We start from the raw sequence: 72,089 nt of genomic DNA on the forward strand, positions 1-72,089 counted from the left end.
TAGATAGCTGCTTAAAGCCAAAATTCTGGCAAAATAGCTGCTTAAAGCCAAATTGTATTACTCTCTGGGCATTATTTTTTTTCTTTGTGGAACATAGGAAAACACCCACCTAGTATTTATTTATTTATTTATTTTTTTGAGATGGGGTCTCACTCCATGGCCCAGGCTGGAGTGCGGCCACCTATTGAAGAATGGTATAGAATAAACTTTAGCCAGAAACGAGTCAGGGGGTTGAGGCTGAAATCTTCATAGCATAGCTTTTCCCTAGCACATGTTATGTCTGTTAGTTTTCCATTTTTCTTCCTTTTGCCTTAGACAGCACTGACTACAATGTTAACTTATTTTCAAGAATTCATGGCTTTTGCCACTTCAAGGTTCAGGCCAGACTATGTGATGAGGCAGATAATATGCTTACATTTGGCAGTGGAGATATTTGATAATTTAGCAGCATTTTTACCAAGAAGTTTCCCTTCTGAAACATAATTTCGTGACAGTGTGAAAGCTGGGTTTTGGTTGATGTAACTTTTTTTTTTTTTTTCCAGTTCTTTGTACTACAATTGCTCCGTGGCTAGGACACAGTTAACAAGAATCAAGGCCTTTCTTATTAATAAATATATCATGGCTCCGATTTGTAATTCAAATAACTGAGAATTTAAGAGATTAATATTTAAATGAAAACATTAATCCGATGATGCCTCCAATTCCATCAGCTGTAGATAATGATATCTGCTGCTGAGAATCAAGATGTTTGTCTAACCCATATCAGAATTGTCAGCCGCATTACTAGAACTCTGGGTGCTTGCTTCCCACTCAGCCTCTGTGGCACCAACTCCACTTGCTCTGTGCCTAGTTGGAGCCTTCACAACCTTCATGGCCTGGCTCAAACTCACCTCCTCCTTGAAGGCCTCCAGGATCTGTCTGGATCATAGTCATCGTCGTATCTACCATTTAATTGCTATAACTTCTCATCTGGAAAATAGAGATAGCTCACAAATGGTGCCTGTCGTTATTTAATCATTCGTTTTGCACACTTTCCCCCACTGGCACTGTGTGGTCCTAGACTTCAATCATTGTGTGGCTTACAAATTGTATATTTTCACAAAACTGGGTACAGAACTGCACTTATTAATAGTACTTTTATACTCAGTATTTTTGTTGATCAACTTATTTTACATAGCAGAACCTTGATTTACTTAAGAGAGAGAATTACACAGTGGGGAACCTTTTAAATGTAGTTTACTGAAAGTGAGAAGTAGGGAAGAAGACAGACCATCAGATACTCCCCTATGTCTTTTCCACGTCTTGTTCATTTTCCATCCCTGAATACTGCTTCTTGCTGCCCCTCAGCTGAGTTTGGGCCTGTGTAATTCTGACCAGTGGGCTTCATTTGTTCCTGACTTGGAAGGTTCTGGCGCTTTGTAGTCGTGTGTAACTCGAAGCCCCTTCGTCTGAATTCTGAGGGTCCTCACTGAGCACATGCTACCTCTGCAAATTTCTGATGTTCAATCTACTTTCAGAAAGAAGATTTTCAGGAGTAGGACAATGCCCATGCCTGAGCCTGTGCCATGAGCGTGCACCTGACCCCATGTTTGCTTTGCAGCAGAAGCCTTGAAAAGCTTTCTCCAGGGACCTGCAGTCCAAGACCCATGGGAATGCAGACCACCCCGAGGCCACTGTGAAATGCAATGTACTGGTCTCCCGGCTGCTGTCTGGAAGCCCCAAATGGTCCCACTGCCAGGCACAGCCCTTCTGACGCTACGTGGTCTCCCTGGAGGCCTTTCCTAATTGACTATTCCTGAGGCTGCCCTGCCAGACTTATTTTATTCTCCAGAAGCTTCCTGCTTCACAAGCAAGGCTAAGCTAAATGGCTGTTTTGGCAGGCATGCTCTGTGGACGCTAGCCCTTGGCTAGTCATGTTGGACTTCTTGAGTGGCAAGCACACTGTGCTGGGATTGCTGAGCATAATATGGGCACGGATGTAAGAGCTTCACATTCATGACACCCTACGTCTTACTTTCTTATCTCCCCCTCATATGGGGTATTCATACTGGGTGTAAGGACTCAGGGGTGCATAGTGAAATGGACTCTATTATTCTATTTCGTCATCCCTAATTCTGCTGTTTCGTGACTGTTTGATGCCATAGAGTCAATAACCCTCTCCAGTGCTAATCTTTGAGGCCTAAAAATCCCTATTGCATGGGATACTTGTGAGAAGCAAGACAAATCATATGAAAGCATTTAGTATAGCATCTGTAACATGCTAGGTCCTCAAATCTCAGTTTTCTTCCTTAAAAAAGTTGCCATACAAAGTAACTGGGTTCCCTTTCAAGGTGAGCATTACAATTTTAAGATTTTTTTAAAAATTTTTGTTTAAATGTATATTTATTTACCATTTATGTTTCATAGCTTTATTGAAACTTTACTGTGTTTCAGCTTTATTGAAGCTTTATTTATTTATTGAAGAAATGATTGTATTTATTTATTTATTGAAATCAATACAGTATTATTTAATGAGTTGCTAGTCCAATAACCGCACACATGCAGATGATGAAACCATTGTTGTGATTAAGATCATGAACATATTTGCTCATTATCCTCCACATTTTCTCTGTGCCCATTTCTAATTCCTCCTATACATCCTTTCCTTCTGCGTTGCTCACCCCTCCCCATGCAGCCATGATTCTGTGAACTGTCACTTGAGATGAGCTTGCATTTCCTGTAACATACAGAAATGGAATGATAAAGTACATACTTTTTATTGTCCAGCTTCTTTCACTGAGCAGTTATTTTGAGGTTTGTCTGTTTCATTGCATGTATCAATAATTCACTTCCTTCCGTTTCTGAGTAGGATTTCATGTGAAGCACATACAATTGATTTGTGTGTTAATCAGCTGATGGACATTTGGGTTGTTTGCCCGCTTGGTTGTTACAAATAAAGCTTCAATGAACATTCATAGATCTAAGTGTGAGAGCTGAAAGTATAAAATCTCTGAAAGAAAACATAGGGGCAAAATTAATGTCCCTTGTTTGGCAAATATTTCTTAATTATGAAATAGAAAATAAGACTAGGTACAGAACTGCATTTATTAATAGTACTTTTATACTCAGTATTTTTGTTGACTAACTTATTTTACATAGTAGAACCTTGATTTACTTAAACGATAGAATCATAAATTGGGGAAACAGTTAAATGTAGTTTAAATAAATAAATAAATATTTAAAATTTAAATGAATAAAATTTATTTAAATTAATTAAATAATAAAATAACTTAAATAAAATTAATAAATAAAAATTATGCTTTTTCAGAAGACACTGATAAGAAAAAAAAGGGCAAGCCACAGAGTAGAGAAAAATACATGTAAAACATATATCCAATAGGAGATATGTATCTAGAACATACAAAGAACTTTTACAACTCAACCACAAAAAGACATGTAATTTTGAACAACAACAACAGCAACAACAACAAATAGGCAAAGATTTTAATGGACCCTTTACCAAAGAAGATACATGGATGACTAATGAAAACATTAAAAAGTGTTCAATACGTTTAGTCATTATGGAAAAACAGGTCAAAACCACAATAAGACACCGCTCCATACCCAGTACAGTGACTAAGATTAGAGTGACCTCACCACATGCTGATGAGGATAGGACTAACTGGAGCCTTTCAATGCTTTTTGGTGGGCGTGCAAAATGGTGCAGCTGCCCAGAAAACCATTCCGCAGTTTCTTAGAAGTTAAACACAAACCTACCATATGACCTAGCCATTCCTTTTCTAGGTATTTACCCAAGGGAAATGAAAGCATATGTCTACACTAAGACTTATAGCTTTAAGTTAAAAGAAAACAAACCAAACTCAATATATAGAAACCAACATTTCAGAGTCACTTAAGCTTTGCAATGTAAGCCAGCACCTCAAAGGGTCATTTAAAATTCTGTAATAAGAGACAACTCAGGTCTTCTTGATTTTCATCAACTATTTTCTAAAATGTGGTAGGAATCAATGACTTTTAGAAACTGTGGTATAAAGGGTAGATGTGATACATAAACACAGGAAAAAAAGACAGCATCAAGCATGGAAACATAAATTTGAAGAAGACACATGCTAATGAACGCACCAACAAACAAAACACTTTTAAGATAAATATACTAAAGACATAGTTTCATCCCACTGAATAGACCTAAAATATGCAAGGAGAGTTTTCAGATATGTTTCACGGGATGATATGCTGTTATAGACACAATCAGGCTGCAGATCCAGGTGCATAGCCCTGGGAAGTCACTGCACCTTCCTGGCATTTGATGTGATGTTAGGTTTCTGTGAGTCCTGGAAATCTCCGTAAGGTTTAAAATATTGATCTTCCAATGAAATAGCTCTCATTGGTACATATACGATTTCAGATATCACTTTTCTAACAGGTGAGCTATTTCTGCTTTTGGTGTTATTACTACATCATCAGAACATTACTATTCCCACCAAATGTAGGAAAATTAAAATCGCCACTGCTGTATGGAATGGTTATTTTAGAAAAACTTCTGAAAGTTAACCATGATTTACAAAAAAATAATTTTGAATTTGCTATCTGTTTCAAGAATTAAGTATTTTAGTTCAAGTTAATAATGTATATTGTATAAAATGTACAAATGCAGCAAATTTTCTCACTTTCTTCCAGTTATCCACGTACTATATTAAGCGACATAATTCACACCCCCATTGACAGCTACAAAATGAACTGTTCTAGAAATCTGAAACCTTTGTCTAATATTATTCCCCATATGTTTCTGGTAAATAAATAACTGAGACTTAAAAGAAGTGCCATCTTTGCTCTTGTTTCAAAAGAACAAAGACTTAGTATCCTTTCTGCTTCTTAAAAAAAAGTCCTTTGCATCATAGATCAAGTCACATTTGAAGGGAGCCAGTATTAATATTTCCTTTTCATTTTATAGTACTTAGAAAGTAGTTCAAACGATTTCCACACATCTGCAACTTAGATGTAGATACACCAAGGCCCCTAAAAATGCAATCCTAGCATTCTCATGCTTTAAAAATTATCCGAAGGACTGTCAACCAACTGTTGGTCCTAAATCATCTGGCTAACTGACCGAAGACATCAGCCCAAATTAGTAAGAGCAATAATGATTTTCCTCTTTTTGGCTATTTCTTTTAAAAATGTCACCTAAATTATGAGAAACCTAGGCAAACAATCTAAAGCCTCGTTTAACTTTTTCATGAGTCAACAAATGACAGGACACACGCACTGCAACTCAGGTAAACAGAGGCAGAGGCATTAGGTGGGTTCATTTTCTTTTTTTTTTAATTAATTCTTTTTTTTTAAATTATACTTTAAGTTCTGGGATACATGTGCAGAACGTGCAGATTTGTTACACAGGCAGTATACGTGTGCCATGGTGATTTGTAGCACCCATCAACCCGTCATCTAGGTTTGAAGCCCCGCATCCATTAGCTATTTGTCCTAAGGCTCTCCCTCGCCTTTCCCTTACCGTCACCCCCGACAGGCCCCAGTGTGTGATGTTCCCTTCCCTGTGTCCATGTGTTCCCATTGTTCAACTCCCACTTATGACAACACTCAGTGTTTGGTGTTTCTGTTCCTGTTTTAGTCTGCTGAGAATGATGGTTTCCAGATTCATCCAAGTCCCCGCGTCATTTTTCTTACCCGCCCCAAGTACACCCAGGTTGCATTGTCCCTGACAATTATACTAGAAAATATCTTCCCCAATTAAAAAAAAACAAAAACAAAACAAAGCAACAACAAAACTCAAACATGAATGTATTGGAACTTCAGTTCTCTGTACGTAAAATTAAAAAAAAATATGCATTATGCAGGTGTATCTCTACTGGGAATAATTTTCGTTACCATAAGAATATCTGCTTGAATGACATTGGCGAGCCCCGCAGGCTGTGCACGCCTTTGCTCTCTTTCTTCCCAGTGACGTCATGGAGCACTGTTTGTTGCATTTCATGTTTCCTATTTGGCGGTAATAATCTTTCTAAGTTTGACAAGAATTAAGTCATTTCAAATGGTTTTCAAGCCTCACTTTCAATTCATGTTTCAAATTGCAGTATATGAAGCATGTAAAACACTTGTTTCAATGAGAACATGATGCTTGCATTTAGTATTTACACAATATGAAATAAATCATGTCAGAATTAATAAGGTCTAATTCTATTAATGTCAGAAAAGATTAACGTAGGTTCCCTCTTCTAAGCAGACTCACCCGATACTCTGTGAATTATTCCTGACAGTGTTAAAATTAGACTAAGCCTACAAATAAAACAGACCAGCAAATAAATTGAAGTAATAAATTAAGATATTGTGTAAATAAAGGTGTCTGTGGTAGAAGAAGCCAGATTTGATTGAGAATCCTTACTAGATTTGTTACCAGGAACATACTTACGACTGTATCTCCTGATAATCCCAGTTGCCTCTGAATTGAGCTTGTTTCTTGACATGTGTTTTTTATTAAAATGTAATATTTACACTTGGGATATAAAAAAAAGTATTGGTAAGTAGGAGAGACTATGCCACAGCAAGTGAGCATGATTTAATAACATAACAAAAGAGATTTTGCTTGTTAGATTAATTAGCTTGATCAGAAGTAGCTACATGCATATCAGCTAAACGCATAACCTCATCAGTTTGTATAGTTCAGTGAAAATGTGGATGGGTGATTTAACTTGAATCATCCCTTTTATTTCCACACTTACTTCCATTTCTTTTCTTGCATGGATTAGTACTCAGGGGATCTGTTTCTCTAGAAAGAAAGAAAAATAAAATGTCTGTTTAATTTAACTTTTCACTGAATATTTTCTATTAGACACACAAAAATGTTATTTTAAAATATGCTTATTATTCCAATTGGTAATAAATGATATTATTCCTAAATTTCATTAAAAATATTGATCGAATTGGGAGGACTGGGGAAGAAAGAAGAAAAGGTAAATTTATCTGAAATAATGAGGAACAATATAGGAATTTTGCTATGTTCTTAATAGGCAAAGTACTTAACAAAGAGTATTATAGATAATATTCTTTATGATTTATATATTATGTATACATTACTCAGTGCTTAGTGTGTATGTTTGTATTTAAATTCTCTGAAATATTTTATGTAAAAGTTATTATAATCCAAAAAAAGTAGTTAACTCATGGTAGAAAAGTTTGTAAGTAACTATAATAAACCGTGATTTTATTTTCCCCCAAAGAACATGCTTTGGAAGCCATGGGTTAATACATGGCTTCAAACATTAAATTGAGAAGAATAAAATGAGGAAATATGGAAGACTATAATTGCAAGGCTTATGAGGAAGTTGTATGTAGTTTACATTGTAATCTCATAACATATCTGTAACATAAAATATCTCTGAAGGATTCAAATGACACTTTGTAGGAAAATGTGAGGGAGACCTGCAGGACAAGTGGGTGAAAGTCAGAGAAATACTGTTCCCCACAGAGTGGTGTGCTCAGGAAGCAGAGGATACACTACATATTTGTTAAACAGTTGGTAGGTAGTATACAGCTGATTCAAGGACTACAAGGAATATGAAAGTATATATGACATTATCAATGCCCTCACTAAGTTTGTAATCTAATATGACAGGTAAGATTTATTGTATACAAATTAGTGATGATGATTAATAAAGTGACTAAAGAAGTCAATGCTAAGCATCAAGTGTTGAAATCAGTTGTAGGTGGGGATTTTTAAGGCTAAGTGACTTTGGACATTATGGTAATATTAGGGCATTAGAGTACAGAGGTGGGGAGGAAACCAGAGAAAATACCCATGAACAAGTATTTAACATCAGTAAAGTAAAAAATGCTTCCTAAATGCACCTCTGTGTATGTAAAGTGGTGTCTCAGAGACGACAGCTCATAATAAGAAAAGCTTGGAAGCAAACTTGACTTTCAACAACAGAGAAATAAAAATAAAAGGAAATGTTAATACATATCATGTAATTAGCTAGAAGTTGAAAATTACACTTTCCATGTTAATACTATTCAATTCTTTGGTGCAAATTGTATTAACTATGCTAAGTGACAATAAAAACCAGGATTAAAAACTTTATGTGGAGCATAACATTGTTTGGTTTTAGACATGAGAAATTATTTCTGGGTCAAGATGTCAAGTGAGCTCTACCTGCAACTGTTCTCCACAGTGAATATCCACACATGCATGCTCACACCTGCATGCACACACATGCACACTTGCAGCACATGTGCATGTCTGTTGTGATTGCTGCAGAACTCAAAATGGAAGACTCATATGGAGCAGAATACAGGAGAGGAACATTGACACTGAATAGGGCTGAATTGACAGGGCTATGGGTAGCTTCTGAGAGTGATAAAGGCATCAAAGTTAGCGCTGTGCTTCACTTATCTGTTACCAAATTAAAAGCCACTCCAAACTGCTTGGCTTAAAGCAATACCCTAGTATCTGGCATCTGGAAGTAGGCTCAGGTGGACATCTCTCTTTTCTCACTGGTATCTCTCAGCTGGCTGCAGATGCCCAGCTGGGCCTGAATGACCACGGGTCCACATTTGTGTGTCTAATAAAGGTGCTGTCGGTCTGCTGGGCTACATGTCTCCAGCAGGCTGGGCCTGGCTTCATATCATGATGGTCAGGTTCAAGAGCAGCAAGAGGGAAAACATGCCCCAATTCTCAAGCACATTTCAAATGCCTGCTTGTGTCACATTTGCTAATATCTTGTTGCCAAAGCAAATACTAAGGCTGTGTCAGTTTTGGAAGGGAATGCAGAAGGGCAAGGATGCAAAGAAGTGTGACTCACTGGGAACTATGAATGTACCAGGAAATTCCAGATCCCAAGGAACATCCAATGTTGTTGCAACTGCCCAGAGTAAGAGCTAGGAGAAACCTCTGTTGCATGATCTGACTAGAGACAAGCACTGTAGAGGGCAAAGTTTGGCCCTTCTAAAACCACCCTAAATAAAATCGAGCACACTGGGAGGGGAACACTTTGCTGTGATATGTGTCATAAAATAAAAATTATAAAATATCTTAGTGAGTTTAATAAAATAAAGCCCACAGTCCAAAGTGGTACCGAATGTATATCTGAATGGAAACAATGAAAAAATGTGAAAATGATTTTAAGTCAAGAATAGTCATAGTACTCAAAGATGTAAAGGAAAGAATAGTAACCATGAATACAACAACAACTATATACAAAAATACCAGCTGGAGGCCAGGCATAGTGGCTCAAACCTGTAAAATCCCAGCACTCTGGGTGGCCAAGGTGGGTGGGTCACGAGGTCAAGAGACAATCCTGGCCAACATGGTGAAACCCCGTCTCTACCAGAAATACAAAAAGTAGCTGAGCATGGTGCATGTGCCTGTAGTCCCAGCTACTGGGGAGGCTGAGGCACGAGAATTGTTTGAACCTGGGAGCCAGAGGTTGCAGGGAGCCGAGACTGTGCCACTGTGCTACAGCCTGGTGACAGAGCAAGACTCCTCCTAAAAAAAAAAAAAGAAAAAATACCAGCTGGAAATCTTGAAGTATCACTACAAAAATACAAACTTCAATGAGTGCTATAAAGGGTCATTTTGGCACAACAAACAGAAATAATGAACAAGAAATTAGAGAAACTTGGGAAAAAATTAAAAAGACCCAATGTATTTCTTTTAGGAGTTCCAGAAGGAGATAATAGATACAGTGGGCAAGGAGTCATATTGAAAGAAAAAACATGCTTGAAAATATTCCAGAATTTAAAAAATAAATGATTTCTCGGCTGAATAGCCAACTGAGAGCCAGGAAGCTTTGAAAAATTGTGTGTGTGTGTGTGTGTGTGTGTGTCTCTCTCTATAACTAAAAGTAGAAATGAACATAGAAAAACACAAGTGGTAAATCACTAATTGCATAACCTAACATTTTTTCTTTATGTATGCCACATTTTTAACACTTTACTATGAGTATATAGTGTTTTCATATTCTTAAAAATATAATTTAAATATAAAAATACTAATGCCAATGACATTTGGCAGGAGGATGAGGAATAAATGGAATTTGAATAGTGGAAGAAATCTATGTTAGGACCTATGTTAGTCTCTGAAGGTGTTGTACAATTTGGAAAGATGAACCCAACAGCACTAAATGAAGTAAGGCCTTTTTTTGGTAGTTGAGCATCTGCTAAAATTATAGAATCCTATTAGTTTCTAATAATGTAAAATCAAATCATACATTTCTCAATGTAAACCACCACTTGAAACTCACAGAGGCCTCAAGCCTATTGATAAAACAGATATAACCCTGAATTTTCCCCTTTTTAGATCTTATAATACCTGAAAGGGCATAAAATTACTGCCTTTTATCAAAAGAATTTTATTAGCAGCTAACAATGAACATGCTCCTATCTCTTCCAAGGAACAAAGCAGGACATTGCTTTTCTGTTATTGATGGCCAGCTTTGGGACCTACTTAAGATGAGTATTCAATGTTTTTCCACTCTCATTTTTCCTTGGTGATAATTTTGGTTATTGTGCTGTCAATGTTTATTCCTGGCACCTTCCACTCTGGGCAGAGTATACTTCTCTAGACCACTGTTGGGAGTGACCACGTAACTTACCTTGGCCAATGCAGCATTAGGAGATGTGGTGTAAGGAGAGGATGTACATGTGTTTGCATGGTATGGCTTGGCTCTTGTGCTCTGATGGTGTGCCATGGGAAGAAAATGCCTAATTGGATACTACACCACCTTCAGCCCTAATGCACCACTAACATACATGGAACAGATATGAATCAGGTCCATAGCTTGCAGCCAGTCCTCGAACCAGCAGTTCAGATAAGAGTTGTCCAGTCAGGCATGAGCTAGATCAAATAGTGCTCTACCTGAAGACCCACAATATGAAAACATATGCTTGTTGTTGTAAGCCAATCTTGTGGGGATTTTTTTTTTGTACATTATTATAACTGTAGCTGACTAATGAATCCTTTCTCTTTTCTTTTCTTTATCTGTCTCCTACATGGCCTTTATTATTAGAAAAAAAACCAAACAAGATCTGAGCTGAAATTAAATCAGGTAAAAGGATATTGCACTTCATGGAAAACTGAGCTTAAGCAAAAGTGAATGTCAGACATGACTGAGTAGATAGGTGCTGAGATACCATTATTCTCTGTTTATCTGGACACACTGAGTCTGTCTGTGTCAGGCAAGTCCAAATTGTTTTGATTCAGTAATGAAACTGGAAAGACTTCTAAATGCCCTATGCTAAAATGTATTTCATATTTTGTTTTCAATGCTGAGGTCTTCCACAGTAAGGGAAATCCATCTAGTCTTTCAAGATGCCTGCAGACATAATCTTATACTGGATAAATTGCTATGTCATGCTGGTTTGAAAGTTGAGGCACCTGGATGAAGGTCTATAGGTGGAGTCTTGGCCTCCTGGTGCCATGGTAGGGGTCCCTCTAGGCTCTATAACTTTCTGGGTTAATACTTTCTAGGAAGGGTTTTCAATCTATTCCTTCCCCACTGACTCCTTCTCCAGTCCCAACCTTAAACTACCAATTAATACGTGCATGATTGTTGCTTCATTGGGTGTAAGTGAATTCCCTCCTTACTCACCAAACTTCACATGGATTAAAGACATGAAGACAAATTAAGTCAACAGCTGTGGCACTAACATCTGTGCTTCACTTTATTAGCTAGTAAGAATGTTATGACTGTCTAGCTGAGACTGACTCACGACCTCACAGCAGTATCCTCTCACTTAAGGATACAGCCCTTAATACCTCATCTGAATGTCATGATATCTTCCGTAAATATTCTCTGTATCCTGAAATGTCACAACCACCAGTGTTAAATGTCTCAACATGTGCCCTTTGGTTTGTCTGCATACTGTATTGGGCTATTTCCATCTACTCTCATGACACTTATTACAAAACATCTGGCTCTACTCTTTCTCATAGATGCTTTAAGTAGAAAATGCAGGTACCAGCTTCAAACTTTCTCTCATCTGTGGAAGAGAGCCTAGTGTGTTAGTAAAGTTTAAAAATCTTTCCGTGGGGTAATCCCAAGGACAAGAACCGGTGATATTCTGGGAGTATGTCCCATGAGCTTCTCTCCTTGGCTTATTTTAATCTGGATCACTTGGCTATAATACATAATAACCATGAGTATAACTGCTTTCAGGGAGTTCTGTGGATCTTCCTAGGAAATTATTCAACCCTAAGGGTGGTCTTGAGTACCCGAAATTTACAAATTTTGTAAGATGTGAGAAGGTCTTGTGACCCCCACATTTTTCAATTGGTGTCAGAAGTGAGAGTCCTCTTGGAAACTCCTTAACTCTGTAGTTGGTGTCACGAGTGAGATTGTCAGAAGGAGATGCAGGGCTGGCTTTACATGCCTTCTTGAGTGTGTGCTCACACTCAACATGAAGTGTTTGGAAGAGAAGGTTCCTACTAGAGTAATCCCTCCAACGCTGTGGGTGATCTTGGGAACAGGGCTGCAATGATTATACAGTTATTTCCCACATCACCTCAACTTTCTTTTCTTCGACCTAATGCAGTGGTCCTGAGACTAGGGCTGCAGAACTGGATGTTGGCAGCATGGATTATCCTGTAGCAAGAAACTGAAACTATGTTTTTCTTTTATACCAGAATTCTAAGGGACTGATGGGGTGGACTGTGCATTGATCCCTTCTGGGAAAACTGGGATTGACAAAGAATATAGCAATATTGTCTGATTGAAATAGCTCGCTAATTCTGTACTTCTGTAACCCTAATGTACACCACTGAGCGTGAATTGAGTGGACTTGCTAGATTGGAATTACTGCAGGCAATCTAGACCAGCACAGTCATCAAATTCAGTGATACTTCCAAAAACAGATGTTTGGGTAAATGTAATGATAAAGGAGAAAAGGAGGAATAACTGAGTTAGGCAGTGAGGCAAATCTAATACTATATTGATGTCTCCTGAGAGAGGTTCTGATCACGAGATAATATTGTCTTTTAGCTCAATTATACTGGATGTCTGAAAAGGTGAGACTATATATTGTCAAGAGCACTCCTGATCCTGGAATTGACAAGGTGAAATGGAAGCCTAGAATCTGCGTGGCATCCCTCTGGAAGACGTTGTGGCTATGTAATATCACGAGAAACTGGAGTGATTGTTAACGATGGAGTGGGACTCTACTGATGGAACAGTAGCTTTTGACTTACTTTTCAAGTTACATTTACTACCATAGTGTGGTATATTATAACACTGGTGTTGCTGGTAAGAGTCTAATACAGATATTGACAATAAAATGTATTGGGAAATAGAATTAAAGCCTTCACAGGAGAAAATACCAATAAAAAATGACTGGCCTGGGGAAAAGCTGGATTTTGCTAACCATCATCTAACTTCTACGTTAAGTAATTATGAACGAGTTTGTTGTAAAGTTCAAATAGCAATAGGTAGAGAAGAACAAGGAGTTATCAAACTATCATAAAAAAATGAAAATTTATGCCATGGCTTTATAGGATGAATTAATCGCTTCTACAAATCTGTTCTTGCCCAATATTGATTTCTCCAAACATTAGCCATATTCAGATGGATACGATTGACGTAAATGTTACACTAAATGTAGATGCTCAAAGAGATAGGGTTGTTTTGTTGTAAGAGGGCCTTGGCCAAGGGCCATGGGGAGTAGCAAAAAACCAGCCTTTCCCAAAGAGAGCCCTGTCCTTTGCCTTTGCCACAAAGGGGTCATCTCCAAGCCCTTAGATCGTCCTTTCTGATAAAACTGTCTTTTGTACCTAGAAGTCTTGGTCCACACCAGATTGTCTAACAGTGTGATTTTGGGTGCTGCTTTGGGCCGTGCAGTGTCAGATTGATGTTGGGAGGAGTTGGACTCTAAAGATGAGTCAAGCAGGTGTTAGTCGATGATGTGTATGTAGCCACTCCAGACACAAGGCTTAGGACCTTCCTCTGTTGGCAATACTCCATATAAATCATACCCATCATTTCTTGGAGACAGCACTGCCTGCAATCCCACTGGCAGAGGGCCGCTGGGAACTGCGTACGGGAATCTCCTGGACTCTGCTGCATGCGCCTCTTCCCTTGGCTGACTTCAATCCATATACTTCTGCTGTAATAAACTGTAACTCTGAGTATCACAGCTTCTAGCGAGTTCTGTGAGTCCTTCTAGGAAATTATCAAATCTGAGTGTGGTATTGGTGACTCCCTAACTCTACAGAAGTATGCATGATTACTTATGGAGCACTGCTGCCAAAAAAACACATACTTGAATCTAATTATGAGAAATAATTGACAGATCCTGAAAGTGGAACATTTTATAAAAACAATTAGCTGGAACTCTTAATTGTGCCAAAAATCTGAAATGAATAAACCAAAAAGGTGGAAAGATTTTTTTCTAGTATAAAGAGTTATAACATTCAGAGGAGAGAAAACTGTTTCTCCTAACCACAGAATAAAAGTCTTTTTGTTCAGATAGTTTGGGCCAATGTAGGTCACATGGCCACCCTTGGACCAATCAGATACACCAAGAGATGGCTGTGCATCACCTGGCATAGCCTGAGTTTATGAACCACACCTGGTAGAGTTAAAGAGGTTGTTCTGGTTTTCTCAGCCTATACAGAAACTTCCCTGGGAATTGATACTGGACTCATGTTTCCTTACCATGTACATTATAAGGAGGAAAAGAGCATAGGCAACATCTCTATTCAAGAGATGTTGTTCTGATTTTGTTCTGATTTTAGGTTCAAACACACAGAAACATCCAATGTCCACCTTCTTCTAAAACTCAAGTTACACTACAAACATAGAGGTATGTTATGTTACTTGGACTCCAACTATAGAGACCAAATTTTAATATAAATCAACATAAACCAAACGTTATTGAGACAATGAATGATGAATAATAGCTATTTTAAAATCATTAATTAACAAGGCCTGGCAACAGTCTAAGATACCACTAATATTGATTAAAAAATCTGTAGCCCCTAGTAGCATGCTTCACCACAGGTAATCTCTCTCCAGCTCATATATATATTTTTTCCTAATAGTTGGCAAGTAAGAGCAAGTTTGAGATATGTTTTAAATTTCTAGGTCCAACTTAACCAAGAAACATCTAATTCATTTTCTTGTATCAATTTCTTTAAAAGTCGTACTCTCTTGAATCCTTTTTTTTTTTTTTTAAAGGTACAGGGTCTCTGTCACCCAGGCTGCTGGAGTGCAGTGGTGCCATCAAAGCTTACTGCAGCCTTGAACCCTTGGGTTCAAGTGATTCTCCCACCTCAGCCTTCAGAGAAGCTGGGACTGACTAGAGGCATGCACCACCATGTCTGGCAATTTTCTTTTATTGGTAGAGATGAAGTCTCACTATGTTGCCCAGGCTGGTCTTAAACTCCTGGCCTCAAGCGATCCTGCAATCTCGGTCTCCCAAAATGCTGGGATTACAGGCAAGAGCTAACATGCCAGCCTCCTTCCATTTTTAAAATTATTTTTAGAATCATAGAGTTTTAGCATTAGAGGTCATCATAATCACTATAACAAATCAGGGCATGGGCAAAACACAAGTCAAATAAATTGTATACCATTTTACTGGCATCAGGGGCTAAGTGCAGCCTTCTCCGTGAACAAAACCTGAGAGGTGGTTCAAAGAGTAGGAATTTACTCAGGTTTGCACTGGGCCATGGCCTGCCAGGGTACCTAGAAGTTAATGTAAACCTCAGTGGTGGGGTTTAATCTGGTCATCATTTTCTTTCAGCCTACAAGCCAGTCTTGATGGTTGCTATCCTTTTATTTCTCTTCATGCAACATAGAGTTTGACAGATTAATGGATCCGTCTGTATTTCTTAGGTCAAAGAGATATTCCATTGCTAGAACATGTTTTAGAAGTTTTAATACACATTTCTGTATCACTTTCTTACCTTGACCCTCCGCCCTACAATCTGTTCTTTTACACAAAAAATGAATATGTGAATTAAAATTTTGATTAACAAACCAACAAATAGTAAGACACTAGCTTTTCTTAGAAAACAGATGATGCAATCCTTGTAAGATTGTTTTCTTGGGCTGTGAGCTCAGGACTTGCCTGTGGACAGACTGGGTTTTTGACTGAATTATTTACTCTGAAGTGACATGCATGCATGGGCTTGTTCCACTTCCCTTGAACCACATTTTACCTCACTCTTTGCAGCATATAGCATGGCATCATGGCATTCCATAGGATACCGATCTCTGTATGGCCTGCAAGAAATTTTCGTTAGGCATCATTCTGATAAGATAAATGTATATGCTGATAACACAGTAAATGTGCCGTGCCCAAAACACAGATTGGAGGTTTGGACTTGACGTATGTGTTGTCACATGTATGATATTTCCTGATTCGTTATGGTCACGAAGATGACCTCTGATTCTGAAATTTGATGATTCCAAAAAATAAAAGAAGAAAATAGAAGTGATTCAAGAGAGTATAACTTTTTAAAAATTGGGTGAAAATAAATAGATTAGATGTTTCTAATGTTTAGTTTGGACCTAGAAATTAAAAACATATCTGAAACAAAATAATATTAAAAACAAAAGTAAAACTAGGACTTAAAAATGCACATTAAAATAAACTAGGAATATCTTAGTTTAAAGAAGTCAAATATATGATTGGGAGATACTAAAAAAAAGTCAGATGATTAGCAAATTAATATGAAGTTTTAAATTACATGAACCTAGGACTACAGCCAGGAACGATGCATTTCCCACATGGGCTGAAATACTGAGATCAGAAATGATAGATTTGTTGCCAGCTGAAACAACTCGAACAGCTTTTAAAATTTTTGTGATATCCACTTAATAATACAAAAATAAAAATGACTATTATTTTGAAACATTTTATTAGAAAAAATTCTGTTAGTAATCCTACTATTTTGAGTAATTATGGCTCTGATTAGCCCAGAAGAAAATATACATACTAAACTGTTTTACTTTTAATGACTAAAAAAATGGGTTTTTTTGTTAAGACAAAGAAAAAATTTAAAGTCGTCAAGCTTTAAAATATTGTCTGAAATTCAAACATTAGGAAAACAGACTAAAATACACAATGAAAGTGGCTCATCTTCTTTTATTGGGGGATTATACGTTCTCTATAAATCCTCAAAATACAAGTAAATATCAATTTGTAATAGTTCTTTGCTACAAAATGGAAGACCGGTCATAAAAGAAAATGAAACACAGATATCTAGCGTTTCCAGGGGAACACGTGAGTAATATGATGAATAATGTTAGTGAAATCCATTCTGGGAAACGTTTTGTAACCTGATTTTCTCACTAAACATAAAACATTGACTTCTCCATCTGACAAATGCTCGTATCAATGGATTAAACACACCGCGTGCTCCCATCACAGCCCTGATAGCGTGACACAAAACACAAAAAAAAGATGAAAACACTTTCAATCTTTATGGGAAAGAATCAACTGACTTTTAACCTGCTCAATCCTCTCACTGATATTCGATAACAATTTATCCTTTAAATACTACTTAATTCAGCCTTAATTTATTTTCTGGCAGATGACTCCAGGCAAAGAGCAAGCTGGAATTCAATAAGAACCCATTTTTCCTTCTTGACTTTCATCCTTTCAAAGAATAGATAGCACAAATTGGTGGAGAGTTTTTAAACTTTATTTGCCATGTCATTTCACAAAGAGGACTAGAAAATCAAGCCAAAAGTGTGGATCATCTGTTTTCAAAAGCATGTCAGACTTCCGGTGATGGTGGAAACGTGAAGTAGTGTTGTGAACAATTACAAAATAAATACATTGTAAAAATACTTATTTGAAGATACTATAGATAGCACCTTTATATAAATATCCTAAAGCAAGGAGAAGGGAGATTGAACTTGACAACTTCTCAAGTTCTTGGAACTTGAGAAATGATTTTGGAAGAAGTAAGAGATGAAAGTTGTGACTTCCCAGGACACTTCTACTCAACTTGTGTAGCCACAGCTGCAGAAAAATAGTGCTGGGCAAAACCACAGCCTCCTTGGTTCAAGGTACCAGACAGATTTCAGGACTGGAAATGAAGCTAGAAAATTTAAAGATAAAATCCAGGGCTGCATGAGAACATAAGAGTAAACGAATCTATAATTGATAAGCCCAGAAGATTAAGAGGAGACTTTGCATTTACCAAATAAAAACAAGATAGCAAGAGTAGGAAAAAAATCATAGCACATAAAAGATGCTGTGGGAGTTTCAAATAAAGATAGCAGAATTGGTGACTCATTACAAGGGTGAGAAGATAAAGTTAGGAAAAACTGTATGAATTAGTATAAAAATAAAAAGAAATGAAAATGCTGAAAATGTATGAATATAATAAAATAAGAGTTTTGATCTATTATATCCAAAACCCTACTTGTGTGTTTGTGTAATTAAGGAGATAAATTAATCAAGAACATAGTATAATAAAATTGCTAGAATGGAATAACCTAAAAATGCCATAATAAAACTGTGCATCCAGAACCCAGCAAAATGAATACAATGATCTCAATAAAAGCACATTTTCTGAAATCTGAAAATACTGAGGATGAATAAGACTCTAATAGCTTACAGAAATAAAATGCAGTTTCCTTCAAAGAAATAAAAATAAAAAATGAATTCATACTTCACCTCCACTTAAACTGGAAGAGAATTAAATTAGAAATCAAGTATTAATTCATATTCCTTATACTTCAAAAACACTGGCAGCCAGAATACAATGGAATATGTCCTTCAAGTTATAAGAGAAAATATATATTTTTTTCTTTTGAGATAGGTCTTGTTCTGTTTCTCAGGCTAGAGTACATTAGTGCAAGCATGGCTCTTTGGAGTTTCAACCTCCTGGGTTCAAGCAATCCTCCAGGCTCAACCTCCCGAGTAATTGGGACTATAGGCATCCACCACCATACCTGGCTATCTTTATTTTTATTTTTTGTAGAGATGGGGTCTCACTACATTGCCCAGGGTGGTCTTTAACTGCTGGGCTCAAGCAGTCTTCCTGTCTCGACCTCCCGAAGTGTTGGGATTACAGACATGAGCCACCATGGCCAGCCAGAAAATATTTTTCATCTTGGAATTTTCTGCTCACCAAATCTGTCAAATGAGGAGAGAACAGAGGTATTGTTAGACATGCAATGCCTTTTCAACCCCTTCTTGGGAAGCCATTTACATCGTCGTCCTTTCTGCGTTCCACTTTACTGAGTTCTCTTTATTTTACCTCCAAAATACATTTCTTGTCAGTTAACTTTCCTTGTCAGTCTCTCCATTCCATGTCACCTTTCTCTCTGTACCCTAGCAACCTCCTTCTTGTTTCCATAGAGCGTCTCTCACTCCTTTTTCACGTAGCATTGTGCAGCTTTCTAAATATACTCATAGTCACTCATCTCGTTAGGCTACCCCAGAACTTTTAACAGATACTTACTGTATATAGGATATAATCTTATGCTTAATGTAGTTAATAATGCTCTGGTAGTGTGGCTGGAGTCTTTGGGAGTGGGACCTACTTTTCCAGAATCACTTGAGTCCATTACCCCCACCTCCCTGTCTTCCAAATATGGAGGCCTGTTATTGTTTTCTTGCCCACATAAAATTCCTTCTGTAGGATTGTATCCCACTTTCTCTACTCAATCTGATTGACTCCACCCCTGATTTGTAATATTGTCTAATTCTTGCTTATTCAAACTTCATGTCTGCCAGTGCGCTGGGGTTTTGATTAAAGCAGTGCTCACACACATGTTTGACATGTAGCATCGTACCAGGTGCAGAGTGGATACTCAATAAAAATTGGCTGAATGAATAAATAAATTATTTTGTTTCTTTAAAATCAAGATTTCTCTGTCTGGCCAGCCATGGTGGCTCATGCCTGTAATCCCAGTTCTTTGGGAGGCTGAGGCGGGAGGATGGCTTAAAGCCAGGAGTTTAAGATGAGTCTGGAAAACATAGTGAAAGCCCATATCTAAAAAAAAATAATAATAAATATATAAATTTTTTTAAAAATTAGCCAATTGTGGCATCATCATACACTTGCAGTCTCAGCTACTCCAGAGCCTGCAGTGGGAGGATTACTGAAGCCCAGGGGCTGGAGATTGCAGTGAGCTGTGTTCATGCAACTGCATGCACTCCAAGATTCTCTCTAAAAATAAAAAATAAATAGAAGATAAAAAAATGAAACAAATATTGCTGTCTCTGAAGGAATAAAAAACAAGTTGGGTATTTTTCATATGAATTGAAAAAGGTAGTTAGTCCTGGGAAGATTATGGCTGATTTGAACAATATATTGGCAAGATTGAAAGCAGTTTGATGTCACTAGAAACACACTTGAACTTTATTATTTCCTCTTTGGTTTCTTTTACCCATTCCCTTCTTTCTTTTGATTTCTCTGGCATTTAAAAAATTTAATCATTATAAACAGATTTGACTCTATCTCAAGTGACTTAGGTAGTTAATGAGATTTAGGTTAAATTGGCCAACAATATGATCATTCCAACTTTATAGGATTTATAACAAGTACGTCATGTTCCAACTCCCAGCACAGTGAGGATTTTATAATGGCAGCATCTCCTTTTCTATTTCTAGCACTAGCTTCTTCCAGGGAGTGAGTGGCAAGTGCGGTGTGGTAGGTAGAGAGCAGAAGCCATCTGTATAATATTTATGTATAGTAATGTCAGTAGACATTTTTAGTTGAATACTCATTATAATGATGAAAATAAATTGTATACTTTTTATCCAAGAAATTTCAAAAGTACAGACTAGTTACAAAAAAGGGTACAATGAACCACTGTGTATCCTTCATTTAGATGCATTGTTTATTTCTCTTTCTCTCTGAATATTGTTTTTAATTTTCTTTTCTTCCCCTTCCTCCTCCTTAATCTCCTTTTGCATAGTATCATTCGCATTGTTTCATTATCGCCAACTCATTAGAAAGTAAGTGGCAGACAGCAAATTCTTCCAACTGTGTAGACTTCATTATCAGTCTCCTAATAACAAGGCCATCATCATAACCATCTACAATGTGAGTACCAGATTCAGAAAATGTATCATAAATGCAAGTTCTCTTCAGTATTGTGTCATTCTATTTTGTATAACATTCATATATAAAATAGATCTTCCCTAAATTAGCTTTCTTAAGTTACTTTGTTCAAAACATTGAACTAATGGACTTGTGCTCATTAATCCTAAGAGTGTTGTGATACTATTTTCTAGGTAAGTACTGCTCACAGTACAAAGTCCAATTTTCGGTTATCAAGAGAAATTCCTTCTTCTTCTTTTTGTATAGCCAATCAATTAATTTTCAGCCACATTGTAAAAATTAAAAAGAAAATGTATCACGATCTAATAGTATTACATATTATAAACTCCATATTCATATTTCACTAAATATCCTATTAAAATTTCAACTGAAGGTGCAATCTAATATCACTATTTTTTTTTTAACCTACCATGCCTCCTTAACCATTTTCTGGAATACCTCCTCAATCTTAACTTCATCTTTTATGACATGTATGTTTTTCCAGCAGTACACCTCAGTTGTAGTTTCAAACTGTCCCTTCATTTGTGGATTTCTGATTGCTTCCTTATGACTAGATTGAAGTTTTCGTTGCTTTACTGTTGGCAGAAATACTCTGTGAGTTATGCGCTCTCAGCCCACCACATCAGGAGACATTCTTGGAATGTTAACTTTAATTGCTGGGCTATTGTTGTGCTATGGCTTGATGGTTTGGATGTATTCCCAAAGCTCATGTGTTGAAACCTTAGTCTCCGAAGCAGCTGTGGAAGAGGTGGGACCTTTAAGAGGTGATTAGGTCATGAGAGCTCTACCATCAATGAACGGATTAATACTGTTATTGTGGGCGTGGGCTTCTGGTGAAGTTGTAAGTTTGCCTTCCCTTTACTCTCTGTGTCACGTACTCCCTTGCCCTTCCCCCTTCTGCCTTAGGAACACCCTGACCAGATGCCAAGGTCATGCTCTTGGACTCCTCAGCCTCTAGGACCATGAACCAAACTTCTTTGTAAATTACCCAGATTATGGTCTTCTGTTATAGCAGCACAAAGTGGATTAGGACAGATGGTATCTGTCAGATTTCTACACTGTAAACTCACCTTTTTTCTGTGTCATGAATTAACAATCTTTGGAGAAATACTTTGAGGCTGTTCAAATATCCTGTTCCCATCAGACTTTGTACCAAATGGTTTTAATATTTGCTGATGACTTTGGCCTAAATCAATTATCACTATTGTGCTTGATAAATGGTGATTTTACTGCTTCCATCATTCCTTTTACATTTATTAGTAGGTATTACATCACAAATAAGGCTTTTCATCTCCACTACCACACTTTGAAGTTAATTTAATCCTGTATCTTGAAATCAGCATTACAAATGTTAAGCTATGGCAAAACCAGGACAGAATATATATCTGTCATGTAATACATCATGTGGCCTACTGGAAAGAAAACAACCAGAGTTTATTCCTTATTTTACTAATAACTTGGAAAGAATTTTTAAAAATATCTTCATGTATTTAATTTTTAGTATTTACACCTACCCAGTAAATATGTTATATCATTTAATATCTAAGTTTTCTTTCAGTTTTAATGGTCTTTAACTCCTGGAAAAATTCTTTCTGTATTTATGTGCCCTAAAGGAGCCAAATAAATTTTTTTCTTCTCAGTCTTATTAACAGCCAAGTTGATTAATTGCAATTGGCTAAAAACTGGCAAAAAAATTCCCTAACCCCATTAACTTATTTTGGATCTCATTAAACTTTTAAATTCTCTTGCTTTCCCTTTCCCTTGTCTATTTTGAGCTTGTTTTCAGCAGTGTTTCTTCTCTGGCAAGCATATTTGGAAAATGCACAGATTGAGCGCCAGTGTGGGAGGAATTATACAGCTAAAAAACATCCCACGAAATGATCATGGGTATTTCAATTTGCCTGAGGATTAATTATAGCCCTATAATCCCCATATCGAGGCAGTCTGTGAGTTAGAGGCTGGGCTGAGAGAGTTGTCATCCTAGTAATGACATTTAAGGCGAGTGATTTCCTAAAACAAAATCTGTACCGATTTCAACCTAAATTTTAAAACAAGTCATCTAAGTACTAAGAAAAATGGTCCCAGACGCATTCCTAGCAAATTCTGTACTATAAATTGTAAGCCTACGAGAAAATGTGGTTGAAAGCTGAGTGCTGACAAAATGTATAACCTAGGGAACCATTAAGGAACGATACTTTTAACATCATTAGTAATACTTCACAGGAATCTAGAGAGCAGAATAAAACATCATTCTGGGGATAATACAAGGAATATAAAATAGTTAAGCATATATTAAAGGTTTAAAATTTTAATCCCTTAAACATTAATGTATTTGGTTGTTTCTCTTGACATTGTTCAAACAATAAATTACATATGTACAAAACAATTTGTTGCTTTCACGACTGTCATTTTTTAAATTGTAAATTTTACGTCAAAAAGCATTACAGTTTACAATTTCACTGTGATTTTCCTAGAAATAAAATATTCAAAAATATATGATAAATGGTCACTCTGTCTAATCTATCATCTATGTTTGATATGTATATGCATACATGTGCATAAATATATCTCTATAAATATATGAGCATAATAAATCATTTTTATTGAGTATTTCCTTGGAAAGAGGTGCTGAGCACTTCACGTGAATTATGACTTTATATAAATTATGCCCTTTAGTCTTTTTAATATGTGTATGAGATATCTATGATTGTTGGCCCATTTTGAGTCTAGGAAACCAAGTTAAAAAGTGATTAGGTAAGTTGTTCAGAGCCACATCAAACTGTAGAATCCATTGGGATACAGGTTATGTGTGGTCAAATTTCATGTCTTTTGTTCTTAAAATTTATTTAATCAAATGGCTTCATATGGACACATTTCTTTTTTCTTCTTCTAAGGCATATTTATACTATATATATGCAAAATATATAATTTGCATCTGTTTTTACATTTGCATATATCTATACTATACACCCACAAAAAACATTTTGTACATATACATTTAGTGTTTGTTTCTTCAACAGTATGAGGAGCCCAGACGGCCCATGTGGGCTGCCCTGTACACAACTCGATGAAACCATGGAGATATTCTCTAGGGAAAGCCTTGTGCTCTAGGTCACTATGACCTTCAAACTCTATTAGCTCAAGCTTCTAGGAACAGGAAGGAAAACATTTCTCTGTGGTCTATTAAGGTGAAAATGAGAGGGGCTGATCCTACCTCTGTCTTGTGTTTCCCAGTTCTTACTGTGATGTCACTAGCACAATATATTGCTTGTGGATTAGAGATTCAAACAGGATTCCTTAAGACAACAACCCAAAAGCAACAAATGTTGTCTCCTAGCTGGCATTACAATGCAGCCTTCAGTAGGTCTTTGTATTATTCCATCAAGCCAGCTGTTCCACAGTGACAAGATACCTGGCAATACCAGTAAATTTCATGTGTGTAAGTCCCCTGTTGCACTTTCTATTGCTATAAAATGAGGTATTTGTTAGTAGTAATTAACAAGACTTTTTGAAAGTTGATGAATAGTAATTCTGGTAGAAGTGTTGCAGATAATGAAGGAAAATCTCTATTAACATATGTAAAACCAAGGACTTCTCTTTTCATAATTAAAAGAGTCTGCTGTAATCAACTTGTCACCAGGTAGATGGCTGGTTCTTCATGGAATAGTGCTATACAGGATAATTAGTAACCTTCTCTCCTTTGAAAACTGAGCCCTGAGCAGGGGCAATAACCCAACAACCTTGGTGGTAGCATTCTATTTTGTTGACCCTACACAAAGCCTCTAATCCAGCTGCCATGATCGCTTTGTTCATGAACCATTATGTAATTGTGGGTAGCTTTGATTGACAGGTACATTCTGTGTTACCTTTTCCACCTGATTACTGAGAGCTCCTCTGCAGAAAATCCCTTCTGTGAAGCATTTGCATGAAACACAAATTTCTCTCCATCCTTCTCCCACTTCCAAAGGGCCAACCAAGCTACCTCTTCCAAAAATCTTCTTGTTGCTAGTTTTCTTATCCTTGCTAAGACTATAGTAACATGACTACCCCATTAATCATGGTCTAGGGGTCACTGTAGATTATTTCAAGTCATTTAACTTTATACACAAAATACACAACCAGATATATAATCTGAAGTTGTACTCACTGAGAGGCTTTCCTTTCACTACCAGTTTGAGTGCCACTGTTAACTGAAGTTGTATTTGACATTCACTTTCTGCTAGTATCAGCATAACATGTAGAGCCATCTCTACAGCAGGGCTTTTCCTTTTCTGTTAACTGATCATTGGAAACTCCCTGTGATGCCAAAGATTGCAACTGGACAAAAGTGGCAATGAAATTCCTATGTATTTAACTATTTTAGTTCTCATTTAACTTTGGGTTGTTGAATCGCTGTAATGGTTGAGGGAGCAAGAGGCAGTAAAGGGGAAGGCACAGGTATCATGAGAGCACTCAGGCACCAGGCTATGAGGTTTACTTGTGTCTTTAATGTCTGTTCTCAGATTGCATTATACATACGATTTCCATTGAAACTTGGAATTCTGCGGTGCACATGCAACCTTATCGTTGCATAAGACGATGCTTACTTCATGATATTGGTTCTAGGATCAAAGTCACTTCAGGTGACATGGCTAGGTGTTCAGTCATCATTAGAATTGCCAGAAGCAACCCCAAAGAGTACTTGTTGGTAGCAGAGTGCATGGTCTTAGACAAAAATCCTGGGGTTATGAGAGCTTCTTAGAAAACCACATAACATCTGTGTCTGTCATGGACATCTCAAATGAAAAGTAGCTTACACTAGACCTTAGAGTCATTTCTAAGAGAAGACTTTTATCATTCCATGCCTCTCTTAAAACTGTCGGTACTACTAGTAAACTGGTTAATGGATTGGTACACAGAATCAAATGCAGTTTGTATTACCTCCAAAATCCAGATGCCCCATAAGCATAGCTCCTTTTTCTTTCTTCATGAGCTGTACAAATTGAAGCAATAGGTGTCTAGTTTTAGAGATAAATTATTGTCACACCCAAGAACTGTGGACATTAGACAATTCACCAGTATTGCAGGTTTCTGAATTTCCTTGAGTTTGATCTTCTGTCCTTGAGCATGCAAGTGCCTTAAAAATATGCAGGGCACTTGCTACTTCCTGTTCAATAGATTCAGTTACTATAGCTACCATGAATTCAATGGATTGGTGCAATCATCTATGTAGTAAGGCAAGCAGTGTCTTCCCAAACAATATTATAACACAGAGCAAGAGAACTGACAAACTTCTAAGGTGAGACAATGAAATGCATCTCTGCCAGTGCCATGTAAATGTGAACTGCTTTTGAATACCTTTGCTGATGGGAATTGAAGTATTTACTAGGTCAATAGCCATATACCTGGTATTTATCTAGTAAACATACCATATCCTGAACCTTGGCTGCAATGGACTTCCCCACCTGTTTATGTTTACAAAAATTAACATTCAGTCTCCAAGATCAGCACCCAGCAAACAAATCATTTAAACATGGATGCTATAAAAACTACAAATGTTGCAGCTTTCCAGTATGTGGTGGTGGCACTAATTCTGCAATTCTATTAAGACACAGTTCCTGTTTTGACTTGCTATTCACATAGGCTGCATCCATTCAGTGGCTTATTTCTGGCTTTTCCTACCCAATATGACTTGCTCCACTGATCCGGAAACCAAGATGAAGATTCGGCAGGTTTCAAAGTCTCCTGATTTGGGTTTGCACTCTCACTGTGAAACATGCTGGACCAAGTCTCTACCTCTCATCTGACCTCTGTGAGCCCCTGCTCTGACCGGTGACTACTGTGTCTTGTTTGGTTTTGACTTTGAGTATTAACATCAGTTCAGAGCTAGTATTTAATATTCATTGAAAAATCATGGCATTTTCTCTATGCATCACACACTGACACTTTGGTGCATGACAGCCAGTCCCACCGGGAAGGCTTAGAGGAAGAGTCCTAATACACGCCTGTGGCTGTTTTGCAGGGATCTTTGTCAAAGAGACATATAAATGCCTTCGATCAAGGTGCCAGGTCTGTCAAGTGGGTGCTAGTCTGAAAATTCCCACAATGATAATAACTCAGTTAGCTTTCTGCCCATTAGACTCAAAATGGTCCTGCTTATATATCTTAACAAAGCTCCCGATTATTTCATTCTTGGGACCTGATTATCAATTTCCCGTCACCACAGACCCTTCCACTTACCGTGGTTAATGTATCTACCTTGCTTCTGATGGAAGAGGAGCCCCGCCTGGCCTTTTCAACGACAAGATTGGGTTATTTCCTTCAGATCCAGGTCCCATGCAGCCTCTTGCAACTTCATCTGCAGGTTACAGAGGACAGCAACCCTTTTTGCAGGATGAGACGTAATTCACTTTCAAATGTGCCTCTTTTGACTTGATTATGAGAGGGCTTGTTGACTATGACCTACCACTGAATCCAAACTCCAATAACAAACCTAGGATGTTATTAAAGCTAACTGCTGTTACAATTAAGTCCTGAATCTTGTGATAAATGCACTGATATGAATAAATTTGAACCAATCCAACATTATGTTGCATTTCTTTAGCCTAATACCTTTAGAATATACTGTTATACATTCATTTTAGACTCTTAACTTTCTCAGTATATACTTGTCTATCTGGAGGAGTTGGGATCCAGCTTTCATTATAACATGCAGGAAAATGACCATTTTGAAGACTAAAGATATATAGATAGATAGATAGATAGATAGATACATACATACATACATACATACATATGGTATTATATACACATTGTGTATATATACAGATTATATATATTTTCTGAATCTTATTAGCCATCTCTACAAAATTTTACTAATATTTTTAAAGTTGTTAATTGATAGATCAAGACTAATTATGGGTATATGTCTATACACATAATATAATTATGGGTGTGTGTGTGTGTGTGTGTGTGTATGAGAGAGAGGGAGACATAAAACCATATACCTGTGAGCATATGTCTCTCTCACAATGTGTGTATATATATTATGTATATTATATATGCATATATAGTTAATTGATAGATACAGACTGATTATAGTATAGACACAGTTCTTTTTAATTTAAAATTATTAGTAAAATTTTATAGAGGTAGCTAGTAAGATCCAGAAGAGATGTACAATATGTCCAAGTATTCATGAATGTAATCAGTATGGATGGGATTCAGTTTCAGTTCATGCTCAAAACACTGTGCTACTCACCACTAAATGAGTAGTAGTGATCTCATCTGAAAACTGATTTCCTCCATTTTCAACATAAGGATAGGAGCAGATTGTCTCTGACTTACAGTCTTAAAGATACATTAAAAACCAAACTATCAACATAAAATTAGCATTAACTGTACTGGACCATAAGTGACAAATTGTCTGAAAAGTGCAGAATTGTTCATAGTGTTTGAAAATAGAAAACTAAAATTCTGATAATAAATGCAACTGTGCCAACAATGAGAACTATTTAAATCAGAACAAATCTGATGATCCTTCCTAGAATTCATAGTTGAAACCTCAAGTGTAGAATCCAGCTAAAAGATGGAAAAAATAATCTCTCAAAACATAAAATATTTGGAAGAGGAAGAAGAGAATTATAACACTGCATCATCACATAATTTCCTAATTTGGCTACTCAGACAATGTAGCAAATCATAGGCAGGTATAGCCAGTCATTAGTTGTCAAAGGAGTCAGTGCAAAAGTCTCAAGAAATATTATCCCCAGGTTCAGAAATAAATGTTTAATGCCCTGGGATTATAAATAGCACAAATAGACTCCTCTAGTCTGTCTTGTTTTTTGAATTTTTCCATTTTGATAAGGAATTTCAGACTCAATTTGCTTTTATTCAGCAAAGACTTAAAAAAATGTATACATATTACAAGGCTATGTCAAGAGTCATTGTTCCTATCTCATGGAGACATGTGTTGGGAAATATAGGGTCTCTCTGGACATTCTTGTGAATCATTATATTGATGACATAATCAGAGCAAAGGCTATTGGAAGGCTATGAAATATTGCATCATATTATCCAAATCAGGAAAAATGAATTCATGCATAAAAGAATAAAAAATTATCTTAAATGTTAGCAAAATGTTATGAACCATTGAAGCACTTAGAAGATAAAAAGGAACGCTGGGCATGGTGGCTCACGCCTGTAATCCCAGCACTTTGGGAGGTCGAGGTGGGCGGATCACGAGGTCAGGAGATCGAGACCATCCTGGCTAACACGGTGAAACCCTGTCTCTACTAAAAATGCAAAAAATTAGCCAGGGTGGCGGCAGATGCCTGTAGTCCCAGCTACCTGGGAGGCTGAGGCAGGAGAATGGCGTGAACCCAGGAGGCAGAGCTTGCAGTGAGCCAAGATCGCACCACTGCACTCCAGCCTGGGCGACAGAGAGAGACTCCGTCTCAAAAAAAAGAAGATGATAAAAACGAATTAAGTAAAATAATTTTATTGAGACAGCTTTCCAAAATAAAAGTAAGCAATGTGTGTAAAAGAATTTTTTCCCCCATTTTTAGTAATACTGCTTGCGTTAATAATGAAGTAACTTGAAAAGCAAAGATTTTGTTTAGGAAGCACAACCCCAGAGTCAGGGCAATTAGAAACAGGCACACAGAAGCACATTACATTAGTAGTCATCTCACTAAAATATGACTCACTCTCCATGTAACATTGGTCATCAGGACCATCATATCGCAGTCTACAGGTGATCCCTGCAAGGTCAGAAGCAGACAAGTGGCAAAAGAAGCAATTTGGTGAATGATTTACCTGCATCCCCAAATTGGTCCCATTAAACACAGAAAGTGTAAATAGATTAATTTCTGTAGAGAAGAACATATTCCAGGAACTATACAAAACCAAAGCAAGCAAAACAACAACAACAACAAACAAACAAAAACAACAACAAAAAACTAAAACCTCACCAGGGCCAGGTGATTCCACAGGGGCAATATTCTAATTCCTCATGTATCAGCTAGATTCCATTCCTGAAAAACTGTATCTGCATTACTGTTTAACAGCATACTGGAGGTATTAGTCAATGAAATTAGGCAAGACAAATTAATCAGAGGCATAATAATTGATACAAACAACAAGCAAAACATTCTATATATGCAGATAAAATGATAGTATAACTGCAAAATTCTATGCAAGCAATGATAAAACCAACTCAAACAATGAAAGAATTTAGTAAGTATTACAAATAATAGCTTTCATATTACAAAAAATAAGTTTAAAAGATACAACGGTAGAGAGTATACAATTTACAATTTCAATAACGATGGTTCTCCCTTGAAAATAAACTTGATGAATTTGCTAATAAACTTTTTTAAATGTGCAAAAGTAACAGGAAGAAAATTTAAAATTATCCATGAAAAACAGAAATGTAGATTTGAACAGGAAAACACTTCTTATTCTCAAAGAGAAAGACTCAACATTATATACCTGTTAATTCTATGAAAAGTTAAGTTGTATTATAAACTTAACACAATCTCAATAAAAATAAAAAAAAACTTTTTAAAAGTTAGAAAACAGGCTTCTGCTTCTTCTAGAATTTTGCTTACAGGAAAAAAATAGAGTAGACATACTTTATGTTTCTAAGTGTAATAAAAAATCTTGAAATATATACTTTTTTTTATGTGAAGATTCTAAAGAAGAAATGCAGAGAAGAAATCAGGCAGACCCAGGACCTCGAGAACTGAGGAACATCACAGTGGTGGGTGTATTGATCCGGTTTTATACTTCCATAAAGAACTGCCGGAGACTGAGTATTTTTGCCAAATGCTCATCACCTCAATCTAATCATGAAAAACCATCAGATACATTGAAATTGAGGGACAATCTACAAAATATCTGACCAGTACTCTTCAAGAGCGTCAAGGTCATGACACACAAATATATCTGAAGAGATTCTCTCAGACCAATGGAGACTAAAAAGACAAGAAAACTAGGGGATAGTGAGTTAAGGAGACCAAGGGTAAAGGTGAAAAGATGCGGTTATCTCAGATGAATGTCTAGAAAGTGAATGTAAACCATTAAACAGGTAATAAGTGAAGTTAGTAGCATTATATTGTGTACTGAAAATTTGCTAAGAAAGTAGATGTCTAATACCTTAGTTGTAACTATCTAATGTCTTAGTTATCTGTGTATTCATCCACTAGAATAAAATTTCAATGTGAAAGAATCTAATCTATCATTTTTACTGCTATGCCCCAAATCCTAGAAAGTGAAGGATGTAATAATTACCTATTGAACATTTTAAATTCATCACAGAAGGTGAATCCACATTTGGTAGCATTGTATACTTGTACAATTAAAAAATAAAAGTGAAAATAGGTGCAGATACAGGAAGACTTGCAGATTTGGTGACTGAAGAAAAACACAGCTCCCACCTCATGACCTCATGGCAGTCATTAACGAATCATAACATAAGGGAAGAAAAGTAGAAAATTTGGAAAAGACGTATTATGAAATACCACGGAAAGCCTGCGAGGGTTAGCTGACTACAATATAACATTGAGTGACCATTTTGTTTTGAAATTTGTGAATATATGGTGACACTTAGCTGCCAAATTTATTGATGTTATGCAGTTTTGGTCGTTATAAGCACAACGAAGGCAGATTTCTGAATCATCTGGGGTTAAAGTGTTTCCAGGAGGAAAAGGAGGGAATGGAAATGAGAATATTTCCAAGGCGACAGATTTATTCAGGCAATATAAACCAGATAATTCAAGAAATAAAGATGGAAGTAATTGATAAAGAGAAAATGAAGGGTGTGTATGAGGCTGCTTTTTTTTTTTTTTTTTTTTTTTTTTTTTTTTTTTAATGCAGCATTTAAGCAAAGGAAGCAAAGCAGTAAGAGATGATTGTGATTGAAGAAAAATCCAGATGACTGGATTTTTCATATAAGAGTGTTAGTGGGGCTGGGCGCGGTGGCTCACGCCTGTAATCCCAGGACTTTGGGAGGCTGAGGCGGGTGGATCACGAGGTCAGGAGATCAAGACCATCCTGGCTGTCACGGTGAAACCCCGTCTCTACTAAAAATACAAACAAAACAAAACAAACAAACAAAAAATTAGCCGGGTGCGGTGGCGGCGCCTGTAGTCCCAGCTACTCTGCAGGCTGAGGCCGGAGAAAGGCGCGAACCCGGGAGGCGGAGCTTGCAGTGAGCCGAGATCGCGCCACTGCACCCCAGCCTGGGCGACAGAGCGAGACTCCGTCTCAAAAAAAAAAAAAAAAAAAAAAAAGAAAAAGAAAAAGAAAAAGAGCATTAGCAAATTCAAATTCAGGTAATTTCTATATGTTGGTGGCTCAGAAATCGTGGAGAAAGTCATGACCGTGAGCACATAAAGGAAGAGATAGTGAACATTTCAGAGAGCCATGGCAAGAGCACTGAAGTCTCTAAGAACGAAACGAAGTGTTGAGACTGTGAATCTAAATCATGAGGGAAATGAGTTTTTGAAGAATAGAAGAAATTAGCTGAAGCTTATTTAATGACAGAAAAAGTAGAAACTCTGAAAATCTGTAAAATCAGATGTCATAACTTCAAAGGAGCAGTAGAAGCATTGGAGATCGTTGTGGAAGGTGACACTGAGCATCAGGGAGGACGGGAGACCCACCTCTGGAACTGAGGTTCTGGGATGCAGGAAAACATGCAGCTTCCTGCAGAAATGGCTACTGAGGAGCCTGAATCTCCATCATGATTCCCGGTTGCAGTTAATGCCAGGAAGTGCAAGGAAATTCTGAGAAGAGGTTGCAGGTATAGGGATTGTGCTGATCTTCAATTAGAGTGTTGCCCCTGGAATTTTCTTGTTAAATTCTACTGCTAAAAGACAATTGTAATGGCAACCCCCCTGAAAATCCTCATAGAGAAGCCATGACAGCAGAAAGTAAGGTTAAAGACACACCCAGTCACCACTATTATTCCAGTGCAAGATACAAATCCTGAGAGAAAGTGTCCTAAATGCGTCACAGCGAAAGACCCTCATTACATGTTCTCTATATATTTTTGGTTCCTTTATAATCTCTGCTTTAAAGCCAAGTAAAGGACAACTTGGTACTTTTATTGTCTGTTACCCTAACACTGCATATGATAAAATAAATATACTCTTTTAGCATTCATGTTTTAATTCATATTAGCCCTATTATAGTGACAGATTGTTCAATGTAGTGGATGAAATAACTTATAGTTAATTAGTGGTGGAAACAGAGTAGAGTTCAACTCCCTCCCTTACCTCACGGCCTTTTAGAACAGTGCCCCAGTCATCATATCTCACTTAAAAATTGAATCAATTTTTACAATTACAACTTAATGGCTCACCTTTGAGTAAACATTCAAAATCAAACTAATTTTTCAATAACTACAGTAACTCTAGTTAGAATTAACTAGAATTATTATAGTTATTAAAGCTGTCAGAGATAATTAAAATTTCTGGTATAAATGTCTAATTTGCTTCTGATATGCATGATATTGCTTTAATACTTTAACCACTAGTAAAATTCTGATAGCCCCAAGGGCTAAGATTCAGGTTGAAAAATTACTGAGGAAGTGAGCCACCAAAGAGAATTTGGCAACGATTGGTTGGTGCAAAAGTTGTTGCGGTTTTGCCATTTAAAAAGTAATGGCAAAAAAAAAAAAAAAATGCAGTTACTTTTGCACCAACCTATAGAACCAGGTTATTGAGTGGATACTGAGTGCTTCTTAAGCATCTGAATCCACTCATTCAACGTGTACCTATGGAGCATCTGCTTGGTGCCGGGTCTGGTGCAGGCAATCAGAATTCATGTGCATTTGGATCAAAGACCCTTGCCCTCAAGCAGTTCATTTTTAGCGGGTCAGGAGAGGACCCAGGGGAACCCTGATAACAAGTTCTGAATATTTTAGGAAAATGACAGGACACATTAGAAGGTGGCCAGCGATATGTGAAAAAGACAACACCGAGCCAAGAACACAGATGGGGAAGAAACCGATGAGGTATGAAGGAGGATTTTGCACGGTATATTCAGGATAGGTCTTACTGAGCGCTCGAGGTTTTAGCAAATAGTTGTGTGATAAAGTGGCTGACTTCAGTTTTTGCTGCTTGAAAACATTTAGCCTCAGTGGCCAAATGTTGGTCCTGGGCCTCTCGTCAGCTTGTCCCACATCTGGACAAGCTGAGAAGAAAGCCCAAGGGCTCCCACTTTCACACTGGCGGGAGATTCAGATCACGCAAGCCCGCATTCTGGGCACCTTTACCCAGCTCCACCCACCTGCTCACCACAGTAAAACTCCCAGCTATGCACCTGTCCTTGCTCTTTCCACTCGGTTTGAGACCTGCTTAAGAGGTTTGCCCTGTTCTGCCATTATGTAAATACACCTTGTTACACTGTCTTGGGGTGTGTGTGTGTGTGTGTGTTTGTGTGTGTGTGTCATCATTGCTCTCAACATTAAACTACATTTTGGGGCTGCGAGTCCACCCTGTCTTTGCAGGGGTTCTTAACAAGGGGACAGCTAGGGGGTGAAGTACCTGGCACATTCCTGGAACAGTGCAAATTGGCATCCGCCTGAAGTGAGGGGAAACATAACTAGAGAAAGAATCAGATTGTAAATAATGGGGGTGGGGGTTTTAGATCACAAGAAGCTTTATGGCTTTTTTTAAAAAACATAGATTTTACTTTGAATGGAATAAACAACCATTGCAGGGCTTTGAGCAAAGGATGGGCATGATTTGCTTTTGTTTATTTAATTTACAGTAGCTGAATTGAAATATCATTCACATGCCATAAAATTTATTATTTGCAGTGCCTACAATTCAGTGGCTTTTAGTATATTCATAAACATATGGAATGTCACATGAATTTCCATGTCATGCTTACGCAGGGGCCAGGTTCCTCTTTTCTGTGTGTTCCGGTTTTAGCAGATGTGCTGCCGAAGCGAGAGCACCTGAGCTTGACTTGCGCGGCGACCGTCTCCCCGTTGGGTTGAGAATAGCCAGAAGGAGCCAGGCTGCGGAGGAGCAGGGGACCTGGAGGGTGCGCCTGTGAATCCAGTGACAAAGGACGGTGTTTGCAGCTGCGATGATGAGTAGCAGGGACATGGTAACAATCCATGGGGTTCTGGGTCTTCCAAAGGCAGAGACAACAGGATTTCCTGATGGGTTGGGTGTTGCAAGTGCTGTTTGTTCTGTTCAAAATTAAGACGTCCTAGACAGGAAACGGGAACTGAAAGGGCAGCCAGTTCCCGCCCACAGACACAGAAAAAGGAAGAGCTGTTTTCTGCTTCTAGTGACAGGAGACACCTGATGTGGTGCAGATTTTGTGAAACGAAGGAAGGTCTCCAACTTCCAGGCCCGAAGTCCCTAAACATACATAGAGTCCAGGGGTAGAGCCACTAAATTTCCCCGAGAGAGAGCACCACCAGCCCAAGAACCAAATAGAGACTATGTCCACAGCAGCCACTCAGGACAAAGGGAAGTAACAGACAGACGTCCAAAAACCAGTACATAGTGATGACCAAATAAACGGAAGGCTACACACTGTTTTAGGAATTTGTACTGTGTTACTGCATTGCTGCTGTATTTTGCTTTTCTCTCCTTCTCTGTTGCTCTCTATTTTTCTGTCTCTCCATTCTTCTCTATATTTCTCTCCATTTCTCCCTTTCTATTCCTTCTTGCTGTCTCTCTCTGTATCTGTCTCTCTCTATTTCTCTCTTTCTATCTCTCTATATATTTCTTCCTGTCTATTCTCTCCCGTCCAGCTTTCTCTCTTTCCCTCTGTGTGTGTATGTGTGTATCTGCTTGTATGTCTCTGTTTCTTTCTCTTTCTATATACATTTCTTTCTCTCTCTTAATTGTTAAAGCACTTCTTTGAAGGCTGTCTAACATTGTCTTGGCTCAGTAAAAAACACAGGAGAGTTTCCACACGACAGTAGGTATTGGTGGGAGGCTCAGAGCTCCTGGATTCTCTGTCTGGCCATGGCAGCGCCAGGTTTGCATGGTGCCATATACCCCCAGGAGTTACTGAAATGGTAATGAGGTTCGGAAGTGTAAAAACAAGAAGGAAAATTTGAGGACAACCAAGGTGGACAACCTCCCCACTGCAAGATTTTTTTTTAGAGCTTTTGATTACCAGAGGCCTTATTTTATATCGCAATTAAGAAGACTCGAAAAGTACCTCATCAGACAAGCATGCATAAATGAAAGCACTGGGGAGTCAACTGGGTACAGTTAATTTTATTTACACTCTCTCTCCACTCTGGCTTTATTTATCGCCAAGCAGCTGGAAGGGTAGAATCCACCAGAGGGTAAATCACTAGTTCTGTGTGAACGGGAATGTCTTTCCAGTACATTGTTCAAAAATAGATCACAAGTGAGATTGAGACAATTCAGAGTAGCTTGTTTTCCTCCTTAAATGTCATGGTAATGCGCTCCTGTCTCGACAAAGCCCAGGTTGCACAGCCGTGCACAAAGGCCGGGATTCTCAAGTTCCTCTGGCTCCTACTTGAAGAAATGCTGTGTTCAAATCCAGAAGGAAAATGCCAGGGTTGAAGTTCAGATGCAAAAAAACACCAATTAGAAAAAACAATCTGCTCAGCCCATTATATCCGGTTTAACAACCATCCTTTATTATTTGGGGACATTAAAACTAAAAGGGCCATTGGTGCTGTTATGGAATATTAGATTGATTTTTAAATCCTCCACACACTCAAGACTTCATTGCTTCTTGCCAAAACACAGTCTTCCTGCACTGAAACAGAGTTGATCTTTGAAGGTTGATGAAATACACAGGACTGGCTGCATTCCACCGGAGAAGATGCCTTATAAGGTGAACAGAACCCAGGGTTTGTCAAAGATGTTATGATATACTGGGACTGCTGATATAAGAATATATGGAGTAAGAATTGAGACATAAATTACGGATTTTAAAACTTCTTGAATTTTTTTAAGATCTATAGATCATGCATACAAGTATACTTAAAAGTAAGATAGAGAGAATGACAGCTATCGTCATTCCAAATCTTTTCAAAGTAAAGATTCTAACGTAAATCTTCTGGTATCACAAGCATTTTCAAATGCACACGAAAACAATTGTAATCAGTTCCCAATAATATGAAAATAAATCAGAGTGAAGATTCCTTGGGAGATGTGTTGAGGGGTTGATAAAGTGTTGATATTTAGACACAATGTGTTGTAGATTTTTTTCTGTATTTGCGTTGTGTTGCGTGCTATTTATCAAACATAAATCAATTTCAGTTTCTCTAAGACAAATATGAAAATTGCTGGTAGCCATTTCTAATAGAAAAGCGATCCCACCTGTCTCCCCTTTCAGAAAAGCTTGAATGGACATGCCCAGATCAAAAGTAGGATTTTTCTTCCCTTCTTTGAGCTTTGCTTTTTGCGTTGGTTTGTATTTACTTATTTATTTATTTTCTCATTCTGAGGTGACTTTTCTGCTTGGAGGAACTGCTACAAAGGAGTATTTTATCTTAAATTGCATTTAGACTTGGTTTTAAGAAGAACTAATGACATGAGTACTAAACGTTAGAATTGGTACACACTAGTAAGTTATACTCCCATAAAGGTGTTGAATTACGAGTTTTAAGCAGGTTTAATGTGTACCCAAATCTTCAGATTGTTGTATTCATTGTTAGAGCATTTGAGTGTTTCCTTAATAAAAGAGTTTATAACAGAGACAATTTAGTACATATGTTTCTAATTTACTCACACTTAGCTCATTGAAGCCTGATTTTGTAGAAGAAATATCACGTCCAAGAAGACACGGGGAGGCACTTTTCTTGGAAAAAGGAAGTAATGTTCTTTTATTTTATAGTTCACAAATGGACTTCTAAAGATTTGAATGTATTTCAAATGTATGAAATTACAAAGTTCATGCATGTCCTACATTTGGCCAGCCATTCTTTTGTTTCTATTAGAATGATGTCACAGTGTGGGACTCAAGGCAGAGAAACAACCAAACCTCTGCACCGAAGAAGCAGAAATTGAATTCCCAGTATTCCTTTCTCTTGCAACTCCCTTAGATTGAAGCCAAATCGCCTGCGCGCAGACATTGTCGATCCATGATGTCATACTTCCCAGTAATTAAAAAACCAAGTTACAGCCCTGAGCAAATTTAGTAGTTTTTACAATTCATTTTAATGCTTTTTTTCCAGAGATTTTATTGTTCTATAGAATCCTATCAACTCTCAGTAAATAGTAGGTTTAACTTTTGGAAGCTCTGTTTTGGAAGCTAAATCACGCATTCCCTTCTGGATTATTGGAGAGAGAACGTGATGTTGAGTTCAAAGGCTTGGAAGCCACAGACCTAGGTGCTTCCCACTTTCTCAGCTCTGTGATCTTGTACAGAATATTTTGTCTCTGTGTTTCAGTTGCTTCAACTATAAAATGAGGGGTAAAACTCACTTGCAATTTTGGTGAAACGAAGTAAAAGAGACCATGCCTGCAAAACAAGGAACAGCAGTGGGCATTCCTAGTCCCTCAGCAAATGCCAGTTTCCTTCTTTCTTATTTCATCTCACAAGGAATCTCCCTATAATGAGTTTTGCCAGATAACAAAAACCTACTTTTAATAACATTTCGGGGAGTAACATTTCTATGGCAACTGAGATTTATCATCTCATTTGAGAATTTAAAGCGTCCAATGGATAGTGAAACTACATTTTGAACTAGAATTTAAGCATATTTAATTAAAGTTTTAATCATACATTATAGACCTTTGGCCTCTCTACAAAAAAGAGGAAAATTGGAGGGCGTCTTGCCACACTCTTCTGTTTCTCTCTCCCTCGCCGTTCCTATTATCACGGCCATTTCCCTAAGCATCGTATGAGCCCTGAGAGCACACAACGGAGGCTAAGTGCTGCTCCAACCGGAGCCACTGCTGGGACGGCCACGGCGTGGTTGTTGAGTCCAGCACAAATAATTTTTTTGAAAGAGACAAGATTGGAAAGGGTGTGTGTGGATGTCCATATGTATGGTAAATTTTAAAACCGTGTTTTCCTAATACTTCCACGTTTCCACAATAAGGCCGTGAGCACCCTGCCTAGGTGACCAGGCACCTGCCCAGCATGGTGGGGTGCTTCCTGGTATTGTCTCCCCTTCTTGCCCTCCCACACTGGGACCTAGTGACACTCAAAAGCATGATAAAACCTCTCAGGCCTTTTCAGTGTTGCACTTCACCTGACCCCCAATAAAGTGACTTACCCACGGGTTCTCCCTCTCCCTGCCTCCCTCTCTGTGTGTGTCTCTCTCTCTTTCTCTGTCTGTCTCCCTGTTTGTCTGTCTCTTTTTCTATGTCTCTCCCTCTGTCTATGTGTCTCTCACTCCCTGTCTCTGTGTGTCTCTCTCACTCTGTCTGTGTGTCTCTCACTCTCTGTCTCTCTGTGTGTGTCTATCTCCGTGTCTCTTTGCATCTCTCACTCTCTCTCTCTCTGTCTCTCCCTCTCTGTGTCCCTCTCTCAGACACCCTCTTTTCCTCTCCCTGTCTCCCTCTCTGTCTCTGTCTCTCCCTGTCTCTCTCCCGGCCTCACAGGCTTGGTGCCTCCCTACCCTGGGCATTTGTCCTGTCTGGGCCCTGTGAGTGTGTCCTGCCCCATCCCTGTCTCTGGCCTTGAGTGGGGCCCCTAGTTCCATGCTCCTCTGAGTGTAACTTCCTGGACTGTGTTGAAGGATCCTTAAAGCCCCCACGTGGGCTCCTCTCCCATCTACCCCACACCATAACTTAACATAGTGTAAAATCCACCCTAGTGTCTACATTCTGGACCCTCTGAACCTAAGGCTTCACTGACATGAGCCATAGCCCTGGCGGACATTGTTCTTGTTGTTCTGAGGAGGCACAGGGAAGTGGTACCCCAGGCACAAACCACAGAACTGGGCTCCCTCATCCTAGATATGAGCTGCTGTCTCCCACTGTCTCTGTCACTCTCTGAGGGGCCTCCTAAGCTGCTGCCTGGCCCCACTGCTGCAGCACAAAAGTCTCCGCTGGGGCCACCTTCCACCCTGTGTCCCGGTCTTCTGCAGGCCTGTGCTCTGATGGCCACGCACTGCTCTCCACATTTGGAATTACTTCAGATGGGAGATTTTGCTTCCCTTCTCCTCCAGCCTCCGACCTCCATGTACTCAGCTACCATCTCTCTCTCCATCTCAGAGGACTAAGCTCGGTCCATGCTGCTTGGAGAAGGCAGCATGGCCCAGCCACACAAAGCCTGGCCATGGCTGCACAAACCTCAAAGGGAAATCTGCCTCTTATTAGCTATGTGCCTGCAGGTGACTTTCCAGAACATCCTGGCCCTCACTTCCTTCTCTGTAGGATGATGAACATGACCTGCCTCCAGCCAAGGGTGGCCATGGACATGACAATTACACATGATTTAAGATTGTTTCTCACCTGTATGCTTCTGTTCTGCTCTTGGTTCTTATATGTCTACCATTTCCTACTACATAAGTGGCCTTTGTTAAAAATATGTTCTAACTTGCAGCTAATAGTATTCAACTTTATAAATCAATGTGGAAAATCCCAGCTAAGGCAGCTGTCTGCACAAGCCACCTGGAACAGACCTTGCAAATGCAACATTACATATAGAGACAGTGCTTCCAATCTGTCCTACTCATGCTCTGGGCAAAAACCCACATGCCAATTGTTACTCACATGACAGGGACTACCTCTGACAATACTTGGAGGGACTTGTTCCCTCAAACAGGAAAATTGAGAATGATTGAACAGTCAGTAAGCAAATTTCCAATCTCTAGTAGGGCAATTATAAAACTAAGACATTACAGAGGAGCTTGGAAAGTAGTTTTCATTCTCCCTTCAATGTGGAATGGATTATAGTATACTTGGGCAGGAGTAGTTTAAAAAGAATCACCTCTTTGGTCCCATTGATATCTACATTTGTGTGTTCCATGTACATTCCCATGGGTTCCACGTTCCTTTAGACTCCCTTTAGACTACTTGTTCCTTTAGACTCCCTTCCTTTAGACTAGGTTGTGACATCCTATTTGTGTGGAGCCCTATTAGTATTTCTGGGTTTTTGCTTTTTATTTATTTATCTATTTATTTATTGAGATGGAGTCTCGCTCTGTCACCCAGGCTAGAGTGCAATGGTGCACTCTTGGCTCACTGCAACCTCCACCTCCCGGGTTCAAGTGATTCTCCCACCTCAGCCTCCCTAGTAGCTGGGATTACAGGCACCTGTCATCATGCCGGCTAACTTTAATAGAGATGGAATTTCACTATGTTGGCTAGGCTGGTCTTGAACCCCTGACCTTGAGTGATCTGCCTGCCTCAGCCTCCCAAACTTCTGGGATTACAGGCATGAGCCACCGTACCCGGCCAGCTTCTTAAATTTTTAAGAGCAGTTTCAACCCATTCTTTCACAATAGTAAATTGGAATGAGAGACAATAATCAATTTTTTTCTGCCAGTCATCTTGTTTACTCATTACCTTCTCTTCTTTCCTCTTATGCTTTGTCTCTGTAAGAATTCTTTTCTTCCGTCTTCTTGCTCACAGCTTCTGTTTAGCTACAGCAGTGATGAGGGGACAGGTGCAGAACTGAAATGGCAGATTCCAGTTTTTATTATTGCTGTTTCTCAATTATCACAACAACTAAATGAAACAACAAAATCACATAAATTGTTTAGAACAGGAGTTCTTAACCTCAGCACCATTGACACCGTGGGCAGGATCATTCTTTGTTGAGAGGGGGCTATCTTGTGCCTTGGAGGATGTTTAACAGCATCCCAGGCCTCCCCCAACCAGATGCCTGTAACAAGCCCTCAACAATCATGAAAGTCAAAAAGTCTCCAGGCATTGCCAAATGTACCCTGTAGGGGCAAAATCAGCCTCAGTTGAGACCCACTGGTTTAGAATCAGTATCTTTTCATAAAGCAATGATATTCAGCAAAGGCATTTTCAGATGGAGTTACTTGAACTGCTAGGTATTAAACAGTATCTAAAATAATTTATTACAACAGTAACTACAATAAGAGCTCCCCTATTTGGGGTACTTACAATGCACAAGACAATATCTTGAATTCTGCACACTCATAATCTAATTTCACCCCTAAATGACACTGAATACCTCTATGAGGCTTGCATAAACCTAGGCATAATGCACAAACACATTTAGAGTCTCCATTTCTGTTGCCTCATGGTCACACTGGTATTCATTGACATAGCCTCAACTTTCCTCACACTATTCAGCATCAATTGTTTCATTTTTAAATACTTTTAACTACTGATTTATAGTAGAGTGGATAGTCATTAAAACATAGTTACCTGAAATTTCCTTCCTTAAAAATAATCTTGCTGTTTTATTTTTCTGTATCCTTCTCAGTGTTGGAAAACATATTTTTGTTTGTTTGTTTTTGAGACAAAGTCTCACTCTGTTGCCCAGGTTGGAGTGTAGTGGCATCATCTTGGCTCACTGCAACCTCTGCCTCCCGGGTTCAAGCGACTTTCGTGTGTTGGCCTGCTGAGTAACTGGGATTACTGGCACCTGCCACCACACCTGACTAATATTTGTAATTTTAGTAGAGACAGGGTTTCACCATGTTGATCAGGCTGGTCTCGAACTCCCGACTTCAGGTGATCCACCTGCCTCAGTGTCCCAGAGTGCTGGGATTACAGGCATGAGCCACTGCACCCAACCTGGGCAACACATTTAGTTGATTCTCTTTTCAGTGTTCTAAAGTGATCATATTGTGTATTTAAGAGCATCCTGACCATGTAAACTGTCACTTTGGGAGTAAACCGACTATGAGGGTTGCCTTGGTCTATGGAATCATTAGTAGAAAGATACTTCTTCATTATACAAGTTTTCTTCTTCACTGATGAAAACTGAATTTTAGAATTCATTGCAGGATTGTCGAAGAAAGAAATGCACAATGTATACCATTCCTGTTTTATATGTCATGTGGCTCATTCTACATGCAATAAAATATATTTTTATTTTCATTTAAAAAATCACATTTATCTAAAATCATTCCTCCAGAATTGGGTCATGTTACAAAAAATGTTGTGAGTGACTTGTCCAGCTAAGAGTGGGAAACTCATAATTCATTGTCAAGCCACTGATACACTGGTGGAAGCTGAAATTAAAACTGTGTCTGAAGACAGATTGACACTCAAGGCCAAGTCTCTACCATTGCCTGCAATTGATGATAGAATTTAACTGGACAGGCTCATCTGGACATGTTGAAAAATTATTTCATATCCTGAACTCAAATGATTAATAAGTATTTTATTCCTTTCAATAAATCACCGACATATTGAAGATATATGAACAGGCTTTTCTATGTCCAAAGTGCATCAATAAAGAATTTTCTATATGTTAAGAAAAAAGTGGCTCACAAGTTGTAAATGTTAAACATGCCACTGAATTCCTAAAGGAAGATACAAGAGCTGTCTTCTCCATCAAAGCTACTGGACTTCCTTGTGTTGTAATAATCATGATAATTAGGACCTATTTCCAGTGTGTTGTGCCTATCTGCCTTCTCAGTCACTGTCTAGAAAGACATAAAACTTTTGAATAAGCAATAAATATTTTCAACCATGGGTTTCATGAACCAGTTAAAACTGTACCCAAAGCCAGTAATATACATAGCAGTTTCTGGCCTTACATTTTACAAGGAAGAATAAAGAGTACCATAGACATATTTCTGCTTTGAGTGTGACACGCACTGAACAGGGTTGCACCATTCATTTCCCAAAGCAACCTCAAGTGAGGGACTTGATAATATAATAAACAATATTAAACAAGAAAGTTATTTAAAAAAAAGAACAAACTTCACAGAGATTATGGATGTTCCTATAAGCCCATGGACGTTCGTCTGCACAAACACAATTTGTAATGATTATTGGTCAATAATTCTATATTAAATTGAAGAAGTAATATTTAATAATGCGTAATAAATTGCATATTTTAACAGTCTTCTGTATATCAGATATTTTGCTGAACACTTAGAGATAAGACAGTCATAATATCTCATCACTCATGGGATCTTCATTTGCCTTAATAGATAACCAAAATATTGGATTTTTTACCATCCTCTAACATAAAATAGGTAAGACAAAGGATAAAACCTAGTCATCATTAAATGTATTGAGACAATAGTGTGAAGATAGTTTTGCAAAAGTTCTGTCACGTATTCATTTAATAAAAACAATTGCAGGCCGGGCGCGGTGGCTCAAGCCTGTAATCCCAGCACTTTGGGAGGCCGAGGCGGGTGGATCACGAGGTCAGGAGATCGAGACCATCCTGGCTAACACAGTGAAACCCCGTCTCTACTAAAAATACAAAAAACTAGCCGAGCGCGGTGGCAGGCGCCTGTAGTCCCAGCTACTCGGAGGCTGAGGCGGGAGAATGGCGTGAACCCGGGAGGCGGAGCTTGCAGTGAGCTGAGATCGAGCCACTGCACTCCAGCCTGGGCGACACAGCGAGACTCCGTCTCAAAAAAAAAAAAAAAAAAAAATTGCAAAGCCTCCAAAACTATCTACGTACTCTTTGCTGCGGCTGTCACTAGGTTTAGAATGTTAAAGACATCAGACAAGTTCTTCTTTGCTCTCATGGATTATCTATTCTACATTGAGAAGACAAACCTGAATATGCACACAAGTGTGCAGGATGATCAGCGTGTGACATCGTGATAGTGCAGACAGAGTCTCAGCTGGGCATCGCTTGGCAGCTGTTTTATGTGGCACAGGTAAGAGATGAGAGCTGTTAGGTTTTGCATTTGCTAAACACAAACACAAAACCTGGTGGAACGCAAACTAACAATCAAAAATTGCCTGCCAATCCTGCATTCCATTACAATTTAAAAATAAAGCACTGGCTAGACTGGCACACAGTAATGAAGATAAGTTATCGACAGAGGTCTGTGTTTGTTGGCCAACTGCTTGGGCCACGTCCTCTCCATTGTAATTAGTCTCTCCAGAAGCACGTAAACCTGGGCCTGTCCTTTGGCCTCCCGCTAAGGCTCATTACCAGACTTGAGAGGTGCCATCTAAGAGAAAAAGAGTTCACAGGTCAAATGACCGTAGTGCTCAGATTACAACCGTGACCAAATGACAACAAATGAAGCAACATATAACATGTAAACCTGAATTGTTGTAATTGACAAGAATTTTTAAATTAAAACAAAATCTTTAAAAGGATAAAGGAGGATTTTTTTAATCTGAAAAAGAAACAAGAAATAATAATCCATCAAATAGAACTATTAAGTATAATGTGTAGTAGTTGAAATGAAATAAACAAACACTGAAGAAAAACAAGTAAGACGAGCACAGCTGAAGAATGATGGAGTAGAAAGATTCAACTGAGGAATCCTCGGATAAAACAGCAGAAAAGGGTAAACATTGACATGCAGAAACATCCACATCTGGATAACAGGAGTCCTACAAAACAAGAGAAACTAAAAGAGAAGAGGACATATTTAAAGGAAGCATGGTGAAAAGTTTTATGTTTTACAACAGCGGTGTTCAAACTTGAAACAAGGTGCCCACATCACCTAGAGGCAGTTGGGGCTGCCAGGCCTAGAGATTCTCGCTGAGTGGATCTGGTGTGGGGAAGGAGACTGTGATTACAACAAAGCTGAAGATGCTAGAGACCAACTTTGAAAACCACTGTTTGAAAGAAAAAAGGAAGTCATTTGATTAAATGTAGTACAGAGAATTGAAAAAAACTGCACATGTAAACTTTCTAATAAAGTGAGGAATATGTGCTGCAAGGATCATTTAAATGCACTCGAAGATACAGAGCAGACTGCCTGCAAAGCGAAAAGTCATGTTGATATCACTAGATGCAAGAAAACAATTAAGTCGTATTTTAAAATTAACTTGGAAAATGTAAAATTTTGAATCTGTAATGTTTTAGCTAACCAAATTGTTATGTAAAATAAAGCCAGAGCACTTATGTTCTCAGCCATACCTTTGAAATATCACTTTTTAAAATCAATTTGAGAAACAGTTTCGAAGACATTTTCAAATAAAAGGAAAAATAAATTCATAAGAATTTAGCCAAAAAATACAGAAAATAAGATTAATTAAATTTATTAAAATCTATCTTTTTGTCTAAAGAAGAGGTAGATTAAAAAAATGTATTTACAACACCTGCAATGGTTAAATTTATGTCAGCTTGACTGGGCTTTGGTGCCCAGTTGTTTGGATAAACACTAGACTAGATATTGCTGTGAAGGTTTTTGTTTTTGTTTTTTAAATGTGATTAACATTTATAATCAGTAGGCAAAGTAAAGCAACTTAGCCTTCATAATGTGGTTGTGACTTACGAAGTCAGTTTAAGGACTTAAGAATGATAATTGAGATTTCCTAAAGGAGGAATTCTGTCTCAAGATTGCATCATTGAAAGCCTGTCTGAGTTTCCATCCTGCCTGGCCTGCCCTGCAGAATTTAGGACTCAAGAAGGCAACATCAACTCTTGCCTAAATTTCCAGCCTACCAAGCTATAGACTTCATAGTCAATTCCCTTAAACAAATGGCAAATCTCTATCATCTGTCTATTATCTATCTATCTATCTATCTATCTATCTATCTATCTATCTATCTGCTTACCTACCTACCTATGCGAAGGGACCTAGCAATTCTGAAGGAGCTAGAAAAAGAAACCTAGGTATAGCCACGTGGTATGGGATTATGTGTGTGTGGATGAAATAAATTTGACATGAGAACACACTAGCGTATTTGTAATGAAGGAAAAATATACATAACAATATATCTCCAAAATTCTAAGGATATGTAAGCCTCAATATAGTTTTTATGTTAAAGGTAAACAAGAATAAAAATAGGTACTATGACTTTTAAACTAAAGGAAAAAGATGTATCCAATACAAAGTTAAAAAGAAGACAGAATAAGAAAGAACATCCAATGCAAAATATAAAGTAGGTGAGAAACATATGTCTCAATATAACAACGAAAAATCAGGTTTGATTTTTAAAATCCACCAATATTTGACATAATGGAAGCAAACAAGTAACACTGAAAGCTAAAGAACAAAAAATATTACATATTGGTAAAAAAATAGATCTAAAGACATAATCACTTTAAACATCAATACATGTACCAATATTTACAAGACCTGAGAGACTCCTAAAAAAGGCAGAAAAATAACAAATGTAATTTATGATACTCTTCCCTTAAAAGCTTATAGATTAAGAAGACAAAAATAAGCAAAAATGTAGAATATATACATAATTTATAAACTTGAACTATTGTGACTGTATAAATAGGCATATATGTAAAATTCTAGAGGTCACAAATAAAAAAAGTTTCCGTATATTTATAAAAACTAGTCATGTAATAACCACAAAGCAACTTTCCAAAAAACTCCAATAAGTCAGTAACATGACTCAGTTTTAAATAAAAGGTAGCTTAAACATTTTCAAATGACTCAAAAAAAACAATGTTATTAAATTACCATTGGATTCAAAGGAAATCAAAAGAAAAATTATAGCATATTTAATATGGACTAATAATTAAACACTATGTGTCCAAATATAAGTGAAAGTAGAAGTAAAGTTAAGCTGATACCTCTAAATGTATTTTATCAGGACTCAAAAACTCATCTTTTCAGAAAAAGAGAGGATATATCAATAAATGAAGCAAATAGTGGGAAAAGAGAAATAACATCAAAAACAAAATTGGAAACAATGAAAATAAAATAATACAACAATATATTTAACACAGCAATTACATAGATAAACATTTTAATATATGTAGGTAAAAATTGTTTAGGAAGACATTGAAGCTTGCATAAACTAATAAAAGTATACATACATTGATATGCTAATCAAAACATTACTTCTCCCCAAAGCCTCAGAATCCCACGTTACTTTGAAACAATCCTAAAATTAGAGAAAAACTAAAAGGATACAAAAAAAAGTCCTTTTTCTACCCTGAACCATCTGCGATAAAGTTGTCAGCTGGGAGCCCATCACCACCAAATACTTTAGTATCTTTTTCCTACAAGCAAGGGCATCCTCCTAGATAACCTCAATACTCATAATCCTCAAAGTCAGGAAGTCAGCATTGACCCATTACTGTACCTAACCCTCAGGCCCAATTTCTCCAATTGTTTCAATGTTTATCATAGTAAAAGGAGCCAGCTCAGGATCACAGGTTGATTTTAGTTAATCATTTCTCTTTAGGCTTCTTTGGTCTGGGCGAGTTCCTCATACTTCCCTTGATTTTCTTGATTTTGATGATCTGAAGTTGACTGCAGGATGACAGTTCTCCAGGGTTTCTTTGGTTACTGCATATCTTGCAAGGAAAGACACTAACTACTTTTGTTCCAGATTATCATTTTAAAGATGATTGTTTAGCAAACAGTTTTGGAAGATAAATAGAGTTCCTCCCTTGGGACATACTTCCTGCCCATTGTACTGCAATTCCTTTTGCATCAACCTAATAAAAGACTCAGGTTCCCTGAGCTGTGGGTTCCTCTACGGTAACGCAACCTGCTGCGTGACCAGGTGTTACTGGTCTTGTTTGTGCTGCTTTATGGGAAATGATCTTAGGAAACCAATGCAAAAACTGGTTCTCTTACTCCTGTGACTGCTGTGTGTAATGAAGTCTTTGTCTCTGACCTAGGAGTCCTAACGTCTTCTGCCGGCATCCATCACATTGTAGCAAGCTAAAATTTTAGCTTTTAAGCAGAGTTAAATCTCAGACCCTCACAGTTCTTAGAACTCAGAGGCCAATTCTTTGGTAGGGCATCCCTCGATTTGATTTTGACAAGTATTTTCTCACGATTAGATTTAGGAAATCCCTTAATTTGGTTACATATCATAAAACTGTTATATTAGACATTATGCAAAACTTCTGACATATTTCTTTATGACTAGAAACTAGACAAAAATGTTCACAATCACTTCTGCTATGCTGGAAAGAAAGAATTACAATAGTTATTCTTTGTGGATGATCATATCATCCACAAAGCCAAAAAATCAATTATTAATATTAGAATAAACACAATAGTTTATCAAGGTCACTTTACAATGACCAATTTACAAAAACTGATAATATTTATCTTCACTAACAATACAAAATTAGAAAATAAAAGAATACACAAGGTATTTGCATTCATGGTAAAAACTGTAATATTTTTAAAGAATTGACTAAAGAAAGAAGTCAAAAACCTCCCTGGGAAAAATCCTTTATGTATTAAAGGAACTTATAGATTTGAATAGATGGAGAAACATTCAATGATTCATTAGTATTTTTAGTTTCTAAGTATTATCAAATGATGATTAGCCACGTACTAGAAGGCCAGTTCCATGTAGGCCTATTAAATCGTTAGGTGTTTTTTTTTTTTTAAGGAAAAAAAAATAGTATACATGAATATTTATTCTTTTTACCCATCTCTAGATTTTTGTGTGTGTGTCTTTTCCTGTTTCAGTGTAGTGATCCGGAGTAACCACCATTGCCAACTCTCTAACAAATTAACAGCATCTGAAACACAACTGCCCATGCCTCTGAGTGAGTACAGTGTGAAAAAAGTTTCTGTCAATATCAGTTTGTAAATCAGAGTTATAATGGGATGTCCACCCACTTTACAGTCAAGTTAATAAGAGAGTCAGAGAGAGGAGGAAGAGGAAAACATGTGATGGTGGCACCCTAGGGTGATGCCAGTGGTTATTTAGCTTGTAACTAAACGTCATCTGCCCCACTATTTCACCCAGCTTCTCCTCATCAGAGGGTGCAGGAGTGGGCACCACAGCATACGTGTGTAGTTGACCATTCCACATTGCCATTTCTCCCCGCTGGTGCACTCCTGCTGCTGTTAACAGTGGAGGGAGAGCTAGCCTAATGAATTATGACGGGAATTCCCTATAGGAAACACTGTCGTGATTTTGAGGAGATAGAATTAAAAATTAATATTTTAAACATATTAAATCCATATACTTTGACATTTAATATTTTTATTATTAATTTTAAAATACATAAAGCTTCAGACAAATTATTTTTAATTATTTATTTTGATATTCATGGAGAGAAAATTTGTGGTAAAGCACTACTCTACACTGAAATGCTTTATTTAAAGTTATTGAATGCTTCTAAGCAAGGCAGTTTAGAGAACTTTGAACTATCTATGCAGTGGTTTTTTAAGATTCCTACAAAAGAATTATGCTAAATAACAGGCTTTTTGAGCACTGATAATGATACCAAGTTACTTATTCAAATGTGTCTTTCTGCCAAGACCAAGATCCTTGAGAGCAGATTCTTAAATGCAGCATCTTGGTTACCTTTGCTGACTTATTTTTTAATTTCTTTATGTTTATCTTTGTTTACTTACACTTAGTAGGTGCTCAATAGACTTTGTCGAAACAAAATGACACCTTGTGGTTGACCAGCGTCTCATTACCTGGCAGCTTGCCCTGGAGAAAAATAGAGCAGTTGGTTTAAATCCAGACGCTCTGAGAATTAGCTAAGTGATTTACCTCTGCCAAGTAGGAACTATAAATACTATCAGACTAAAAGCACCCATTGCATACCTACTGTGTACTGAGCATCATTCGATTGGCACACCTACTCAATAATTGTGAACAGATGGAATTAGCACATGGAAAAGAGCATGTGTTTTTCCCTGTCCATCCACACATACCAACCTAGAAAAATAGAATTCTCCATCATGGTATTTTTTTTTTTCTAACAAGGACATCGTCAAATGTATTAGTCAAACTTGGAGTCCCTCCAACACTAAAGCTTACTTCTAAATATAGAACTAATGAGTTCTCTGTGTGTACCAAAGTAGGAAGCATATATTCTCTCCGTTAGCACTGAGGCCTTTTAGTCGACATAATTCTATTGCCAAAGAGAATATAAATGTTTCTTCTTTAGTGTTACTGGCTTGCAAAACTCAGTCATTGGGAAAAACTGAACATTAGGGAAGAATGATAGGTTTGTAGAGAACATTCACTTCAGAGAATGATAGAACCCTCCATTTAACAGGTCTTTAAAAGATCCCCCAGCCCAGTGCTTCCTAACAGCTAGAATTCCTTTTAAAATTACTCTCAGGGTGATGGCCAGTGCTCTGCCTGCCTCCAGCACCAAGGCATCTCCATCCACATCTGAGTTGCTTTAATGGGACGTCCCCCTGGCACAAAACCAAACTCGTTTTTGCTATTGCCTCCCTAGTGATTTCTGAGTTTACTTTTTGGGACACAGACTGAGGACTCTTCCCGACAACACTTTCTTCCTGCTTGATGACAAACAACTACCGCATGTTCCCCTCAGGTTTCTCTTCTCCATGCCCAAAACTTGTATTTCTTTTCTTTTCTTTTTTTTTTTTTTGAGACGGAGTCTCGCTCTGCCGCCCAGGCTGGAGTGCAGTGGCCGGATCTCAGCTCACTGCAAGCTCCGCCTCCCGGGTTCACGCCATTCTCCTGCCTCAGCCTCCCGAGTAGCTGGGACTACAGGCGCCCGCCACCTCGCCCGGCTAGTTTTTTGTATTTTTTAGTAGAGACGGGGTTTCACCGTGTTAGCCAGGATGGTCTCGATCTCCTGACCTCGTGATCTGCCCGTCTCGGCCTCCCAAAGTGCTGGGATTACAGGCTTGAGCCACCGCGCCCGGCCCAAAACTTATATTTCTTAACCCTTCCTCAGTGTCTCAATTTCCAGCTGCTTCATCCTTCTGGCCACATTCTTGTCATGCTCCCAATAATACAACTTATGAAAGATGGATATCATGACATTTAAAAGAAGTTAACTGTGGCAGAAATATAAAAAATGAATTATTAGGGAAGGTACTCAGGTCACAGCTACTTGTGACAGCAGAAATGAGGGATTTTTAAAATCACACTTGAGAGTAAATCCATGACGATTTTACTTACAGAATAAAAGGAAGTAATAATGTTCGAGAACTGGGAGATGAAAGACCCAAAAACACCTTCGAGACCTACTTTGGGAGGTTAGTGGAAAATTATACTATTAATTGTAAACCAGAATATAAAGAATAGGGTCAATTTACCCATAGGAAGAAAGACATACTTCATTGAATGTGTTCTGTTAAATGCTTATAAAATTCCCGGGTGGATGATTCTGTAGAATAGTTAACATATCTATACCTTGGTTATATAGGAAAGCATCTGTAACCTGGTGTTGTCTCCCAAGCCAAGCCCCGCAGCCGTGTTTAAGGAATTTAGGGTGCTGAAATGTAACTGAATTCTTCTTTTCACAAATGTCTGCTCTTTTCTGTTGAATCACAATCACAGACACCATCATCCAGTTAACTTTTCAAGTGATAAAACTGGTACTTTTCCGTGACTTATCTTTGTTAAAAAAATTCAATCAGTTGCCAGATTTCCTCAATCTCAAAAATGTCTATCAAATCTTATGCATTGCTGCATTTGAACACCACTGCATTAGCTCTTCCTCCAGCCAACAGTCTTTAGTGTCTCGTGTTGGTCCGTGGTTTCCTACCTGCCCCCTTGACAGGTTTCCCAGTGGGGATGGAGCCCAGCCTGGATAGTCCTGCAAGAGCACAGAGCTGAATGCTCAATAATTTTGTAAGCCGGTGAAACAGGTGCTAGCTTGAAACTGACCGTAAGAAGGGACAACACACTCTGGAGCCTACTTGAGGGTGGAGGGTGGGAGGAGGGAAAGGAGCAGAAAAAAATAACTAATGGGTCCTAGACTTAGTACCTGATGAAATAATCTTTACATCAATCCCCTGTGACATGAGTTTACCTATGTAACAAACCTGCACATGTGTCCCTGAGCCTAAAATAAAAGTTAAAAAAAGGGCCAGGCACCATGGCTCGTGCCTGTAATCCCAGCACTTTGGGAGGCCAAGGCGGGCGGATCACCTCAGGTCAGGAGTTCAAGACCAGCCTGACAAACATGGAGAAACTCCGAGTTTACTAAAAGTACAAAATTAGCCGAGCATGGTGGTGCAGGCCTGTAGTCCCAGCTACTTGGGAGGCTGAGGCAGGAGAATCACTTGAACCCGGGAGGCGGAGGTTGCAGTGAGCTGAGATTGTGCCATTCCACTCCAGTCTGGGCAATAAGAGTGAAACTTCGTCTCAAAAAAAAGCAAAAAAAAGCTTAAAAAAGCTAAAAAAAGAAAATGTGGTACATATGCACAATGGAGTACTATTCAGCCATAAAAAGAATGAGATTGAGTCATCTGCAACAACACGGGTGGAACTGGAGATCATTATGTTAAGTGACATAAGCCCAGCACAGAAAGATGAACATCACATGTTCTCACTTATTTGTGGGAGCTAAAAATCAAAACAATTGAACTCATGGACATAGAGAGTAGAAGGATGGTAACTGGATTATTCACAACTCAATGAATGAATGCTTGAGGGGGTGGATACTCTGTGCTTCATGATGTGCTTATTTCACATTGTATGCCTGTATGAAAGCATGCTATGTACTCTGTAAATACCCTACTATGTACCCACAAAAGTTAAAGATGTAAAAAAAGAAAGACACTGACCATAGCTGGAGTATTCACAGCATGAAATCTATAAACACTACAAATTAGGACTTTTTTTTCTTTTATTACAATACAACTGATCTTGCCCTTCCAGTCCAACTATCCCCTAGGTGTCAGGATTATCTTCCTAAAAAGCAAAGACAGTAATGCCAGTATCCACTATCAAAATGGGAAATGGGAAATGCTATTTTTATCAGTGTAAGGTCATGACTGAAATACTGGTGAGCAAAGAAGTCTGATCGTATCATATATCACATATCTCATATATGATATATTTCACATATCTCATATGATATATTTCACATATCACATGTATATCATATAGATATCATACATATCAAATGTGTGTATATATATATATATATATATATATATATAGAGAGAGAGAGAGAGAGAGAGACAGAAAGAGTTTTGCCCTTGTTGCCCAGGTTGGAATGCAGTGGCATGATCTCGGCTCACTGCAACCCCTGCCTCCAGGGTTCAAGCGATTCTCCTGCCTCAGCCTCCCGAGTAGCTGGAATTACAGGCCATGCCTGGCTAATTTTTGTATTTTTATTAGAGACGGGGTTTCGTCATTTTGGCCAGGCTGGTCTTGAACTCCTGACCTCAGGTCATCCACCCGCCTCGGCCTCCCGAAGTGCTGAGATTACAGGTGTGAGTGACAAAGCCAAGCCTGATTTAAATGTATTTATAATCAGAGCACTCCACATGCTCACACATGTTCTTTATTGTAGAACTTCAAATGGTGGCAAATTCTTGTCTTGGTAAAGCAGACAGTGGGTTGAGCTGCAGGGATGGTGGAAGTCCTTCTGCTCAGGCGTCCCATTCAATAGCCTCTTTACGCCTGATCCGGAATCTTTATTAAATGTTTCCATGTGCACTGTGTCTTATTTATCCATTGGTGTCTCATAAGGTTGACATATAGAGAAGACGGTGATTCCTAATCTCAAGGTAGAATTCCTTCATCCATGTATTCTCCAAAGACAATTTGTTTTTCCAAAGTGGAAATCTGTATTATATTCTGTTTCAGAGGAGGTGAAAAGATCTCTGGCAAATTGATTTGCTGAAAATCAGTTGAAATCGATTTTTCAAAGTTGCGAGGCCAATTCTGGTGTTTCTGAGATGAAGACAGAGTTCCCTGACACTCTGTGCCTCTGTCCAGTTTTCTTCACCTGACTACATACCCCAGGTAATTAATTAAATCTCCCAAAGTTCTTTGTGCAGCCAGGCAATTTCTGTTTGAACTCTCAGCTAGTTTTAACTATTGCCCCGTCATTAACTTTACTTATAAATGCGTAATTTATTAAAAATTCCTATTACAATTTGGTCTGGTCTGCTCAAAATGTCTTTCTGCTACCCTCTCCCAGGCCAACTAGTTAATTTTTGTTTGTTCTCTATTTAAAATAAATTTCTGAATTGCTCTTATAGCTCATAATTACACCAGCACCATTGCATTTGGTCTATCATCATTCACACATTTCACTGCTTTCAGAACCCTGCTGGCTTCCTCTTGTCCAATAAAATATATGCTTCAACATCTTGTTAAAGTGAAAATAATTGTATGAGAAGCTGGGATGAGGGAGAGGTGTCTGCATTACTCTGCACACTGCAGTTTGACATCCATTGGCGTATCGGTCAAGCTAATAGCCAAACTCCTTAGTATGAAACATACTTTTCTTTCAGCATCCATCTCTAACATCTTAACTACCTTTAAAATCCCATTTCCAGCTACACTCATCCCAAATTCCTGAAACATAGAATTGCTTGATTTGTTCCCTGCTCTCTAGTCACTGGGCATATTTGAAGTTTTTACATTTTCATAAATTCTTATCTCCGCTCGTGATGACTTTCTCTGCATCACTGCAACCAGATATGGTTTCCAAAGCCAGCTCCTCAGAACATCATAACAACTAACAATTACTGAGTGCTTTCAACATGTGAGGCACATTGTTTGGTCCTTTCAGGGATTACCTCATTCAATCATACCTGCATTTTAAAGGAGAGGGTTTAAGAGGAAGAACGTGAGGCTCTGGCTGACAAAGTCACTTGCCCATGTTTACCCAGGTTTAAATCCTGTCCTGGAGACAGTATCCCAGGCAGTTTATACACTGTCTTTATCACTCTCTATTGCTTTCTCTTGATATATTTTCTTCACAGCAATCATCACTTTCTAAACTGATTCTTTTTCATGTCTTTATTTAACAGTTTTGTTATATTTTCCCCATCAGACTCTATGGTTTACTACGATATGGACTTCTACTCCTGGGCTTCTGATAGTTTTTTATACACAGAAAAGACTCAATAGGTATTTCTTGGATGGATGGAGGGAGGGATGGATGAATGGATGGACACATGGATAGGTGATGGATGGAAGGATGGATGGATTATGAATAGAAGGATGGACGGATGAATAGATGGTTAGAAGGTTGGATAGACGATGGGTGGAAGGATGGATAGATGATTATTGTTATCTGGATCTTTCCTTTTAATGGGAGAAGTAATACAAATGTCTACACAGATAAATAAACATTTAAGTAACATATTCAGGTATGGTTTACATGTTTCTCCTCTTTTCTGTCCATATGGTAACAAGTTTGAGGCAACACTTTGCTTCTTAATGTGTGGTCTGCAGAACAACAGCATCAGAATAACCTGGGAGATTATTAGAAATCCAGAACCTTAAACTTCTCCCCAGACCCACCAAATCAGAAACTATATTTTATCAAAATTCCCAGTTAGTCCTATGTGCACATCATTGCACACAGTTCATGTGACTAGTGCTTGCTTTTATCAGGAAGTAGCATGAAAGAGCTCAGACTTACAACTGATTTGCTAAACATACCTGAAAGCACTTTTGAGTTGAGAAGCTCCAAATTATTTCTGTTTCAATTTAGAAATAAAATAATCATTTTTCCTGTTAGGTTCCTACCTAATGTAAAAATAATCAAAAATTATGAACTACACAATACTAAAAAAGCTCTACGAGAACCATACAAAACTAAAATGAATTAAATCCTTTTTTAGTATTCTAAAAAGCTGATTTCAACTAAGAATGTCATTCCTTGGCATTTCTCGTTGACTAAATACCATTTTAAAAATCAAAGTCATTTTCATAACTTTCCTTATAAACAAAAACTGTAACTTACTAAATATAATTTTCAAATCCAATAGAAACAAATGAAAGAAAATTGGACTGCATTATTTCATGCAATTTATGCAATTGTTATCCTTATGCATGTTCAAATTTTATAAAGATAATAAATACATAATAAATAACTTTAATTTAATCTTTTAAAATTTAAATGATTGGTATGTAGTTATTAAAGCAATGTTAATCACATGCATAACATATTGAATATATGAATACAATTACATAATTGCCTTGACTTCTATAAAAACATACTATTTTTTCAAAAAATAGACTTCATTTTTTATGGTAGTCTTAGATTTATAGAAAAATTTCACAGAAAGTAGAGTTCCCATTCTTTCCATTTTTCAAGTTTCTTTTTCATTAAAATCTTGCATTCATGTGGTACATGTGTTACAACTGAGGAGGCAATATTGATACATTATTATTAACTGCAGCACACAGCTTATATTAAAGTTCACTTTATTTTTGCTGTACATTCTATGCATCCTGCAATGGATCCACCATTATAGTGTTGTACGGAATCGTTCCACTGCCCTACAAATCCTCAGTAGTATACCACTTCCTCCAGCCTTCCCCTAACCCTTGGCAGCCACTGATCTTTTTACTGTCTCCATAGATGTGTCTTTTCCAGAATATCATAGAGTTGGTTCATACGGTCTCCAGCTTTTGAAGACTGCCTTCTTTCGCTTCGTCATATGCATTTAAGGTTCCTCCCTGTCTTTTCATGGCTATGCAGGTCATTTCTTCTAGTGCTGAATAATATTCCAGTGTCTGCATGTACCAATATCTGTTTATCATTTATCTACTTAAGGTCTTCTCGGTTGCTTCTAGTTTTTGTTAATTATGAATAAAGCTCTTTAAACACTTCTTGTGCAGGTTATGTGTGGACACAAGTTTTCAACTTATTTGGAAAAATACTGAGGAGCATGATTGCTGGGTTTTATGGTAAGCCTATGAGTAGCCTTGTGAGAAACTGCCAAACTGTCTTCAAAAGTGGCTATAACATTTTGTATTCCCACCAGCAATGAATGAGAGTTCCTGTTGCTTCACATCCTCATCAGCATTTGGTGTTGTCTGTACTGTGGATGTTGGCCAATCTAGTAAGTGTATAGTGGACTCTCATGGTACTTTTAATTTGCATCTACCCACTAACATATGAAGTCTAACATCTTTTCCTATGATTAGTTGCTGTTGTGTATCTTCTTCGGGGTGGTGTCTTTTGCCTATTGCTAATTGGATTTCTTGTTTTCTTATTGTTGAGCTATTTGCATATTTCAAATACTAATCCTTTATCAGATGCATGTTTTCCAAGAATTCTTCTCTCAGCATGCGACTTGTCTTTTCAATCTCTTAACAACGTCTTCACAGAGCAGAAATTTTTACTTTTAATATCGTCTGACTTGACAATTATTGTCTCATGGTTCTTCCTTTTGTTGTTGTATCCAGAAAGTTATCACCAAATCAAAAGTTGCCTAGACTTTCTCCTGTTTGATTAGAATTTTGCATTTTTACATTTAGATTTACAATCCATTTTGATTTTATTTTGTGTGAAAGGTATAAGGTCTGTGTCTATAATTTTTTTTTTGCCTGTGGATATCTATGTCTAGTTTTTCTAACCCTAAAATACATTGAAATAACTTTGATTTTCTTATTTTAAAAAGTTATAAAGAATTAATTGCTTTTAAGGATATTCCAAATACCAAGTCATTCAATATTTGAATTTGCAGATTGCATAGCATTGGCTGAGTTCTGTATCTTCAGACTAATTTCAGAATGAGTTCAAAATTTGTAACAAAGCATGCTATACATTAAGTAATGCAATTTTTATTGAATCTAGCCTGACATCACCGAATTTTAAAAACTAGCTACTGTAAGCAACTCTTTCTAAGTAGTCTTGACAAAGTAGTGGAGTAGATCAAGGTTCCCTTTTGCCTAGTTTTCCTCCTAAGACTGTTTACCTCTGCCTAGACACCCTGTATTCTTAGGAAGTTAATGAGCAAATTAGGCTTGCTTACCCTATAGGGTCATTCTAACTATCTCTTGTTAGCAGTTTCTTGTACTTGTTACTTTACCATGATTCATGGAATAGAGGTTCATAAAATTACTTTCCTCTATCTAATTTTTATAATGTATGGTTATTTTACTCATGATAAAATATTAATACAAATACTAAGCACCTTTTAATTGAGTAATTACTTTCTATGCTTATCTTATTTAATCCTAAGCATAATATCATTATTGTCAGGATTAAACAAGATAAGCATATTGAATATGCTTATATTGAATATATTGAATAATGGATCATACTGTTATATCATTTGTATGGCTGAGGATCCTGATACTTAAAGGAGTACGGTAATTTATGTAAGGTCACATAGTTAATTAGCACTACAGTTACATCTGAGCCAGTCTGGCTGGCTCCAAAGTTCTTGGTCATAAACTCTAAAATCTGATTAAGGGAAGGGAATGGCCTTCTATGAACAACTTTTCACCCAAAAGGACAATTGCAATGCTCAGAATTCGGAAGCTTCAGCAATCCAATAGAATTGAGTATGTGGATGTTCATCCATTCTATTTTTATGTTTAACCTGAGATTTTTTTCAAAATATAGAATGGTGGTTGTGGCGTGAGTTTGAATGAAAAAAAAAAGTCTATTTTATAATTCTGCAGCTCTGAAAATAATCATAATCTTTAGGAGTAGATTGCATGAAAAACGCCCAATATTTCAAATGTATTTTGAATTATCATGTGTGTCTAGAATCCTGTGGTTGTTTGTAAGAAATGTGTTGCTAAAAATAGGCATTGATCATAATCACACTCTTTGTAATACAGTTTTATTTATAAAAATAAAGCAAAATCAAGTACTTGTACTCTTTCCTTGAAGTGTTTGAAATCTTTATTTTACTGCTTTACTTTGAAAGATCATTGTTTCGAGTTTAAAATGACATTCAAGCCTGTCATTTAGAAATGACTTTGTGTTTAAATATGAAAATTTCCAAGCAATTAGTTCCTTTAGTGGACTAATTGTTCTTGCTATTTAAAACTAAAATTAAACAATATAGCTATTTCAATTTGAACAGAAAGATTTATGCTTTGAAATACACTTACAAAATTTCATAGGGAGATTCTAGCTGCTTTTTCGTAAGTACATATGACATACTTTGGTTAGCTTGTACTTAGGACTATTGGACTGATTATTAATAATCTAAGATTGTTTTAGTAAAACTTCAATGCAATTGATCCAGAAAAAAACAAGGTTGTTGATTGATCATTGATTTTTAAGCTTCACATACCCTTCATGTGCCATGTTATGGATCAGTTGCAATAGTGCCACTGGAAGTATGCTAATTAATAAACTTTTCTGATTAACTCCTTGATAGATCCTTGACCCAATCGTCATTACTGAAAAACGTTAGAAGTCCTTCATTATATTGTTCAAGTAGTCTATAAAGAGTCTGATAGCCACTGAGAAACATGCAAAACCATTATCTTTGAGGCATAAGGGGAATGACATCCATTTGGATAATATTCAACCAAGTCCCCTAAGATTAGTAAAACTATCAAGGGAAAAGTCTCCTCCATTTGTGTGTTTACAGAGGTAAACAAGCAAACAAACAAAAAACAGCTCAGGAGTCGGGAGGCTGGAGGGCAGAATGCTCTTGCATGGAGAAAAGGAGACATGGGTCTTATACTTAGACCCTGAGCACTATGGGAATATCAGCAAAGGGTTAACATCTCTTGGAGATTCATTTTTTGTGTGAAAAATGAGGGCATTAAACAATATGATTCTAAGAGTCCACAAAACCCTGGAAATCTTTAATTGTGTGATTTTTTTTTTTATTTGCTATGCTCCCTACCCTCTTTAATCCAAATCTCTGGCTGCACACACAGCAAACTTTGACCCAGTCTTGAGGCAGCTCTATTTCTGCCCTCTTGGGAGCTCTTCTAGCAGCTGGGAAGGGATAAGGATTACCAGTGCTCAATGTTTCTATTCTTTGTAACAAGCAACCGACTCTGATGACCTAAGCTGTAAAGGAATTTGTACAAATATTGAAGAGTCCATAGAAGATTTAGGAGAGTTCAAGAACCATGTCTAGGAATCCATGCAGCCAGAAACACAGACAGACATGCCACAGCACAGCTCAGGGAGGCCACAGCTGCCACTGTTGCTGCCATCAGAGGCTGCAGCCATTACCTTGACACTCCAGGGCAGGATGCAGACAGTTGCTATGGTACCACTTCTACTGCTATACCCAGAAATTGCTGCGGATGGTAAGGCCGGCTGCAGGGCTCTGGATCCTCTGCTGCAACCCTCTGAGTGAGGCTTAACAAATGTATACACACCGTTCTTATGGACTAGGGATACCTCCAGCTCAATGGGACCTGCTGTTTCACATAGCCCAGGTTAAAGGTCACTTTGACTCCATGTTGAACATGGAGAGTTATCTTTTGTTCTAGGCCCTTGCTAAAAAAGAAAAAAAGAGAAAAGAAAAGAAAAGAAAAGAAAGAGGAGAGAAAGGAAGGAAGGAAGGAAGGAAGGAAGGGAGGGAGGGAGGGAGGGAGGGCAGCCTTGTGCCTGACAGAGTGGCTCACACCTGTAATCCCATCACTTTGGGAGGCCGAGTTAGGGTGATTACTTGAGCTCAGGAGTTCAAGACCAGACTGGACAACATAGTGAGACTTTTCAAGAATGAAAAGAAAATTTAGTTGAGTGTGGTGGTGTGTGCCTGTAGTCCCAGCTACTTTGTAAGCTGGGCAGGAGGATTGCTTAAGCCCAAGAGGTCAAGGCTGCAGTGAGCCATGATCACACCACTGGACTCCCACCTAGGTGACAGGGTGAGACCCTGTCTCAAAAAAAAAAAAAAAAAAAAAAGGGGGGGGCAACTTTCCAAGGCAACTGATAAATGGGTTGGAGCAGTATTTTCTAGGTTCTGACTCCAAAATCACAGAGCCCCACCAAGAGTAATCTGCTTCTTTCTTTGTGATGTAGGTACAAAGTGTACTAGCTTGTTCTTCACCTTGAATGGGCTGTCTTACCACACTCCCAATCACCAAGCCCTAAAACTGTTACCAACACCTGGGACTCCTCAATCTTAAGTAGAATTTATTTCTCACCATCTGCTACACACTTATCTTATGACAACTTCCAGAATCCTTGCCACTTTTCTCCCAGGTCTGATTAACTTGATGCCATCATTTTTGTGAACCATTGCAACTTTCTGCAGATTTTTAAACAATTCTGTCCCATTCAGCCTATATTGTGACAGACAGCAGGAGAGGTCGTGTACATGTGGAGATAGAATGCATACTGCTGTACCTTCTGAGTGAATGAGCAATGTTTCCTGTGGATAGGAAATGAAAAGAAACTGTTTGCCAGCTACCAAGGTCAATGGAGGTTCTGGATCTGTCAAGCAAGGATGTCACATCAGGCACAGTGCTGCAACTGGGGAACCACTTGCAGGTTCATGGTGTTCCCCAACATCTGCCACCATCCATCTGCATCGTGCACGGGCCAGAGATGGCTCACAGGGGAAACCAGTGAGGACCACCACACCTGTATGCTTATGTATTTGGGGATGGCGTGAATTTCTGTCCTTTCCACTGGGATGATCTATTGTTTCTGATTCGCCATCTTGGTGGGGGGGGGGGCAGTTTCAAAGGTTTCCACTTGGTTGCTTCTTTGACAACTGCTCATACTCTACACATCAAGGAACAAATGTGAGGGATCTTTCAGCTGCTAAGTGTATTCATCCCAGTGATATACTCAGAGACCAGAAAGATCACTCACGGTGGGTCTGGAGATGGCTGTTTCCAGGACGCGGTGGACACAATACGGCTGCAGTCATGACCTGGCCTTGAGATGCCCATCTCTAACAGGAAACCATGTTGGAATTTGGGATTCTCTGGTATTTGAGGTTTCTTGCTTCAGCTGACTCTGTATGGGACAACCCTTGTGAGATCTGTCTATCTCTTTCCCCAGGACTGACTCACTCCAGTAGATGGCTAGAGATGCCTTGGTGAGGAATGAGTGGTGGGTATCACTATTGAGCATACTCAATACTGGGGCATTGTCAGGTCCTTCGTGAAGAGATCAAGCCCACCTAAAACTGTTAGGATTTGAAGCTGAGAAATGAGTCAGGTCTGGAAATGGGCTGCAGATCATTATTTTGCTTTGAGTTAACTGATGTAAGCCTTTAACTCACCTACTCTTGATGATTTTCTACAGGGGTCAGGCAACACCCTAACTGGCTGTCCATCAGTCTCACAACCATGGCCCCTTGTCCATCAGGCTTGGCCAGAGGTCTCCCGGTTGTCTTGCTCTTGCCTGTGCTGCCAATGTATGTCTGTCATTTGGCATTCTCATTGATGTTAGGGGGCTCAGTCCCACTCTGCCGTCACTGGTCCACACAGCACAGCTAACACCAAGCTGATTAACAAAGCTGGCATGAGTCCAGCATGCTCTCTTGATTTCCTGGCTGGAATGTCCCCTGAATCTTCCCAGGGCATAGGGTCAGCTGAAGACTTCTCTGACTTTAGATAAAAAGTCCTTTCTAGTACGTCTATCTACCTGAGATATCTTACTTCTTTCTGAATGCCATCAAAGCAGTTCTAGTATCCCCACCTCAATAGCTCTGTGCCAAATTCAAGAAGACAGAACAACACTCAAATAGATAGGACCAGGTGTCTTGGACAGTCATCGAATCATGAATCATAGAATAATTTCCCTCACGTCCATTAGCTCTTTCTTATTGTCTTATATTCAGCCTAATCCAAACCTTGGTCTAATACTTTCAGAACACGTTCTATCAGTGTATACGAGCTGCCTGTGCAAAGCTTTGGTGAATAATCCCCTTTCCCCTGAGCCAGATACATTATTCCTCAGCTGGCCCATTCTGGAAAATGATTTTAGTGTTGTCCTGCATGGTACTGGGGCAGTGGCGGCAGATATAGAGGAGGGCAGCTATCATCTTGTGGTGCATCCCCCTCAGGGGAGACAGGTGAATATTCTCTAGGCACAGTGAGGCTGCTATCTCCTCACAAGGGAAAGAAGGACCTTTGTGAGGGCTGAGAGAGCCCAGGGGAATCTTATATTTCAAAGTAACCAAGAACATTTTCCACCCAAAGCCTAAAGGATGGTGGTCCCATGATATTTACATTTAACTCACCTGTAGAAACCCTCAAAACAGCCAGAAAAAAACTCTAATCACCACTGCTGTGCCCCACATGTTATCTTTGTTGGAGCAGCCTGCATCCGTGGTAGGCCATCATTAATCCAATGGCTACACTCTTTCCCAGAAGCAGTTTACATGCTCTTGGGAGAGACAAGAAGTATTTTCCCCATAATTTCCCAATCTTTGCCTTAAGACCTTTGGACTTTATGGACATTCTGCAGAACGTAACATTGGTCCACCACATTCATTATTCCATATTAATCAGCCCAGATGATACACAACTGACATGTACCTTTGAAGACGTAGTAAGCTGTTTATATTTCAGAGGATAGGGGGAAAACCCTGTGAATATTCAGTGGCTTGCCACAGCGGTGAAGATTTATAGGTCCACAAAACTAAAATATGTAGTACCTTCCTCTTTAAAGTGAAGAAAAAATCATCTGATAGCTTCCACCTATAAGAAAACGTAACACCTGGTAAACTTCTTTAGGTTACAGATGCAGATGTTTTATGTGAGGAAACCCTATTCCAAATGTATACGGGGTGGTGTGAAAGACGATTTCAAGTGAGACCCAGAGCTTGGAAAGTGGGGGCTGCACTGCAAGTGGTCCTGCTGCTTATAACCCAGAAAACGTATAACCAAAGAGGTCTCACTGGTGGAAAGATACTGAATGGCATTTATGAGAAGCCTTGAAAGGAGATGCTCAGTGTGTACGCCAAAGTCCTGAAACAAGTCCCTGCCATCTGAAGTGAGGAATTCTATACCACTCGAAAAATAACTCCTAGAATTCTACTGGGTCCTGGAACACACAGAGCACCTAAGAGGAGGACATCAGGTGTGGCTAGGGTTATCCTGCATGAGATGGGTTCTGTTGGACCTACTACATCGCAGGGTCAGCCCAGCAGCAATCTATTGTAAGACAGACGCAGGGCTTCTGGGATTCAACGAGAACATTGCCAGGCACACACGTAATGATAATGTTGGGAATGACAATGTTGAGAACATTGCCAGGCACACACTTCAATAGTGAGTGGATCAGACTCCCATAAAGTTCACCACTGCTTCATTGGTACTGTTTCCAGACGGGACCACCCTGACAGAGGAGGGTAGTTCCTCTCTCAAAGGTTCTTTTGCTTGTTGAAGGTCACGCCTCTTTTTGACTGCAGCTCACATGCAATGATTGGTCAATATTGGGTATTAAGGCCTCAGCCCCTTGCCTCAGTTTGGAACAGTTCCAAAGAACCATTTCTTTTTCAGAACTTCTGTGGAATGAGCGGAGTCTTTTGTTGTGTTTGTATCATTGTCCAGTTCCCGCTCTGTGCAATACTGCTTTCTCAACCCTCACTGATGTCGCCCTGAAAAGTGCTCCCCTTTAACCTCCATGCACATGTCTCAGTTTCCCAGAGCACCTGACATGGGACATGGGACATACACCTGGTGTACAAACATGCAGGTGTGCCACCCATTATGAAGTAACCCAACAATTCCAATCTGGAAGGCACTATGCTGGGCTTGAACCTACACACCCCAGTGCCAGGAACTGTGCCCGGCTTAGTTGCAGACACAAATGAAATGCTGGGCACAGAGCAGGCCATCAAAAAGTTTTGTTGAATGAATAAGTGGAGGAATCTACCCATCCCTCAGGTTCTGTTCAGTGCCACTGCCTTTTTGGGACATTTCTTAAAACTTAGTTGGACACGATCTTTTTGTCCAGTTTGTTTCTAGTGAGCATTCGTAATATATGTGTACATAGGTGCACCCCCCCCCCCCCCACACACACACACAATTTGTTTTAGGCTGTCCAAAATCTACAGCTTAGTGTTTCAGTAACACTTGGGAATTCCTAAATATTTACCAAAGGACAAGGAGGAAAAGGAAGAGTAAAAGGACTATACTGTAAATGTCTTTGAATTTCTAAAACTGCTACCAAATTATGAAGCCTCTTTCAGCCACAGCTCCTTCATGTATAAATCACTAATACTACTTTCCCTGCCAGATTTCTCAGTGAGAACCTCTCACACTATACTCATTGAGCTTGTCTCTTACAACAATGGACATACGGTAAATACCAGCTGTTTATGACTGCAGTCCCCACGTGGATTCTAACCCTCACTCACAAAGCTGGGGGAGCCTTAAATGAGATATTATATTTCAGTCATATACATTTGTTATCATTCTCAACATTGTCATTCAGACTTTATTCTTGTGGTCTTTTGATGTTTCTCATTTCTATTCTTTTTACTGTGTATTACAATGGGAAAGCCAAACATTTTACCTATTTTCAAGTGAGCATCACACACACACACACACACACACACACACACACAAAAATACCTGTTTGCTTAGAATATCTGTCGGAATTGACATCAAGGGATCCGAATTGATTCCAAGAGAAAGAGCTTTCTTCTTTCCACAAGAAGGCAGTTTGAATGGCCTCTGAGTGTCACCAGGCCAACACAGGGACAGAAGAAAATCTTTGGTTTTTCTTTCTGGCCTAGAATGCCAACCTCCTCTCTCCAGGGCTCAGTTTTTTAGAGAATGCCTTTTTATCTCCCCAACGCATAGAGTTGTAGTTCTTGTGTTGTATTCAGGGTCCAAAGAGCTATTATCGCAGAAGTGAACAGAGAAGACGAAACACGCATCATTGTTGAAATATTGTTTGGGGAGTAAAAACTAATCTGAAAATGGCAATTAAGGAAAAATCATGGAGAGAATGGAAGGCTCTTTGGAAATGAAGGACGATGGATCGAGAGTGGACAACAATGATGACAAAGACTCCATATGGCCAACAGAGCTTTGGATACAAAAAAGCTTTTATCCAAGAAAATAGCCTTTCTGTTCCACAGTTATTTTCTTATTACACCAGCAAAAGTAGTAAATGCCTTGCATCTTTTATACATGTCTTGCTTTTAGTCCCTATATGACCTCCTTTATCTGAGGCAGTGACCAGATGGTCAACTACCTGGAAGTAAGTGGTGCTGAGGCCATTAGGACTCAAGGATCAAAGCCACAACCTTCATTGCTGCAGCTTCTTTCACAGAAACACACCATCGGTAACTTGGCCTTGGCTGCCTTTCTTTACAGGACAATGCATAGTTTTATCTGCACTTGACAAAGAGAACACATTGCGCAGAAGCTCTAAGAGCATTCTGGCATTTGGCTTGAGGTAATTCTTCCACCACTCTACAGGGCTTGGGATTCTGATCCTGATGCTTTCAGAAATCTAAGAATGAGCTGAGGATTCTTACAAAAACAAAATGGAATTTCCAAGGCAAATCAAAAAGATAAACCAAGAGAACACCCATTTACCTCGTTTTCATTAGAAATATCCCAATGGGTTACCCTTCTGCCATTCTCCAATTTCTTGTTTCTCAGGATAATCTAACCTACAGCAAGAAGTGACTTGTGTGTAAGCTTATACAATTCATATCACATTTACTACAGAGGAAGATAAACAAAGCACCTTGGCCAGGCTTTCACTGCTCTGTGATCTTCCTGTAAAGCTGCGTTATCACTAGCATTCAGCAGCCTCTGCTTAGCCGCTGCAGGTGATTCCTTCCTCCAGCACGTGATATAGCACCTGATGCCTGCACACAGGCTGTCCCTACCCTCTCTCCTATTACAGTTCCTTCTCTGAATTCAGAGACCCGCCTTTATAACCCTCACATGCTGAACACGATACCTCACACTTGTGAGCCCCGTGAGTGACTTTTCTGTTTCATGAACATTTTATAGGAGTTAGACATCACTTTGAAAATGCATACTAAATAAGTCTCAAAATGCCACAGGCAAATCCTATGCCCCATGTGAGGGTAGAAGCTCAGACACTAAGGAGGTTCTCTGACTCATGCTGAAACATTTTAGTCCAGGAAATTTTTCTTGATAATGAAATTGCTGACAAATGCTTATGCTCATTTATGATCCATGTTTTACAGAACCTACAATTCATATCCTTTTCTTCTTGCTTCCAAAGGGACACTTGCAAAGTTAATAGTAAAAAAAAAAAAAAAAGTAAGACAGAAAAGGTTATTCATTATTAATACAACTTGAAAGGCAATGGCCCATGTGCTAATCTTTCAGTAAACTGAAAATGTTTCAATATGCACATTCAGGAATAGTAAGTGCTTTGAATTTTGGCAAATGTTATGTAAAAGATGAGAACAGAGAAGAAAAAAACAGAATAGTAGAAATACAGAGACTTCTAGAAAACAAAGCAATGTATTTTTAGCAGGTCATCTTTGGCGGTCAACATTGTTTCCTTGAATGGTCACTATACTTTCACTAAAACATTACCATAAAAATTTTGTTTATGTTGATAATATCTTATAATCCAAAGTATCAAACCAGGGATCATCCATCTTCTAAAGGACAATGATAAAGGCTCAGACGTTTCAGAACTGTAATTTTCAAGGCATTAGAAAACTAATTCTTGATTTCCATTATTATAAAAGCAAGATTCCCTTTTCTTTCACTAACCTTACACACCTACACATGTACATAATCAGAGAGACTCACACAGGAGGCCTTAACATAATCAGATATTGAATTAAAGCTCAAAAGCTCAGAGCAGGATATTACGTCACTACAAGGTAGATGTAGTTCAATTTACATGTAAGTCATAGATTTTAATTTGATTGTCATGGGAAATTAAAGGACAGTTTTTGCATAAGCACATGTTATTCTACAATTTTTAAATGCAATTAGAATTCTGGCTTGCAAGAAAAATTTTTCCTGATTTAAAAGGTCAAAATTTGTGTCACATGAGTTTCAGAGTAATCTGTATTCAATAGTTTTAAACATTATGATTATCATTGATTGAATATAAATTCTAGATATATGGCAAAGTGGCTAAACATGTTGTACTTTTGTGTCAGGTCATAAATGTTAGAATCCATTTGCCTCTAAATTTCCTAAAGGTTTTGTCCTGGGATTAATTCCGTAAAGATGATTTCCTATGTTTTCCTGTTTCACAACAACTTCTGAAATACCTTTTATTTTCTCTTTGAAAAAAAATGTATGTATTTCATTTATAATCTCTTCTTATAACTTATTTGACATTCTTAAGACATTAAAGTTAATTTTTAAATGAAGATTCTGACTACTATGCATCCTGCTATCCCACTGGCAGGAAAAAAGGATGGAAACATAATGATAAAAATAAAAATGGTAAATTTTTAAAAATACAAAACTTAATAACTCCTACATGATAATATTATGTCACTATCTAGGGAATTCCATTTTAATCATGGCTTATATGAACCAGTTGGTAAATGATATTTTTTAGCTACTTTCTTACTCAAAGTTTCCTTCAAGTGCTTGTAACTGACAGCAAAATCTGAACAAAAAATTATTACGACCTCATTGAAAATCTATAACACTTTCTCACTCAAAATATTTACTTGATTGATATGTAAGGCCATCACTCTTTTTCTCCGTAAGCTATAGATATTTAAATAGACACCAATATGGCTGCTTTAAAAATTATTGTTCTTTCATTTTAAAAATTAATTCCCAGGTGCACTTTAAAAATTACACTTTTAGTAGCATTTATCCTTTTTAAAGCCGTGATACGAACACAGGCTGAGATTCTCAGCTAACAGGCCCAATAGAAATGAACAGGGTAATTACAATTAGTTAAAAATGAGTAATTCTTAGCTGATTACTTCCTACAAGCATAACTAATCTAATGTTTCGCTTCCCATGAAATAATGGTTAAAATGCTAATTGTTAAGGCTTTATTAAACTTAATTGTTACTTGTCTCAGCTGAATTCATTAATTGTTAGCCATATCACTCTCCATTTTTGAAAAGAAAAGCCTTATATAGTGATGACTGAGTACGACCATGGGACAATGCCCTCCCTCCTTCCCCAGTTTCTCTTTATGCCTACAGAGACTCAGACATTAGAGAGGAAAGGAGGGAGGAAGAGGATATGGAGCTTAAAAAATACATAGACATTTTAATATCATGTCTTTATGCCCTTGGGTAGGAGGAGTGAAAATGATTTTTTAAAATTACCCTTTGCACCAAAGCTGCTAATTTAGCAGAACAGGCCTCAGTATTTCATTAAAGTAGTGCAGGCATAGACACAGGCAAAACAGTGAAACCGGCGTGGAGTCCAGGATGAGGAGTTCTGAGCCTCTACTTGTTTCTCTACACAAGCCATAAGGAAATATGGACCCCAATATGGCCATGCTTTGAGCATAATTACCCCAGCTCCACTCCCCAGAGCCCTTGCCAGTGCCCTGGCTTATCCACATGCATTTTCACCATAGCCTTCCTCAGCCTCGGCTCTGTAGCCTGAGTGCTTCTCGTCACGGCATCGAGCCTCTTCATTAATGGACACTTCTCAGAGGCATAAAATGAATACACTTTTTTTTTCTTATAAACTCTGCCAATTCCATCTCATTATTCCTTATCATCTGCTTCTGTACTCTCATCCATCTCCCTTTTCAGTGTTCACACCCAACAGATATTTGTAGACATTTATTATGGCTTCCCCTGGTCGTCACTTAGGAGAGTTATTCATATTGAATTCATTAAAAGTGTCTTCATAAATCAATGCAAACAGCCCCTTAATCATTTTCATTGCTTTTCCCTAAACTCTCGTCAAGTTTTGCCAGTCTTGCACACACAATTAGGAATCCAAAGGCCAAATAAATACTCTAATATATGGGCACAACAGATCCACTGGGAAGCTGCTATTCTTTCTTCCTTGCTTAAGGTGATATTACGTTTACAGTTGTAAATTTTGTGAATTCCCTGAAAATAATCTGCCATCCTTCCACATAGGAGACTTTTAATTCCCCCAGTCACACGGTTGGTTAGCCGGGCAAAAGCTTTTATTCCCAGTGAATAAATTAGGATACTCAAGTATCAGATAAGGCTTGGGCGATGTGACATGTGTCTCCACTGGCCACCATTATATTATAGTTGAGTTCACTTTAACATATAAAAATATACACATTGCTCATTTTTCAGAAAATTAAATTATCTGGAAATATCTAGGTAAATTGAATGGATCCACAAGATTACGAAAAGGACATGTTTTTACATTATGTTTTGGAGCCAGTAGTAATTATGATAAAGGCAGTTGAAAGCTGCATAAAAGTCAGTATAATATGAATCCTAAGAGTTTGTCACAGCTTAAGAAATTTGTTTTACCATTTCTTGACATATACTATTCCTTTTATTTTGAAGTTAAGTTTTCCCTTTAAGTTATCCCTTCAAGTTGCTGCTCCCATCCTCACATTGTCCCTGTGCCCAGATCACACACACACACAGACACACACACACTCACACTCTCTCACACACACACACTCACACTCACACTCACACACACACACGGCCAGAAGGATGTCACAGCTCTTTTAATACCTTTTCTAATTGACTGCATCTCTGTGCATATGCATATCTCTAAATCCATATTGCTGCACATGGCTGATGGTTGCAGGTTAAAATTACGTAACAAGGGCCAGGTGCAGTGGCTCATGCCTGTAATCCCAGCACTTTGGGAGGCAGAGGGGAGTGGATCACAAAGTCAAGAGATCGAGACCATCCTGGCAAATATGGTGAAACCTCGTCTCTACTAAAAAATACAAAAATTAGCTGGGCATGGTGGCTTGTGCCTGTAGTCCCAGCTACTCGAGAGACTGAGGCAGGAGAATCACTTGAACCGGGAGGCGGAGGTTGCAGTGAGCCAAGATCGTGCCACTGCACTCCACCTTGGCAACAGAGTGAGACTGCGTCTCAAAAAATAGATAAATAAATAAATAAATAAATAGGTACAATGTATATCATGTGGGTGGTGGAAACACTAAATCCCAGATTCCACCACTACCCAACACATCCCCATGTATCAAAGCTGCACTTGCATCCCTGGAATTTATACAAATACAAAATACATAAATAAATAATTATTGCAACCCCAGTTCAGGACACGTTGGGAGGACCGAGAAATGAACACTTTACTGAAAAGAAGAAGACGTGGGTTTGAGTCAAAGCTTTTCCACTCAGTGTGTCAACATTTATTATGAAACACACCAGTTTGACTGAGGCATCATCACCAGTGATCTCAATTTAATTCCAAATCCTAAATCACAGGAAGAGCCAACAAATGCAGACACAAAAACAGCAGAACACTCAGGGAACCTAACAAGCCCCCTGCAAGCAGAGGTGAGAAATAGGAAATTCTGGTCAAGCTAACACATATGCTTACTTTTCATATTCTGAAAAAATGCCACTTAACTGAATTTATATGTA

The 72,089-nt window shown here is 38.2% G+C and overlaps 1 long non-coding RNA gene and 1 other non-coding gene across 2 annotated transcripts; both read right to left on the minus strand.

The window, feature by feature from the left end:
- Positions 1 to 27,357: 27,357 nt before the first annotated feature.
- On the minus strand, positions 27,358 to 51,326 carry LOC103887264. Its single transcript, XR_651300.3, has 3 exons — positions 50,355 to 51,326; positions 41,491 to 41,598; positions 27,358 to 27,368 (listed from the first exon to the last, which is right to left on the minus strand). It is a non-coding gene; the product is annotated as an uncharacterized LOC103887264 (long non-coding RNA).
- On the minus strand, positions 34,872 to 34,979 carry LOC116269568. The gene has a single exon (XR_004177193.1). It is a non-coding gene; the product is annotated as a U6 spliceosomal RNA (small nuclear RNA).
- Positions 51,327 to 72,089: the final 20,763 nt, after the last annotated feature.

Source organism: Papio anubis, chromosome 11 (genome assembly GCF_008728515.1).
Source record: "Papio anubis isolate 15944 chromosome 11, Panubis1.0, whole genome shotgun sequence".
In the NCBI taxonomy this organism is placed as follows: Eukaryota; Metazoa; Chordata; class Mammalia; order Primates; family Cercopithecidae; genus Papio; species Papio anubis.